Source organism: Trachemys scripta, chromosome 6, assembly GCF_013100865.1.
Source record: "Trachemys scripta elegans isolate TJP31775 chromosome 6, CAS_Tse_1.0, whole genome shotgun sequence".
Classification (NCBI taxonomy): Eukaryota; Metazoa; Chordata; order Testudines; family Emydidae; genus Trachemys; species Trachemys scripta.
In genome coordinates, this window is record NC_048303.1 from 86228065 (window position 1) to 86300153 (window position 72089).

The window sequence follows — 72089 nt, forward strand, 5'->3', positions numbered from 1 at the left end:
ATACATAATCTAGTTTTCAAAGGTGCTTGAGCACTCATGGCTCCTAAAGAAGTTGCTTCAATAGAAGTTGTGTCTTTGAAAATCAGGCTACTAACCCCTCTTTCTCTCTTTCTTCATCTACAAAGCATTCTATATTAAAACTTTGCTTATCTACATTAGTCATCTTTACAAATGATTTTACTCATCTGTGCTAGTTCACTCATCTATTTTAATCCTTTCCTAGATCACAGGGATGTTATGAGACAATTAGTAATCAGTTAAAGGCTCAGAATTCCTTGAATGACAAGTACTATGTACTGTAAGGGCAAAGTATGGCTCCTGGGAAATGTAATTCAGTGCATGGAGCTCTTCTCTTTTCTAAATTGCCCTTTTTATTACCTGTGGGATAGTGGCAAATCTGGGGTTTTAGAAGCCCACCTACGATACTGAAATATTTGAAAAGGGTGTAGGGGAAAAATGTTGGTGCTTAACATCATAGGTGCGCCGCGCCATCTTGGAATGCCCAAACAACAACTAGGGATCAATCTTGGCTGCCCTTCTTCCCCTCCTCAGGTGTAGTTTCCGGCCCTTTCTACTGAAAGGTGGGAAACCAAGCAAACTATGTGACCTGTAATCTGCCCAGTAACAGCAGGGCATATAAGGCTAGCACATCAGAAGGAAGGAGCTGCCCTTCTGAGTGGGCAGAGTCTGAAGGTGCTGCTGCTGCTGCAACTGTTGGAAAGCACAGCAGACACCTCAGCTCTCTAGATTGCCTCAGAGGAGTACACTGAGCAGTGCGCTCTTCCATCTGGTCGCGGGAGGGTAATTCTCACTTGCATATAGAGAGTGTGTCACACCAGCTGCCACTCTTTCACTGAGGACAAACACCGTCCCACGACGTCACAGGGAGAGTACAAGCCAAGTCATCACTGGAGCAGAGCTATCATCGCCTGATCCTGAGGTCCACTCCTTACCTGTGGGTCCCACTTACCTGGATGGAGTCCGGAGCTCTCCTGTCATTGCGAGGATCCTCAGAACTGCAGGACATGTTAGTGGTCCATTAATCCTCCATCTTCTTACCTGGGTCCCGTCCTAGGGGAGGGAACTTATCCTCAGTCACAGTCAGCATACTGCTGGTCCTTTACTTATCTTATATCACCTGTTGTGGGGGTCCTTGCTTTATCTGTGTTCCTATTAGTTGGGTTTACCTCTGGTTTACCTTGTTTAGAACTGTTGATGGTTTAATAAATACCTTGGTTGTTTACACCCACACATCCTTTTTGGTTTACCTTTTTTTAAGGGGCTAATCACAAACCCCGATGATGGATGCAGGTAGGGGGACGTTCCTCTAGACTGGTTCAACAAGGGGATTACAAATATTGGGGGTAAGTGGATTCAGAATAAAATGGGAGCAGAGAAGGGGGAAGAGAGATGTCCATGGAAGGAGGTGACTTTGCTGATGGCTTGAATCTGAACTCAAAGGGGGCGGGATGCTTATAGAGGGCCTCCTGCAGAGTATTTCTGCTGAGTTAATGTGATCACAAAGCATGTTCATGCCACAATAAATGTGATACTTTCCAGCTTTTATTTCAGGTTTCCTTAGTTCAGTCAGGTGAGTTGGCTTTTCCTATCCAATTCCTGCTATTTCACTAATGATTGAAAGAGTTCTCTTTGAAGCAGTGTTTCTGGTTTGCAACCCAAATGAGGGTCTCTCTCTGGTTGGAGGGGTTTTACCCACCATTTAATCACTTGTATTTACAGTACATCCCTTCATAGGTGCTGAAACTAGGAATGCTTGAAGTGGTTCCCATCATATACAGGGTTTACAGTTTGGTTCAATGGCTCTCAGCACCCCCACTATACAAATTCTTCCAGCACCTCTGCATCCCTTCCTCTGCTAACTTCCTGTTTCTCTTTTGTTTTCTATTTTCTCTCCTCACAATCCTCTGACTCCTCCTATTGCTCCCATCTAGAACTACATCATAAGCATCAAATATATGTAATCACATGTAATATGAGCTGTTTCTGCTGACTTGTATTAGATCATAATGGTTTACTGGCCCAAGTATGTTATAGTGTAGCCATTATTCCTTTAAGCAAACTTCCAGTGAGTCATTGCCTACCAAAATATTTCACAAATATGGCCTGATTCAACAGGCAAGCTCTGTATAAATCCCCTGGGAACATGCATATTATGGGCTCTATACCTAGCTGAGCCGTCAGCAGTCACTTTGGCACTGGCTGCAGTAACTGTTAATTCCAAGACCACTGGCTGTTATCTAGTGAAGAGCTGCTTATACGAACCTTCTCTTCCCACTCAATAGTATTTCCATCTGATTCAAGGGAACTGAGACAAATTAGATGACGTTCCTAATGCTAAAATTTACTCCAGCAGAAGATTTAGCTTGTTTTGCAAACAAAGACAAGATTTATGCATGATATAGAACATTAAATATAGGGGATGGGGATATAATTAATTTCTTGATGCCCGTCAGTTGTCTTGCATAAGCAGCAGATCTATATAATAGTAATATAGGGGGAAAATTGTCTAGGTTATCCATTCCTTTGGTTTTCACAATGCAATTATTCAGTAAGTTTTATGGGGCAGGGAAAATACGTTGTGCTTTGTACAGTGCTGAGCAATATACAATAATCATTTGAAACGGGGTAAATTAAAGTAATACAACTTTTTTTTTTTAAAGCAAAATTCACTTGGAAGTGCCAAGTAAAGGCATTGACTTCCCCTTCTTCCTAATGAACAGGTTTGAATTAATTTTTCTGAACCATCTTTAGGCAGGCAACCTGAGTTACCCTCCTTCCTCTGTAGGCAGCACTGCCTTTAGCAGATGGTATGTGTTTAATGATTTTCTGTACATAAATAGCAACCATTTACACCTCTACCCCGATATAACGTGACCCGATATAACATGAATTTGGATATAATGTGGTAAAGCAGTGCTCCGGGGGGGCGGGACTGTGCACTCCGGTGGATCAAAGCAAGTTTGATATAACGTGGTTTCACCTATAACACGGTAAGATTTTTTGGCTCCCGAGGACAGCGTTCTATTGGGGCAGAGGTGTACTTTCACTCAACATCTTGCACTCAGAATGACCTAACCAAGAAAGAACATAATTAAATCTTTTAGGCAACACATATTCTGTGTACGAGTCTCCTCTGTAACAGTCTGCTCCGAACTGAACACAAAATGGCTGCCTGTCTCTGAAGACAGAAGAATTCTTTGAGATTTAAAAGTGCCGTGTGGGGAAACTTACCTTTAACAGGCTCTGGCAAGAACCATCTTGAACCCGTTATGTTACTCAGAACCTCATGTTAAGCAATGCTGATCAGTTAGAACAGAAAGAAGCAGACCTTGTCAGACTCCTTGTCTTGGAGTGATTAGTGAACATCACAATACAATGCCCAAAAAACAAAGGCATAGCAATTACATAGTTAAATACACTATCGTGTATATAAAAGGATGAATGTTTTTGTGTGTTTGATTTTTTTTGTAGGGATTTGGGGGTGGGGTGAAGTGGCAGTGGTTAAACATAATTTTGGAGCTATTACAAGATATTGTATAAATATGGTAATATCTCCTAAATAAGTATACATGAAATACACATTTGCTTATCAGAATCTAACAGTTCCAGAGGAGGCCTTGCAATCTGTCAGGTGAATTACATAATCACCAGAATTAATGTATTTAACTGAGTAAATAAGATGCTTTTTAGAAATGTCTAAATACACATTTCCCTGAGAGAGCTCTTCCAATCTCTAGGATAAATAAATCATGTCTTGTACTAAGCCTCCATGAAGATTGTTCTTTTGTTTAAAATGTATGATTGCTAGAGTAAATAATGTGTTACAAGCATGTATAGCACACACCTAAATGTGTATTTACTTCCACAAATACTGTGTTTTCAAAATGCCTAATCTCAAACTGCATCAACCCCTCAGGATTTAATAACCTGTTATGATTTTTCCCCCATTAGAAAAAAAATGCAAAAAGAAAACAGATAAAAATTTCAGTCAACAAAATTGCCTTCACTGTTAAGAATGTTCAAGTTGTGACACAAGCTGCCAAAAGCCAGGAAATTAAATTGTGAAACCAGCACTCTATCCTTAACTCACCCTGTTGTGCTTTCCCCTATTATTATGCAGAAGAGCTGCTTTTAGTACTGTTGTGAATCTTTGAAACACGGAAATTCTCTGGTCCATTTTTGGGATGAAATTTTCTGGCTGTTAAATAACCATAGATCTATTACAGTGGGTCATCTTAGTCCATCTCTATCAATGCATGATTAGTCCCTACTGCACATTTACTAGTGGTTTTTCTGGTCTAATTTTAAATGTCCCAAGCGACCTGGCTTCCTTCTTAACTCTAGATTGCCATTTAGCTGAGTTTTCAGTCCTGAAACTGTGTCATAAAGGCATATTTTGTCAAGGTCTTAGTATTGATACACTTAATTTCAATAAAAACAAGGCCAACCCACTTCCTACACACAAACTAGTGATTCATTGCTAAACTCTCTCTCTCTCTCTCTCTGTGGTAGTAGTGCTGGCAGGGTAAGAGGAGGGGAGAATGGAAGAAAGTCAGGAAGCATTATTTGCAAAAATATTATGCTGAGTTATATAAATGGTGTAACGTGACTATTGCTTAAAGCATTGATGCAAATAAATTTATTACACAAGGGTAAGTGAGCACTGCTACTGTATTCAGTCAAGTACCACAATACAAATGGCCTTGCATTGTAAATATCCTATAGACTCTGTATTTTTGAAGCTGTTGCATTTTCCATTTGATTGGAGTAAATTGTGTTATCTGCCAATGCCATTTGACATTTCATGTTTTATTTCCTTAACATTTGACTCTCTTGTAAAATGGTTCCAGGAAGGAACTGGTCATTGAGCCTTCCACAGTATATTGTTTCTTGGAGGCTCTGAGTGGGGTTTTGCTGCTGTTTGGGCCACTGAATTGGGGACCTGAATGGTTTCTCTGAGAACAGGGTGGAGCTGAGCAAAGTTGCAACTTCTGTATGTTTCCTGGTCCTGAAATCTAGCAGCTGCATCACAGATAATTGCTTATTTGAGATTTATGGGGGATTTTCCCTTCACGGTTTTGAATTTAAAAAGGAATTCAAACCCCAGAATCAGCATCAATATTTTAATACCAAATGCACATATTTATGTACTTTTACATAATGCAAAGAGGAGAGGAAAATTGATTAGTTGAATTAGCTTTTTACCCCTAAATTGGACAGTATTTTATTCCCATTTGTCTTGCACTTAACATCTTTCATCAGAGCATCCTAAAGTAATTCACAAACCTTGCCTCATGACTTATCCATATGAGATAAGAAGCAGTATTATTCCCTTTTGCAGATGAGGAAACTGAGACACAAAGAGGTTACCTGATTGGTCCAAGATCACACAAAGTCATGCCAGAGTCAGCTACTTAACCCCATATCCCCGACTTCTAACCATATATTCTATTATTAGATCATGATCTACCTTAGATGCCCAAGTTTGAAAAATGTACTCTCCGTATCAATTCTCTTCTCCCTGCCTTTCAGTGAGGTTCCTTAGCTTTGTTCTTTCTATACTGCTTCACAACACTATCATCAAAATGCAGACTTAACCTGGTACTGAAAATACAGTGATTTTAACAGCTCCATTGTGCTATACACTTGTTTGTTAAATGCTGATGCTCAAAAAGAAAGAGAATGAGAGGAAAGGCATACTGGAGGTAGGACCTTAATTTAGAAAGACAAAGGGGAAATCAGATTAAAATTATAGATGAAATTGCCAAAAAAGTTTCAAAGTTAATACACTTTTCCAGGGAGCGATTGGTAGTTGTATTAAAGTGAGAAAAAGAAGGGCAAGCATCTATGATGGCCTGTTTTTTAGTTCACAATTTGTTGCTTAGATGAGTTTATCACTTGGTGGCAGTGCTCTCCAGCTCTGCCAGCAGCTATTTCACCTCTGTGCTGCCTTTACCTGCTGCTCTATCTGCAGATATAGCTTTTCTAGCCTGCAGGAAAAGAAGGGGACAGGGGAAGGGAATGATGACTCTAGAGAATCTGAGCCTCATTGTCTGTGTAGCATTGTTTTCTTACTTCAGTTTAAACACCATTCCTCTGATAGAGCTCCGCTGTTTTACAGTATTGATTCCTATCATAGCCCTGTGAGCCCCTAAAAGTAAAAGAGAAAAAGGGGTGGTAGTGGAAATGCATAGCATTGTTCACTATTCAAGACAGTGAGTGCCCCTCCTAGTCAAAGGATAATTCTTAGAAATAGAAGGGGAGAGAGAAAAATATTTTAAAAAGATGCATTCCATCATGCACCTCTTGTGCCCTTCACAGACCATGCTTATTAATGTGTTTTCTAGTATACTAATATCATGGCAAACAGGCTTGAAAAGGCTGGTGGCACTTTTGGGATCCAGCAGACTGGGGGGAAAATGTCAAGGTGCAGGAACTCGCTGACCACCTCAGTCCTGGTTGTGAGAGCCAAAACAAGCAGAGGCCAGCATCCAGGTAAGCCCCTCTTGGGAGGAATTTATTAACAGTCCCTCAGATCCCTTCTCATAGACTTTAAGGTCAGAAGGGACCATGATGATCATCTAGTCGGACCTCCTGCACGTTGCAGGCCACAGAACTTCACCCACTCCTGAAATAGACCCCTAACCTCTGGCTGAGTTACTGAAGTCCTCAAATCAGAAGACTTCAAGTTACAGAGAATTCACCATTTATACTAGTTTAAACCTGCAGGTGACCCATGCCTCATGCTGCAGAGGAAGGTGAAAAAACCCCAGGGTCTCTGCCAATTTGACCTGGGGAAAATTCCTTCCAGACCCCACATATAGGAATCGGTTAGACCCTGAGCATGTGGGCAAGACCTGCCAGGTAGTGGGAAAGAATTCTCTGTAGTAACTCAGAGTCCTCCCCATATAGTGTCCCGTCTCCAGCACTTGAGATTTTTGCTGCTGCTTCTGACAAGGTCCATTCAAAGGTTGGGGCAACAGATTGGCACTGAGGACTGTGCTGATCAATGCAGGCAGCTGTTGATTAAAACCGCCAGGCTCCATGAATGGGCCTCAAATTAGACCCTGGTACTTGCTGGAATCATCAAAATCTGTCTGAATGAACGCCCTGATCCAGTGTTGGCTCATCTCATTTCAAGGAATTATTCATTATAGCATAAGCCCAGAGTGGGAAAGGGAAGTGAAGTGGCTATGCTATATGAATCCAGATTCCACTGCAGAAGAGGCCTCACTTGAAGACAAACTTATTATGTCTAGGGACAAGACCAATGTATGAATCTTGCGGTTAGACAGACCACTCCCCAGCTCCTGTTGACATACTTCCTCCTGGTAACACACTATACCATCTGTTAGCCCCTATAACCTGGGCTCACTAGTGAGTTAGTAATATATTAGAATATGTAACAGATCAGTGATACTTCTGTAGATATTCGTTACAGGATGCTCTTGTGTGTTGCTATTTGATAAGGGGTTGCAGGAAAGCTGAGGGAATGCAGTGTTGTCAGCTCTGATGATTTTGTGAGTTTGGCAATACTTGATGCTTTTCTTAAAGCCCCAGTTCCTGGATTCAAGTGGTTATGTAAGAATCTCCGTTTTCCTTTTTGTTTTGAAATAAGTTTCTAGTCCTCATTGTTGTAGATAAAAACTTGAAAACATGAATCCTAAAGGTTATGGTACCAGAAGACATATAAACACCCCCCCATCTCATGATTTTGGGCATCTTGACTCATAATTTTTGAATCCTTGGATATTGGGGATGTTTCCTGAGGCCAAGGGGTGGAAGGAACTTTTTAATTGCTTTGATTTACAAGCTTGGATGAGTTCATGTGTCAGTTTAATTGTTAAATTCAGCCCAACTGGAGCATTAATCTGTTATTCGTATATGTTTTTTTAATGCTGGTGGTCTTTATATGTTAGCAGTAGAGTAATGCTTCTGATCTACTCTGTGCTGATTAAGTCTCAACTGGAGTATTATGTCCAGTTCTGGGTGCCACATTTCCACATGTGGGCAAATTGGAAAAAGTCCAGAGAAGAGCAACAAAAATGATTAAAGGTCTAGAAAACATGACCTCTGATGGAAGATTTAAAAACGTGGGTTTGCTTAGTCTGGAGGAGAGAAGACTGAGAGGGGACATAAGTTTTCAAGTACATAAAAGGTTGTTATAAGGAGGAGAGAGAAAAATTGTTCTCCTTAACCTCTGAGGATAGAACAAAAAGCAATGGTCTTAAATTGCAGCAAGGGCGGTTTAGGTTGGACATTACAAAAACCTTTCTGTCAGGGTAGTTAAGCACTGGAATAAATTGCCTAGGAAGGTTATGGAATCTCCATCATTGGGGATTTTTAAGAGCAGGTTGAACAAACACCTGTCAGGGATGGTCTAGATCAGTGGTTCCCAAACTGGGGTTCACAAAGTGTTACAGGGGGTTCTTGGGAAAAAATTCCCTAATAGCGGACAGAGCTGTCCATAGGGACCCCGGGCAGCACGGGGCAACGGCGCCTCTGGACTTCCAAGAGCTAAGCAGATCAAAGCAAGCATATCTATCACACTGAGGAGATTTAAACTTCAAAACTCCTTATAAGAAATGGAAAGGGAGGTGGATATTTTTTGCTGTTTTTAAAATAAATAGGCAGCTAGTATTGTTTTTAAAATTATTATGAAGAATAAGTTTAAGCTTTGTTGTAACATACGTTGTTTGCCTGGACTGCTCAAGACCTGAATGCTTGTGTAGGAGGAACTCTGAGCTGGCTTCTTAAATACCTTTATGCTGTTTCACATCTGATACTCCTTGATGAAACATAGGAGCCTTGTCTTATAACAGGCTTATTCAAAGTGATACAAGCTACGAAAGTGAGATCTTGGAAGAGTGTTGCTGTTTTCATAATGTAATAAAAATACTGTAATGATAAATAATAATTAATAATAAATAGTGTGAAATAAAATGTGTTTTATGACATGCTTATATTTCCAAGATCACTACTTTTTATAATTTATACTCAGGTAAAGGAGAAAATCCCTGGAAATATTCGTTTTTAGGAGGGAGTTCATGAGATTTGACATTTTAGTGAAAGGGGTTCACAGGTTGTTAAAGTTTGGGAACCACTGGTCTAGATAATACTTCGTCCTGCCTGAGTGCAGGGGACTGGACTAGATGACCTCTCAAGGTCCCTTCCAGTGCTATGATTCTATGATTATGTTGTAGCGAGATGAATTGTCAGAGTACACAGAGGTTTTTGTATTGGTGTTAGGTTATTTTTTTTTTACTATTGTTTAAATTTAAATAATGAAATAAATAAATTGTTCCTCACATTTATTGTTAATAAAGTTCATTGCTGCACACTGAACAAGAAAGCCTAAGAAGCCAGCACTGACATAGGATGATTTACTGCCTTCAGTCAGTCTTAGAAGCAAATACCTCCTGCTGTATACTACCAGGGGCAACTCCAGGCACCAGCGCACCAAGCGCGTGCCTGGGGCAGCAAGCCGCGGGGAGCGGCGTGCCAGTCGCCGTGAGGGCAGCAGTCAGGCTGCCTTTGGCGCCATGCCTACAGGAGGTCCGCTGATCCCGCTGTTTTGGCGGCAATTCGGCGGCAGATACGCTGAAGGCACGGGACCGGCGGACCTCCCACAGGCATGCCGCTGAATCCGCGTTACCAGCGGACCTCCCGCAGGCATGGTTCAGTCATGCAGCAAGTTAGTCCTGAAAGCCTTAAAATAAGTCAATGCTGGCACATTGACATGGAACTTTGCTGTTATTGGTTAGAGAGAGCCAGAAATTACTTTTTCTATCTTCAGCTGACTAGAAGGCAACCTGTGGACCTTTCTGTGGTTACCTATTCTCCCACCTCCTCCTAATGGATACAGTCTACCTGGGATTGACTGAAAAGGCTACTGGTACAACCTGCTGGGTCCCACTTACTAGGCCAAAAGGACTGGGGAGAACACCTGAGACAATTCTGGATTCATTTCCATGTCCATGTATGAGGGATTGCTCTGTCTACGTCAGAGTCTGCCTCTCTGTCAATGATCCACAATAAAAGTTGAGGCTGACTTGGATGTTGTGGCTGACTCGGACTGGTCATTGCAGCAGGCTTTTGGCTGTGGAATTATCCAGAGGAGATGAGCATGAGTCTTGCTACCTTTAGGATTCAATGCGTCCCTCAATAATGATGGGTGGAGAATAACTGGTAATCTCTATTTGAAAAAAAAACAAGCAAGAACAACACCACTTAAGGAAGCAGCATAAATAATGGATGAAAGCAGAAGTATGGCCCTCTCTGACAGAAATTATGCTGTTTTTAATTTGTGCTTATGGCACCTAAGTAATGGGCACATGAAAAATGCATGGATAGATAGAACCAGGAATAAAAATCCCCACAGAACCAAATTACACCTACTATCTAGATTCTAGCAAACTCCTTCTTAATAAGAAAAAATAAACAAACATTTATTAAAGAAGAGAAGAAACTTTTTTTTCCTTTCTAAAATGTATAGCATTTCTACAAAACCAGAATATTATTTAGGAAGAGAATTTCAATAGTAAAATCTTCCTGGCCAAGACATTATTTGTAGAGTGCTCAGCACAATAGGGTCGAATCCTGATTGGGGGTTTTGGGGTGTTACCTCAATATAACTAATTAATAATATGAATCATAGTCAAATTTAAAATTCTGCTTGCTCATTTCAGAATCCAATCAGGGAACAGTGCCCCTTTAACTTAGCTTCCCCAAGACTTTGTACAATTAATCTTATTAAAATAAATAATGAACGTATCACCTTTCAATCTCCCCCTGTAATTGAGTTAGGATTAAGCTTGACTTTACTGCATTACCTACTCACAGGAATATCTTAAATACATAGAAATGCTTCAGTCTATCTTGTGCCAGATGGGTATGATGCTGAAAAGCAAGAATCTCCAAGAATATTTATAATTTGAATCATTCTTCACCATTTTTTCACCTGTAACCTGGTCTTTATCCTCTAGGAGCATATAGTAGAATTTCAGAGTACACCTCGGGAATGGAGGTTGTTCATAGTCCTGAAATGTTTGTAATGCTAAACAAAAAGTTATGGTTCTTTCAAAAGTTTACAACTGAACATTGACTTAATATAGCTCTGCTTCAACCATCTTAATTTAAACGAGGCAAGCACAGAAACAGTTTCCTTACCTTGTCAAATCTTTTTAAAACTGTCCCTGTTTTTTAGTAGTTTATGTTTAACATTGCTGTACTGTACAGTAGTTCCTTTTTTTTTCTTTTTTTGGTCTCTGCAGCCTGATTGCATACTTCCAGTTCCAAATCAGGTGTGAAGTTGACTGGTCAGTTTGTAACTCTGGTGTTCATAACTCTGAGGTTCTATTGTATTTTTAAACCTGGTGAAATAAGGGCTAATGTGATTTTTGACTAAGGTAGTTGAAATTAGTTTCTCCTTGGATTTGGTAGGGAATAAAGAGGAGCTTGTTCTTCTAAAGTAAGGAATGTATCAGGGTAAATAGATTTGACACAGCCATTTGCTAAAGCTATCCACAGAACACAAAAGAATGTCCTATTAGAATCTCTGGGCCAGATCCTCAGTTGATGCAAGTCAGCATAGTTCAAATGAAGTTTGCTTCCTTCTAATTCAGTCTTTCTTTTTCTTGAACCTTTCTGAGACTCTTTGAGCTTCCTCCGTCTTCCTTTTTTGCACAGACAAATATAGGAATGCCTTAGCCCGCATATAGGTAAAAGATAAAGGATCAGGCATTCAGTTGGTATAAATCAGTGTAGTTCCCTGACTTCAAGCATATTATAAAGGCACTAACTGGGCTGCACAATAAACAAGGGATTTGTGAGGGGTCCAGCTACACTGCAGTAGGGCACTTCTCTGCTGTTCCTATTTCCTAGCTCTCCCTGCCCCCAAAACCTCATCATCTGACTCCCTTCTGAGTCATTCACCAGGTGCTGACAATGTTGCAATATATCCCACACATGGATTATTGCTGTAGTACCTCAGGCCATAACAAACCTGCAGCAACTACTGGTGGTGCTGCCACAAGAAACCAGAGATCCATTTCATTGGTTCTGAAGGCTGGGAAAGGGCCTTGAGGAGTCAGGGACTCAAACCTGAGCCCTCAAACCTGGCAAGTCAGGTACTCTGACCAAAGGCCTGAACATTATAGACAGGACTGTTTGCTGTCTATGTGACACACTTGCATACTACTATTTCTCTCTCTCACACACACACACACACACTCTCTCTCTCTCTCTCTCTCTCTATTTTTGAGGCCATAGTTAGCAAAAAGCTGCACTGAGGAAAAATATCAAATTCACAGTAAAACTTTATGAGCTGATTAAGTTCTTTGAAAAGGTCCCTGAACAGCCAGCATAGATCAAACCTTACTAAGAGTCATATACATCATGCAAACATATAGATGTCAATATCTTTTGGTCTGAAAAATTTGACAAGTAGGTTGCATTTGAATGTCCTTGAATACAGCACACTCCTACTGTGTGCTCAAGGAAGCTTGAACTTAAAGATGGAGAACTGTGGTTACAGCAAATCTCAGTTTGACTGCAAAACATACAAAACTAAAGAACATAAAGGCAAATACAGTATTGCTGCAAAACAGGCAACGTTTCCAAAAGAAAGCGGCTTTAGTTTGGCCTCAGGTTTTTGCTTTCATATAAAATGTGAAATACTTGGCCTGTAATGTTAACATCAAGATGTAGTGTAGTTCCTCCCTGTCTGGAGAACAGCTTAACCAATACTGCTGTACAATAGAGGGAGTAGGAAGCCTGGAGCAACATTGCCAGCTCCAAAAGCTGTTGAGCTGGCATGAGGGAGGGTTGACAATCTACTTCTCAGAGGAAATTTACAGTATTTGAAGGAGGGTGCAGTGGATTCATTTGCCTCCATCACTAAAAATGTAAGTAGAGGGGCCAATCAGCTGTCTCTAAAGATGTTGGTCTGGCAAGTCCCCCGAGCCTCCCCAGAAGACATCTAAACAATAATACTGGGCCAATCCTGAACTGGTACAAATCAGAGTAGTTCCACTGAAGTCAGTGGAGCTATGCTGGTTTTCACTTGCTGAGAATCTGGCCCAGTTTGTGGGGTCAAGCCTGTTGGAGAGGAGAAAGTCTGGTGGTAGAGGGGGTGAGTCTTAGCCTGAACTGGCCCAAATTCTTGAGCTTTGTTTTCACACCGCCCTACTTGGAATGTCCTTGTGCCTGGGGAACAGAACTCTTACAAAAATAGGCTTCTGAAGGATGAGATTCAGAGTCTGAGAAGTGCTGGCAGATCATATACACCTATACATGTACATGTGTACGTGTATACAATGCTCAAATTTGACACACAGATCAAAACACATACTTAAGCAAATGTTCAAAGGTCCACAACCTCATTGTCATAAGAAAAAGACAACACACAACTTACGAGTGCCTTTACTGGACAGAGTTGCTTTAATTACTTTTATAGAGTTGTTCGGCTGAACACTATTTAAATACAGCAAAGGGAAGAGAAGAAAACCCGAGAAATAGGTCTGTAAAAAGAAATCCCTGCCCACAATCTTTACTGGTCAACCCACTTTCTCCAATCAGATTCTATTTCATAGTGGTTTAGTTTTTCTCTTTTATTTACAATATTTGGACTAGAGGTTTTTGAGGGCTTGGAATCCTAAAACAAATAGATTTTTCTTTGGTTAGTAGGACTTTGGACAGATGACCTTACTTTTTTTGACCACAAAAGTTAGCCCCAACTGACAGAATGAATCTCTCATTGCCAGTGCCTGGGGTCTCATCAGAATTTCCTGGAACCTAAGCAGGGCAAAGAGCAGAATCCTTTATAGAAACACAGGACTGGAAGAAACCTCCTGGGTCTTTGAGTCAAGTCCCCTGCTATTGCAGAAAACCACACTATATAATCCTATTCATAAATTTATCAAGGTCCATCTTAAAAACTAGTTAGATTGTTAGCTACTCCTATTGGAAAGCTGTTCCAGAATCTCTACTTTATGGACACTGCTATGCAAATTTAATGTACCTGTCCAGTGGAGCTGTTTGGAAAATGGAATTTCCATCCTTTAGGAAATTCCAATACACCTTGCTATAACGCGACCCGATATAACACGAATTTGGATATAATGTATTTGTCCCAAAATGTGATGAAAAGTCAAAATAGCTTTGTGTGTATATCATAAAAAGTTCCAGAACATTTTGATTCAGAAATGTCAAAATGGGAAATTTTGTTCTTTCCAATCAAAACAAACAATTTTGTTTCTGAATGTCAACATTTGCGACATTGCAAGGTATCAAAATGTTGATGTCAATTGGAAACAAAGTTTCAATGATAAATGTTGATTCAAAACAAAACATTTTGTTTAAAATGTTTCTGTACAAAAGAAAAAGAAACAAAATTTAATTGAAAAATCAACATTTCCCCCCAAAATTCAATTTTGATTAGACAGAAATTTTCCATTTGAAATGTTTTAGTCAGCTGTACTCTTTAGCACTTAGATAATATAATGGTGAGCACTGTAGAAAACCTAAGAAGTATAGATCAGGGAATATCAAGAATTTCTGCTCACTGAGTTTTAAATCTTTATTACTAGCCAAGATAAAGATTCTTTCTGTGTTATATAGATCCAGCAGGTGAGATCTCTGCTCCTCCTCCATTTGTGTGCTAGAAATGCCAAATGTGTTAGGAAGAACTATGGAAGCTGACCTGGAGCTTAGTGAAGGGGCATGTTACATAGCAATCAGACTGGTGCCAATTGCGGTGTTGGCAATGAACTGGATTTAGAGCACTGAACCCATTTCACATACAGGCCACTGAGACATTGTGAGGGACTGGAGTTATATCCGTGTGATTGAAGAGGGTATGAACTGTATAAACTGCCAATTCATTCAGGCCATCTTTCTGGAAACCTCTTTGGCAATAAAAAGTTTAAGGATATTAAATATTTATATATTGACAAAGGATAAAGGAAGGATTAACTTATGGCTTTTATAGCAGAATATGACATTCCAATATACCACTGAAAAGAGCAGTTAGGATGTTTGACAATGAAGGTGAACATTTCACAGGTACCTTGGGGAAAGTCTTCCTTATGATTAGATTTATTTATGTATTTTTCAAGTTACAATGTGCCCATTTTAAAGCTTGCAGTGTAAAGACTAAAAGCAACTCTTTGAGAAATCAAATTTATTTAACCCGCAGCAAAAATGAGCCCCACCTCACTCATCCTCCTGCTCTCCTGGTAAAAGTTGGCCGAGAGGAGAGGTCAGCCATTCATCTGGCAGACCAATGAGAGAAGCAAATTGCACAGGTAAGGCACCTTCACTGAGAATAGTCTGATCATAGCCCCCAGACATTCAAATCTAGCAGGTATTCGCAAGTGCTTCAGCTGTCCTCTGCTATAATGGCAGAACTTGGGGTGGGAGGTGGTCCTTCAGATAACCTGGACCCAAACAATATGGAGCATTTTGGTTCAATGTTAACACCTTGATTTGCACTCAGACAGGAAGTCAATGTGATCTTGGGAGCAGCATTGTTCTATGATTCCTGAGACTACAGCCATCAAGCAGGGGGCTGGCTGCATTCTACACCAGCTGTGACTTTTGAGTGGCCTTCCAGCATAGTCCATGAACCCTTTCCTGGAGATAAGCACCTAAGTCAGGTCAGCCCTATCTCATGAAAAAGCAAAGAGAGAGAGAGACCCATGGCAAAGACAGGTTTATGAGGCAACACATTTATATTTATTAAGGCTGTGAACACACGGATTTTGACTCCTTTGGTTTTGGGGATCTTTAAGTTTTGGGTTCATTTTAACTCAATCTAGTTAAGGCAAAGTACAAAATGATACAAAGAGTCGTATGTATTGCTTCCGATTTACAAAGGGTTCCACCCAGAAGATCTACCCAGTGGCAAACTGTCCCAAGTCTTCTTACGAAGCCAGAATAAAATTCAAAATTCAGTTTAAAAAAATTAATTCCTGTTTAGCATCAGGTAATGTTTCAATGCAAGATTCACATACATACCCCTCCTCTCAAAAGTAGATTCCCATTCTTGCAATCCTTCAAGGTATGGGACAGCTTTAACTTTAACATTAGTTCCACATGGAGAAACCTCAAGGTTTGGGCCTAAGTTTTGTCTCCATGTCTTTTAAATTAAGTTAATGGAGATATCCGATCTCCTAGACCTGGAAGGGACCTTGAAAGGTCATCAAGTCTAGCCCCCTGCCTTCACTAGCAGGACCAAGTACTGATTTTGCCCCAGATCCCTAAGTGGCCCCCTCAAGGATTGAACTCACAACCCTGGGTTTAGCAGGCCAATGCTCAAACCACTGAGCTATCCCTCCCCCGACTTGTTGTGGGTAATTCCCATCCTTACTCATAATACATTATTGTACAAAGGTTCCATCTTTCTCTGCTGGTATTTTAAAAAACACCCCTCTAAGAATGGTTTCTGTTACTGAGAAGTGACGAGCTGACTGACAGCTGATTGAGTGGTTATCATTTTGAACTAGCAGGTGTGATTCACTCTGAGAAAACAACACAGAAACATATGGGGTTTTGTGTATGTGTTTGTTCATCCTGAATTTCTTTTGCGATTAGGTTGGCTGCCTGTCAAGTATATTTTCTCAACCTGACACTGACCTTCTATTTTAAACTCCTTTTCTGATTTGGATGGAGTATGTCCCCAACAGCAAAGCATGCTGATTCTAGTTAAAGCATTTTCAGATGTGCCAGCTATTGCTGAATCCTCCTGGTTGCCCTGTGTGCATACTTCTAACTTCACTGAAGACTGAGGCCCTGATTAATGGGCCTGTCATAACTATAAAGGGAAGGGTAATAGCTGTCCTGTGTACAGTACTATAAATCCCTCNCCTACATTTGTACCCTAAAGTTCAAAGTGGGGATCTCAGTCCTGACAGGGCCGGAGTGCATCACTATTTAAAAAAGCATTTATGCATGTACTTAAATTTAAGGATCTGCTTAAGTCCCATTGACTAACAATGTGAGTAAAGCACATGAATTAAATGCATGCTTAAGTGCGTTCCTGAATAGGGATGTTTTCTTGAACTGGAGTCCAAATAACTGAGTTAAATGACCAACTCTTTCCAGAATTAGATGATACAGTAGTAGATGTAATCCATCCCTTTACAAGCCTGAAAATCCTGTATGCTGCTTCTTTAGACTGCAGCATATCCACAAGCAGTTAACTAAAAGTTTTCATTTCACTTAATAGTTTACAGCTTCCCCCCACCCTCTCTTTTTAATAAGAAATAATTCCAGATAAATAATATAATAACTAAACAAATTCGGGGGGGAAGTGATCAGGTGACAGGTTCACTATGATTGATTATGTGATAACTCAATGTGTTAGTTAAACATGCAGTTTCCTTTCTTTTAGTGAGGTATCTCCAGTAATATAAATGAGGCAATTTCAGATCACTTCCAAATCATTTGTGTGCATGTTAAAACAGTTTCTGCTTTTGTTTTGTCCAGGGAGTTAAGAGGGAAGAAGTAGTGGAGGTGCTCTACTCTCAAGACACACATGCCATAGCCACACTCCCAGAATTCCAATCCACCCTTTGTGCCCCACTTTCCTAATAAACCTGATTTTCTGTTCCAAATGCGAGTGGATCAGCAAAGTGAAATCGGCAAGACCTCTGACAGGCACTTCAAGGAAAACCACCCCAGGAGTATGTATGAAAGTTCACAGGGTAAGAAACACTTCTCATTATGACTAAACGATGAATTTTATCGTAAAGCTTTGCATTCAAATTAAAGAGGAAGAATGGTCTCATGGTTAAGCAGTAGACTGGTATTCAGGATATCCAGGTTCCATCTTTCAGGCTCTGCCATAAACTTTCTACATGATTTTGGGCACATCACTTCAGTGCCCCCATTTGTAAAATAGTGATTATCTCAGAGGGAGGTATTATTAGCTCAGAGGAGTGCTGGGAGGATAGATTAATTAATGATGGTGAGTTGCTTAGATACTAATGATGGGGGTCCATACTTATGGATAATTGGGATTTCTGAGCCTAATGCTGGAGGTAGCCATCTTGCTAGAAAGTAATGTTGTTATTGACACAGGCAGTGCATGTGAGAACCTTATGGAAGAGAATGTAATACAGTTTAGTATCAATTTTAAGATGTAAAAAATCAATTATCTTTTTTATAATCAGCGGTGCCATTAGCCTCTGCCAGACTCTAACTCCATGCTTCTGTAACACAGGAATTGGGTAAAAATTGAGGTTTGAGGTTTTTGGATTCTGTTATTCAACACACCACCACCAGAAAATCCCCATAAACCAGGTGTGTATAAACAGCAGGGCAGCATTTGTCAATCATTTACACCAGTGCAGCATTTGTCAATCATCCCAGGTCTGCTTCCTTTGCATTTATTTATTGTAATTGAATCAGTGGTTCAAAACCCTTGAACTTCATATTCCATTTAAAACTAACTCAGGGCTGTTGCTGGCAAATGGGATGCCTCCTGGAAGAGAGTATACCAATACGAGAGAGAGGGAGAGAAAAAAAATAAAAGAAAGGAACTAAAAGCTTTTAACTTGCGCTGTACATGATAAAGATAGACTTCCTTCAAAGAGCACTGGGGCTTTCAAAAATCACAGGAGTGCAGAGAGGTCACCCATAGATATTTGAATTATTAACACATGTTTAATCATTAAAGAAAGATGTATTGATAGAATATCAATGTGATTAATTATTTAGTTACACAAAGTAAAGCATTGAAGAGAAATTAACTATTCACCACTCCTTGGTGAGGACAAGCCTTCAAGAAATGCATCATAAAAGGATTTGTTACTACGAGGCTTGTTAATAGCTTCCAGACCCAAAAAGCCTTAAAGTACCATGGAAGAGGTGTACATGTTATTTGTATTTATCTTGGATACAACATGAGCCTTCATGATTTGATCTGCAATGAGAAGGAATGGAGAAAATTGTGATGAGCCAACTTTGTGTTTGAAGGGAAACGTGACATCTATTTCACATGTGGGGACCTATTAAAAACAAATAGGTTTTTAAAGGAAATTTGTACAGATGTGTGTTTTTTTTAAATCTATCCAGTAAGACATTTTGCACATGGAGTTTTCCACATCTGTACAAAACACATCCTTTGAGGGAGGGAGGTCTTACTATTGCTAATATGGATTCTGTGGGAAAAGGTAAAAGTCCTTTGTTAATATGTTCTGGCAGGGGAAAAAATGGTCTGCCACTGAAACTTGCAACTCAGTGTTTGTCAATTGTTACAAAGAAAATCTTATTGCATTGCACACCCATGTTTGAATAAACTCATGTCTGAAATTCCTCAGAAGCATTGACATAAATATATTAAATTACACCACGGTTTCCTGAGTACCTGACTAACCATCCATATAATCCAACTGGATTTTTTAAAACACAGTCCCCAGATGTAGTATTAATAGCCTAACATGCTCACTTCTCTATGTAGCTTATAGAATATGGGAGGGTTAATAGGAATAGTACTGGGTAAACTTCAGACGGTTTGAAATTTGGCTTTTGTTGTGGATAATTACTACAGATGGGAGGAATATGAAGTTTTCTGAACAATACAAAGGTAAGGGCTGAGCTCACAAATGCTCCCTCGCCCATCCTTTATGTTTCAGGCCCTGCTGTGGCAGGGCAGTGCTGGTTGGGCACTTGCCCTCCTCCTGACCAGAGAGACGCAAAATAAAGAACACTGATGTATGTATCTCCCCTGGCCTCCATGGTGAGGTGAGAGAAACACCTTTGCTCCATTTCAGCCTCTCTCTCTGGTCTCAGAAGGGAGAGTGAAGAAGAGAATCCCCAGTGGCGGCATTTGGAGACTTCCCTTTCCCAGGACTCAGAGAGGGGACTGAATTCCCTGTCAAGACCCTCTCAACCACAGATGGGCTGAAGCATCAAAAAGCAAGGGGTTACCAGGACACACTGCTACTCTCCCCCACCACTCCACGACTCCCTTCTCTCTCCATCAAACCTCCCCCTACTTCTCTGCTGCTGATTTGTGGGTGAAGCCAAGTATAGAGTAGGGCATCTCTCAGCCGCACAGTTAAATGGGAAGTCATCAAGTGGGAGCAGAAGTATTTTAATTCTGCTGCTGCTGCAGATTAGACAGGAAGACAACCTACATGCTAGCTGGGAGGGTGTGTTGAGAAAACAGGCTGACCCCCAGCAAGGATCTGTTCCATCAGATCCACCCTTAGAAGGCCAAGAGGTGGAGTCGGGCTGGCAAACCATCATCTGAAAATATTGGGAAGGGACAAGGAAACTGTCAAAGGCCATTGCACCTCCCAACCATAGACAGCACCAGATAAGATGAATGCCAGAGCTGATGGAGGGAAAATGGACTTGTGTCCTATTCTGGGAAGGGTGATAACAGGTTTAGTTGAGTATAAATCTCAAAAATAAAGAGCATCTGAATATAAATATTGAGTTATTCACCCATCCTTACTAAGCTTCCCACCATGAGCTTATCTCAACTATCGGCACTTTCTGATAATATTTCTGCTTCTGTTAAGGTAAAAAAAAATCCTGTGTGAAGAGAGACCATTTTATGGCACTTCTGCTTATATGTTCTGGCCAGGACTGGGAAGGCAGGGATGTGAAAAGGGTGGAGGGTTGTTTGGGGTTTTTTTCCGGGGGGGAGGGGACTTTCATTCCAAAATGGCTAATTTTGTCCTTGTGTAAATGTATGAAAATAACGTTACTCATAACCAGATGTGCAATTCATCTGGAAAAACAGAGAAAATCTGCATGCAAAAAATCAGGAACAGAAAAATCAATAATTTTATACATCTCCAGTCAGGAATTGTGCATATAATTCCCATGGGCCACAAAGAAAATGGAAAACTAAAAAGCAATGCAGCATATGGCTTCCAGGCTCTCTGGAGGCTAGAATTGTATCTCAAGGGGTTTTTTGGGTTGCCAGCTAGACATTTTCAGTTTGTCAAGCTTGCGCATACCATATATTGTAAGTCACACATCAATTCATTAATCCACACTGCCAGTTAAAGAGGACTTGCAAAGGTAAGGTAGGACATCATAGCAGCTTTAGCATTAAGTGCTGAATGCCCTAAACAGCCAAGCAAGGAGGAGCATTTGGTGCAGCTCCCCAGACTGTTGTTTGAGGCCTACTTTTTATCTACCATGGGTAATCAGCTCATGTTGTAAGGAAACACTCCAACCTGGATCTTACAGCTACCAAGAGCTTAATGCTCCTGCTGGTTTATAGGGTCAGGTGAGTTCTATTTTTTTTCTTTAATACATTGTATGTTTTTCTTTTTTTATTTGTATTTGATACCAACAGAGAAGGCAGCCAGATTATTCGTATACTTGCTAATTAGTCATGGGTGAATCTCAGAAGCTTCTGGGGTTTGGTTTAGATGCTTAACCAAAGCTCACTGAAATTATCAGGATCTTCTGAAGCTCCCTCCTTCTTTGATCGTCCTTCCCTAATGCCTCCCTCTAAGGCAGGGGTAGGCAACCTATGGCACGCATGCCAAAGGCGGCACGCAAGCTGATTTTCAGTGGCACTCTCACTGCCTGGGTCCTGGCCACCAGTCCACGGGGCTTCGCATTCTAATTTAATTTTAAATGACGCTTCTTAAACATTTTAAAAACCTTATTTACTTTACATACAACAGTAGTTTAATTAGATATTGCAGACTTCTAGAAAGAGACCTTCTAAAAACATTAAAATGTAGTACTGGCACGCGAAACCTTAAATTAGAGTGACTAAATGAAGACTTGGCACACCACTTCTGAAAGGTTGCTGACCCCTGCTCTAAGGCCCCATGGACAGTGCAATTATGCAATTGTGGCCACATACCTCAACTCATAACTCCACACATATATTAATAATGCGAAGCTCATAAAGTGCACAAGAGCTCAGTCAGAGAGGCAATGGGACAGGCTGGGTGGGGGACTGTAGGGAGTCAAGGCAGGTTAGCTTGTGGCAGCTGCTGAGGGAGATGGGTCTCCTGTGAATCAGACTGGGATAGGGAGAGGCTTTGGAAATGAGTGTTGGTCAGGGAGCCAATCATGGTGTAACTGGTTCACATGGAAAATCTTTTGAGTTTGGTGTATAGGATTTTTTTGAATGGCACCAAGTTCCTGTCAGTGTGCAAACTGGTTTATCTTTCAATGGCTCCTGGGCTCACCTTCAGCCCACTTCTCAAGCCTCCTCTGTATCCAGGACCCCACCCTTTTGAGACCCCTTCTCCTCCATTCATTCTTATAAGATGGCTTCAAATTTTAACCTAGACGGTCATGGCACCCACTGCACCCCCTAGTCAGCCTGGACTATCTACTCTGAGGTACAACCCCTTAGGTTTCAGTAGGCAGTCTTGTTGCTGTGAAGGTTAGGAGCCTGCCCTGTTTAGTTCCTTAGCTGTAGTAGAACTTAGGAGCATCACAGGGCAGGAAACTCTTGCTGTGAACCACACGCTGTTCAGTTTTAACAGTAACTACTCCCTGACTCCAGCTCCCCTACTCAGGCCTGTCACTCAGAAGTCTTCCCGTCTTCCTGGATGGTTTTGCGTATGTCCTGGGAAAGGAGGTTTATGGCACTGGGCTGAAGGACTGGAGACATTTCTCAGCTGTAGTAGACTGGTATGAAAAGCAGGGAGGTTTGTGGGAACTAGCTAGAATTGTGTATGAGGGGGTTCTCCACAGTGCTCTGCTACATAACTTTGGGGAAGCTGCTGCATACTTTAGGTCTGGTGTACTTACACAAAAAGAATAGAAGTACTTGTGACACCTTAGAGACTAACAAATTTATTTGAGCATAAGCTTTCGTGAGCTACAGCCCACTTCATCGGATGCATGCAGTGGAAAATACAGTAGGAAGATATATATATATCTATACACAGAGAACATGAAACAATGGCTGTTAACATACACACTATAAGGAGAGTGATCAGTTAAGATGAGCTTTTATCAGCAGGAGAGAAAAAGAACTGTTTGTAGTGGTAATGAAAATGGCCCATTTCCAGCAATTGACAAGGAGATATGAGGAACTATATGGCGGGGAAAAATAAGCATGGGGAAATAGTTTTACTTTGTGTAATGGCCCATCCACTCCCAGTCTTTATTCAAGCCTAATTTAATGGTGTCCAATTTGCAAATTAATTCCAATTCAGCAGTCTCTCGTTGGAGTCTGTTTTTGAAGTTTTTTTGTTGTAATATTGCGACTTTTAGGTCTGTAATCGAGTGACCAGGGAGATTGAAGTGTTCTCCACCTGGTTTTTGAATGTTATAATTCTTGCCATCTGATTTGTGTCCATTTATTCTTTTATGTAGAGACTGTCTGGTTTGACCAATGTACAAGGCAGAGGGGCATTGCTGGCACATGATGCTGGCACAAATCAGGTGCCACGAGTACTTCTGTTCTTTTTGCAGATACAGACTAACATGGCTGCTACTCTGAAACCTGTACTTACACAGTATGTGGGGGACAGAAGACATCTAGTGTGGAGGAGAGGAGGCTCTAGGCCCATTTGCTCTGACCATCAGCAAGGGTCTTCTAATTTACTACTTACACTGCACTTTGCATCTTCAAAGCACTTTACAAACATTAACTAATTAAGCCTCACAACACCCCTATACAGTAGGTATAAGCATAGGCAGCGAGTTATATTCTTTTGTGGTGCCCGGGCTCCAGGAATATTCAGGGCTAGGTGCCCTGCTCCACCAATATTTGGAGCTGGGTCTCTCCCCCGGCCCTGCCTGGAGCGGACCCTGGCCCCCGCCTGCCAACTCTTTCCCCCTCCCCCCGCCTTGTCCCTGCCTGAAAGAAAGTGGTGTGCGCCTCTCCAGTGCCTGCTTGTGCTGCCGTAGTGGTATCCTACACTACATCGGCTCCCGGCATCAACTGCTGTCTGCTGCCCCAGGGTCCTAGTGCCCCACATCCGCAAATGGCAGGGCAGGCTGTCCTTCCCCTGCCCTTCCGCCCTAGCCCTGAGCCTCATCAACGCCCAAACCCCTCATCCCCCCACACCCTAATCCTCTGCCCCAGCCCTGAGCCCCCTCCTGCATCATGAACCCCTCATCCTCAGCCTCACAGCCCACACCCCAAACCCTCATCCTCAGCCCTCACCCCTGCACCCCCTCCTATCCCCAAACTCCCTCCCAGAGCCTTCACCCCTTCCCACACAAATTTCTACAAACCTGCCACCCATGGGTATAAGTTATTATCATTAAGTAGGAAAGGCTCTGGACTCTCTTCCCTGCAGACAGTAGAAGTCATCAGGGGAAATTCTAACCCTGCAGGCTGCAACCCCTTCTTGTCTTTGGCTTTCTCTTGTAAATCACATTCACAGACTCAATTCAAAACTGAGGAGCTGTGAAAGTCCTTGTACCTCTCCTATGAATTTCTGAGTACTCTGGGATTTGTTACTTATCCATTGCACCTATCGCTAGCGTCAGCATGAAGTTATTAGTCGTCTTATTGCTTTGTATGGAAGTTCTGTGATTCTTCTCTCTTTCCTTCATTATCTTCCTCTTTCCTCAAAAATTCAGATTCTAGTGGGCCTGCTGGCAATGTAATAAGTGCCAACAATATGTTTTAATGGTTTCAGGAAACTCAGTTATAAAGCACTTTCCAAAGCAGAGCATGGGGAAAGACTAATGCATATATTACTTAGCAGTGAAGGAATGAGGGAAAAGCAAGAGAGCACCTATTTGTTTGGGGTTTTTTAGTCTGATCTTGCTTTCAGTGAAATCAATGGTAAAACTCCCATTGACTTTAATGGCCTTTATTACAGTAATCTGAAACCCTTAAATTTTCAAAGGGATATAAAGGATATGGGCATTAGTCCCCATGAAGGTCAATGTGCCTAAAGCCTGCACCTCTGTCTGAAAGGTGGCAGTGTTTTATTTATAGAGTGGAATAAATGACTGGAATGGGGAGCATAATCCCAAAATGCATTGCAAGGCAAACTAAATGCCTGTGTCAAAGATTATCCCATAACAAGAGAATTTCCTGCAAAGCTTGGACCAATTTGTCTTCTTGTGTTGAAGTGCCTGGTAAGTATTTATGTAAGGAAGCTGCACTAAGAAGACTCAAAAGCACTTGTAGCATTGGCTGCTGCGAAATGAACCTTTGGCTAGCACATGTCAGAAGTGGAGACCACCCGCTCCTTTACTCCTGATAAGGGAATTCTCTATAGCACTAATGGCAGCCCCATTAATGGTTCAGATCCCCCAGAAATCAAATTGCTGTTCAATAGAGCCCCTTGAGAGGTTCTGGGTTTAATTTTTACAGTCATTATAGGGCTGTTAATATGCCACATTAAAGAGACTCTTTGTAGCTGAGAAAAGCAGAGTGAGAGAAAACAGAATGACAGCTGTTCTGTCAGTCACTTGCTATTCTGTGCAAGGCAGCTGCTTATTATTATCGCTTATTATTTACCATTTAAGCTAGTCACTTTAACAAAAAATTATATAAAAAGTCCTACATGGCCACAAAAAAAGACAAAACTGGTCTTTGGGGCTTTGGCAACTTTTTTGTGGCCAGATACACATTTAAGTTGATACTTTTAAATAAATCTCATTACTTTCTCCTGCTGCCACCTCAGCTGCCATATTAAAGTGATCAAGCTGACCACAGATTTAATAAATGGAAATATGCAGCTCACTTAGCCTTTAAACCACATAAATACCTAAGAGGGATTTCTGTGAGTTCTGACGTTCATCATGAAACTACTGTTTAAGCTTAATCAGCTAGACTTCAGGCTGTGTTTTCAATCCATGATCAAGCATTCAAAAAACCCAGCCATCTTTCACTAGTATCCATTGCATGGACTAAATATTGAACAAATCTTTATCAATGCTGAGAGAATCTCAAAAGTTTTACAGAGGTTTTGTTTGAGTAAACACAAAACATTCCAGAAACTTGTATGAATTTTTGGAAGCTAAACTCTCCCTCATACCTGCCCTTACCAAATGACCACTTTATTAAGAACATACTGTAGTGCAGATGCACAAGGGGGCAGAGTTAGGGTTGTGTGCTTAACCTTAACTCAGGCATTTCCTGACTTTGGCATCCTTAACTGTGTAAACTTAACATTCTCTTCTCTGTTCTTTGTATTTAATTACCTAGGCTTTTTTAAGGGAAAAAAGAGAGAATAAAAAAAAATCACTTTTCAGAATAAAGACCTTCAGTATCTATGGGCTCCAAAATGTTCTTGTCTCCCCCCCAAAAGACTGCTGTGAGGGTGTGAAGTTTATACTAAGCTTCAATTGACGGAGGACAGCAGGACCAAGCCACTGAGGAAGAGGAGAAGGCAAACAACTTTGCACTTTCTCCCATGTTGCTCTTTATACACCGGAAGAGCTCCATGTAAAAATCTGCATTGTCCTCCTTCAGATCCATCCTTATAACTCTTCTCTGACAGGATCCCTACAAAATACTTGACAATGGCTAGACAGCTAGTGTAATGCTACTGCTGCTTATTGTGCCGATCGGTATAGTCCCATTGTTGCCATGTCCTGCTCCCATCTGTTTGTTGTAGTCACCTGTTGCTGCTTGATTTATTACCTAGATTATAAACTGTTTGGGATGGTGTCCATCACTTTCCTATGAGTTTATACAGTGCTTAGCGCAATTGGGCTGGAGTCTCTAGAAGCTAGTGCAATACAGATAATAAATGAATAAAGGTGGTGGGTGGAGGAGAAAGGAGGAAAGAAGAAGAGGAGGAAAGTGCTTTTTGCCATATCTGGGTTTTCCAAAACATTCAGACCATATTCTTGGTTGGTTCAGAGAAATTCAAGTTATGGGGCAGTTAACTACAAAACTTAATATAGCTGTAATTGTATGCACAGGCAACCTGCATGGGCATAACTTTGGAGGTTCTTCTATGGTGCACTGAGGAAGCTCCTTTTCTGCATATTTTAGGAGCTCCACAGGAGGGTACCCCTTACCTGTGCACTTTGTAAAGTCTGCAGGAGGGAAATCCTCTCTTGTGCTCCTAAAGAATTTAGTGCACAGAGCAATTAGGTGTGCAAACATACATTATGAAGCTGGGATCTTCAAAGATGCCTTAGGGAGTCTGGCACCTAAGACTGGGAGGTGGCCACCAGACTTCCTTAGGCTCTGTTGTGAATTCCATACACCCATTCTAGCAAACTTAGTAAAAGATACTCTGTGCTTGCTCACTAAGTGATTTTTAAAATGCTTACAACTTGGTCAAATCCAAACTAATTTTCCCTTGACTTAGGCTTGCACGGCTCCTTAATGGGACTATTTCCATATCAAATATCAGCACTCCATCCTCAGCCATTTTGACTGCAGGGATGTTCAAAAACAAAGGTCTTACGGAGTTCTTTTATATTGAGAAAATTGTATTTTTCCCTTCTCCTTGCACTGCAAAATGCTTTGTATTGGAAGGCAAAACTGGGCCTGATTTTCTTTTATTTACAGTGTTTCTTGTATCTTCTTTTATCTTCTAATGTACTATATTGGTGTTACACTGTCCTGCCCTTAGCATGAATGAGTCTTGTCTGTGCTTGGTGTGGATCAGGGCCCTGAAATCAACAGTCTCTGGAAGCACAAGCACTGTGTTCCAGGTCTCCACGGACCTTGAGGTGTCTGTACAGGTAGTGAAAGGCACACATCAACCCCCAAATACTTGGAGCATTCCTGGCAGTGTCCAGCCCCTTATTCACTGAATACTTAAAATCACCAGGCCTGCTGTTCCCAAAGGAACGGTTCACACCAGCTGGTAAGTTTCAACTCAGGACCAGCACTTTGCTTAACACCACAGCACTGAGGTATACTTATAGCGAAAACAAGAATAAGCTTATAATCAAAGACTAGAGATTCAGATAATATTACATATAAAACAAAATAACACTTTTTTCAAGACTAAACTTAACTAACAGGTTAATCTTCTGTTTAAAGAAGCTTAACTCACCCAAATTCCTCTAGCATTTTCAACCGGTGCTGGCTAAGACCCTACTTTCATGCATGGAAATGTGCTGCCCATTTACTTCTTAGGTGCAGGATTCTGAGGGAGTCTTCTTTGCCTTCTAGAAATAGCTCCAAACTACATTGTCTTTACTTATAGATAGGGTAACCCCCATGGCTTATTTTTTCTTGTGTGCTCCTTTCCTGTTGACTTCACAATTTAGTTAACATTTGCCTTCATAGGTAAATGACATCCATTGTATTAGCTTATAATATTTCATTTTCATCCCGACAGATGGAGAGACGTTTCTTACCTCCTGTCTGGAAGAACCAGTGAAAGACATGTCAGCTTTTGATGACCTGCTTCTAACTTACATACTTAAGAACATAATTTTCTGGTGCAGATACATAGCTCCTTAATAGTACCTATACATACATTTCACAATTATACTAATGGCCACCGTGAAACCTGCTTTCATTTGAGACCTCACATGACGTGCTTTGGTGAACCAGGGTGTACATATGAATCAGGAGATAAATGTACCCCTCTGTATCCTCTTGTTAGTTGGCTGAAGAGGTTCTTGGGTCATAATTGGACACTGTGGCAAAGTGACTCAAAAGCTGGTGTGCCACAGTGTTGGGGGTTGTACATCCCATCACACATATACCTACTTGCGAGCCTAGTGAGGGGGGCTTTAAATAAGTTTCAAAGGGGGCAGGGACAAAAGCACACAGGTAGATATAAAAAAGGCAATTTTAAGAGGGGGGGTAGATTGTGGGGGAAATGGAAAATTGCAATAGGGTAATAGGGGCAACAAGAGGGGAAACAGTTGGGAAGTCTTCTCAACATCTTAGATTTCTGTACAAAAATGCAAGGAGTATGGGAAATAAACAGGAAGAATTGGAAATATTAGTACAAAACTTATGACTTAGCTGGCATCACTGAGACTTGGTGGGATACATCTCATGAGTTAAATATCAGTATAGAGGGATATAAAATGTTCAAGAAGGACAGGCAGGATAAAAAGAAAGAAGGTGTTGCATTATATCTCAATGATATATATACTTGTTCTGAAGTCCACAAGGAGATGAGTAGCAAACTAGCTGAAAGTCTCTGGGTGAAGATAAGAAGGAAAAAAGACAGGAATGATGTCATGGTAAGGGGTCAACCATGGCAAAGCACCACCTTTGCCTCACCAGGCTTAGCATTTCCCCCTCTGGTGGTGGGGGAGAGGAGGAGCTGGAGTAAATTAGTCCTGTGCCAGAGAGTTTTTATTCCTTACTCAGGTTTTATTTTTCAATACTTTACAAGGTGGGTCTCAGGGTTGGCCAATGGAGCACTCTTCAGCCAAACCAAAGAAACAAATTCATAACACAAAAAGGGAATACCTTTCCCTGTCCCCTATCTGGGGGTATTGCCTTTTTATGCTGGCTCTGGGGTACCAGTTCTTCCCCACAAAGGCAGTTAGGTTGGCTGATTCCCCTATAGGGAGGCGAGGAGCTTTCCACCCAAAAGAAGCCTTTTCTCTCTGCTGCCACTAGCCCTGTTGCAGCTTTTCTTTCCCTCCCTCACCAGAAGAGGGGTTTTAAAGGTCACAGGCAGCTCTTATTGGACCCAGGTGTCCCTATTTGACCTGAGGTAACCTCTTTTCAGCTCCTGGGGATAAGGCCCTTTACCAGTCTAGGGCTGACATACCTGCCTTCCGCCAGTTTCTTAAAGCTGTCCGATCTGACTTTGTCACACCACATAATCAGGAGGACGATGTTTTGGATATGTTCAAAATCAAAACACAAATATCCAAAACACAAGACCTGGTTGTAATGGGGGACTTTAACTACCCAGGCATTGGTTGGAAAAGTAAAACAGCAAAACACAAAATATCCAAGAAGTTCTTGGAATAAATTGGGGACAATTTCTTTTTTCAGAAGGTGGAAGACATAACCAGGAGGAGAGCCATTTTAGACTTGATTCTGTGACTATGTCTACACTACTGTGGTAAGTCGACCTATGCTATGCAACTCCAGCTATGTGAATAACGTAGCTGGAGTTGTCGTACCTTAGCTCGAGTTACTGTGGGTCTACACCGCAGGGGGTTGATGGGAAAAAAATCTCCCATTGACTGACCTTACTTTTCTCGTCGGGGGTAGAATACAGGGGTCCACTGGAGAGCGATATGCAGTCTATTTGATGGGTCTTTACTAGACCCGCTAAATTGACCGCCAGTGGCTTGATCTCAGAACGTCAATCCCTGCCATAGTGTAGACCTGCCCTGACAAACTGGGAGGAATTGGTTGAGAATCTGAAGGTAGGAGGCAATTTCATGATTTGAAGGAAAGAAAGAAGTGAGAGCAACAGAATCAGGAAAATGGTATTGAAAAAAAGCAGCTTTGACAAACTGGTAGGTAAGGTCCCACGGGAAGAAAAATGTAAAAGAAAAAGGAGTTCAGGAGAGCTGGCAGTTTCTCAAAAAGACAGTATTAAAGGCACAACTGCAAACTATCACAAAGGAAAAACAGGAAGAATAGTAAGAGGCCAATATGGCTTCATCAGGAGCTCTTTAATGACCTGAAAATCAAAAAGGAAGCCTACAAAAAGTGGAAACAAGGACAATTCGCTAAGGAAGAGTACAAAAGAAGAGTAGATAGGGACAAAATCAAAAAGGCATATAGGGACAAGATTAGAAAGGCTAAGGTACAAAATGAGTTAAGACCTAGCAAGGGACATAAAAAAAGGCAATAAGAAGAGGTTCTATAAATACATTAGGAGCAAGAGAAAGACAAAGGAAAGTGTAGATGCTCTACTTAGCAGGGAAAGAGTGGTAATAACAGATAAGAGGAAGAAGAATGAGGTGTTTAATGACTATTCTGCCTCAGTCTTCACTAAAAATTGTGGTATTAATACCACAATTAATATTAAGAAGGAAGGAAGGAACATGGGCCAGAATAGGGAAAGAACAGGTTAAAGAATATTTAGGTAAGTTAGATGTATTCAAGTCAGCAAGGCCTGATGAAAATCATCCTAGGGTATTTAAAGAACTAGTTGAAGCAACCACCTCATTAGTGGTTATCTTTGAGAACTCATGTAGGGGATGGCTGAGGTCCCAGGTGACTGGAGAAGGGTAAACACACTACCTATCTTTTTAAACAGGGGAACAAAGGGGACCCAAGTAATTTATATACCACTCAGCCTAGCTTTGATCCTTGGAAAGTTACTGGAACAAATTATTGAACAATCAACTTGTAACCACCTAGGGGATAATAAGGTAATGAGTAATAGCCAACATGGATTTGTCAAGGACAAATCATGCCTATCCAACCTAATTTCCCTCTTTGGCGGGGTTACTGGCCTAGTGAATAAGGGGAAGCAGTAGACATATCTTGATTTTAGTAAGACTTTTGACACAGTCCCACATGACAATCTTATAAGCAAACTATGGCAATGTGTTCTTGATTTAATTACTGTAATGTGGATGTATAACTGGTTGAAAGACCAAACTCAAAGTGTATTTATTAATAGTTCACTGTCAAAAAGGGAAGGTATATCTAGTGCATTCCCACCGGGGTCTGTCCTGGTTTGGTACTATTCAATATTTTCATTAATGACTTGGATAATGAACATAATACTGCATCAGATCAAAGGTCCATCTAGCCCAGTATCCTGTCTTCTGACAATGGCCAATGCCAGGTGCTTCAAAGGGAATGAACAGCTAATCATCAAGTGATCCATCCCCAGTTGCTCATTTCCAGCTTCTGGCAAACAGAGGCTAGGGACACCATCCCTGCCCATCCTGAAATGCAGAGTATGTGTATAAAATCTGTGGATGCCACCAAGCTCAAAGGGGTTGCAAGAAGTTTAGAGAACAGGTTAGAATTCAAAACAACCTTGACAAATTGAAGAATTGGTCTGAAATCAACAAGCTAAAATTCAATAAAGACAAGTGCAAAGTACTACATTTAGAAAAGAAAAATTCAAATGCACAAATATAAAGTGTGGAATAACTGTCTAGGCAGTATTACTGCTGAAAAAAACTCTGGGGATTATAGTGGACCGCAAACTGAATATAAGCCAGTAATCTGATGCAATTGCAAAAAAGGCTAATATCATTTTGAGGTGTATTAACAGGAGTAAGACATGGGAGGTAATTATCCTTCTCTAATTGGCCCTGGTGAGGCCTCAGCTGAAGTACTTTGCTTAGTTCTGGACACCAACATTTAGGAAAGATGAGGACAAATTGGAGAGACTACAGAGGAAATCAACTAAAATTATTAAAGATTTAGGAAATATGACCTGGTTAAAAAAATCTGAGCAAGTGTAGTATTGAGCAAAGCAGACTGAGGGGGATCTGATAACAGTCTTCAAATATGTCAAGGGATGTTATAAAGAGGGTAGTGATGAGTTGTTCTCTTGTCAATAGGATAAGCAGTAATCTGCTTAATCTGCAGCAAGGGAGATTTAGATAGATATTAAGAAAAACTTTTCAACTATACGGATAATTAAGCATTGGAAAAGACTTCTGTGACCATTGTCTTGTGTGGTATACAGCTGAGAATGCCAAACTCAGGACTGACTGATAAAGATAGGGCACCAAATTGGTGGTTATTCTAACATTAGATTCATCAAACCAGTAACAAAATAGGCTTCTGTATTACCACGGTGGTTAACAAGAAGCTAAACGCAGTCTCTCTTAGGTAATCCAGCCCTTCTCACTACCCAGACAACTGGTCTTTGTGATGAGAGGTTACTGAAAACCAGATTCATCATAGTAAAGTTCTTCCAATCCCAAATGGAAGCCACTTCCTCACGTCAATATATAACTCTGATCTTACTCAAAGCATCACACTTGTAGCCAATCCTTTAGTAACTAAAAACTAAAGGTTTAATGATATAAAAAGAAAAGAAGAGTTATTAAATGGTTAAGGAATCAGATATCTTACAACTGATTTTTAGAGTTTGCAGGTCAGGATCATAGCAGTAATGTTAAATCTGCTAGTTTGTGAAAAAGTCTCTCTGTTTTTACCCAAGCAGGTTGGGAGTCATTCAGTTCCTTGTTCAAAGCCTCCTTAGAAAATTACAGTCCAGAGATGAGAAGCAGAAATGAAGACCAAGCAGTGATGTGACAGCTTCCACTTATATACCTTCAGCCCAGGTGTATGGAAAGTTATTGGCCCAAGATGGAGTCCAGGGTCACATGAATATGGAAAGTTACTGGTAAAAGATGGAGTTTTAGATCACATGTTCTCATTGCATGTCCTTAGCTCAATGCTATCTGAGGCATGCAAGAAGACTCATTGAGAAGCTGATTTCCCTTAATGGCCCATCATCACATGGATGACCCATCAACCAGTGATGGCTAGTCCAAATGTAAATTTGTCTGAGGGATGTCTGCCAGGAACACAACACATGTTTGAGATACTAATACATAGCAAATATTCATAACTTCAGAGACAAAGATACTACATACATACAAACAAGATTATTGTACTTAGATCACAACTTTTCCACTGATATCTTACATGACATACTTTATATAGGGTTTAGTGCAGTTGTGCAACAATGATATAATGTTCATATAAAGTATCACAGTTTCCAAGAGAGGTTGTGGAATCCCCATCACTGGAGGTTTTTAAGCACAGGTTAGACAGACACCTGTGAGGTGTGGTCTAGGTATACTTGATTCTGCCTCAGCTTAGCGGACCAGACTAGATATCCTCTCAAGGGCCCTTCCAGCCCTACATTTCTATGTTTCTAAAAGATTCTATTCCCAGCTATAATTCTATGATGTGTTAATTAAGCCTCCAGCACTGTATCTGATTCTGCACCTTGGGAGCATGGTTCTCAAAGACCTATCAATTTCCTTTTGTTTATTAAAAAGGGATCATCCATCACTCCTTGTTGTTTTTGTCCTTCATTCCTTGTTTGCTGAACTAACATCATTATCATGCCCATCCCATTTTTCATAAGGAAAAATAGACTAGATTTTGAAAACACTCCGTCCTTTTGGCTCAATTTCCAACCCCAAATGTATGCATCTGACTCCCTTTGACTTCTGTAGGAGCTGTGTCTGCATATCTTAGGGAATAATTGGGCCCTGGTTGTGTCTTTCTGTATCTGTCTGTGTGTGAAGGAGAGTATGTGAATGTGGTTATAAAAGTAAATTGTCTCAATAAATACAGGGCTGGAACATATCACATATACTTTGCAGACTGCTGTAACTATTAACATTTTCCACACCAAAAAAAAAAAAAAAAAAGGATGAGGAGTACTTATGGCACCTTAGAGACTAACAAATTTATTTGGACATAAGCTTTCGTGGACTAAAATCCACTTCATCAGACGCATGGAGTGGAAAATACAAAAAGCAGGTATAAATATATAGCACATGAAAAGATGGGAGTTGCCTTTCCAAGTGGGGGGAGGGGAGTCAATGCTAATTAAATTAGCCTCGTTAGCACTGACCCCCAACTTGGTAAGGCAACTCCCATCTTTTCATGTGCTGTATATTTATACCTGCTTACTGCATTTTCCACTCCATGCAAGTGGGCTGTAGCCTACGAAAGCTTATGCCCAAATAAATTTGTTAGTCTCTAAGGGTATGTCTACACTACGGGATTAATCCGAATTTAGATAATTCGGATTTGAGATACAGGTTGTATAAAGTCGAAATGAGTGCGGCCACACTAGCACAGTAATTCGGTGGTGTGCGTCCAAGTACCGGGGCTAGCGTCGATTTCTGCACCGTTGCACTGTGGGTAGCAAATCCATAGCTATCCCATAGTTCCCGCAGTCTCCCGCGCCCATTGGGATTGTGGGTTAAGATCCCAGTGCCTGATGGGACAAAAAACATCGTCGCAGGTGGTTCTGGGTACAGTCTCACTTCCTCCCTCCCTCCCTCCCTCCCTGCATGAAAGCAACGGACGGCAGACAACCATTTTCGCGCCTTTTTTCTTGGGTGGGTGAACACTGCAGACTCCATACCACGGCAAGCATGGAGCCCGCTGAGGTCAAGACAGCACTCATGAATATTGCAAACACCTCGCGCGTTCTCGTGGAGTTTATGCTCAGCCAGGACCAGAAAAACGAGGAGAGGAGGCAGCGGCGGCGGCAGCATGATGAGGACATGGACACAGACACGGATACAGAATTCAGTGAAACCACAGGCCCCGGTGCTTTGGAGATCATGTTGTTAATGGGGCAGATTCTATCCATGGAACGCCGATTCTGGGCCCGGGAAACAAGCACAGACTGGTGGGACCGCATAGTGTTGCAGGTCTGGGACGATTCCCAGTGGCTGCGGAACTTTCGCATGCGTAAGGGCACTTTCATGGAACTTTGTGACTTGCTGTCCCCTGCCCTGAAACGCCAGAATACCAAGATGAGAGCAGCCCTCACAGTTGAGAAGCGCGTGGCGATAGCCCTGTGGAAGCTTGCAACGCCAGACAGCTACCGGTCAGTCGGGAATCAATTTGGAGTGGGCAAATCTACTGTGGGGGCTGCTGTGATGCAAGTAGCCAAAGCAATCACTCAGGTGCTGCTACGAAAGTTAGTGACTCTGGGAAATGTGCAGGCTATAGTGGATGGTTTTGCTGCAATGGGATTCCCTAACTGTGGTGGGGCAATAGACGGAACCCATATCCCTATCTTGGCACCGGAGCACCAAGCCACCGAGTACATAAACCGCAAGGGGTACTTTTCAATGGTGCTGCAAGCACTTGTGGATCACAAGGGACGTTTCACCAACATCAACGCGGGCTGGGCGGGAAGGGTTCATGACGCTCGCGTCTTCAGGAACACTACTCTGTTTAAAGGGCTGCAGCAAGGGACTTACTTTCCGGACCAGAAAATAACCGTTGGGGATGTTGAAATGCCCATAGTTATTCTTGGGGACCCAGCCTACCCCTTAATGCCATGGCTTATGAAGCCATACACAGGCAGCCTGGACAGGAGTCAGGAGCTGTTTAACTACAGGCTAAGCAAGTGCAGAATGGTGGTAGAATGTGCATTTGGCCGTTTAAAAGGCCGCTGGCGTTCATTATTGACTCGCTCTGACCTCAGCCAAAGAAATCTCCCCATTGTTATTTCTGCTTGCTGTGTGCTCCACAATCTCTGTGAAAGTAAGGGGGAGACCTTTATGGCGGGGTGGGAGGCTGAGGCAAATCGCCTGGCTGCTGATTACGCGCAGCCAGACACCAGGGCGATTAGAAGATCACACCATGAAGCGCTGTGCATCAGAGAAGCTTTGAAAACCAGTTTCATGGCTGGCCAGGCTACCGTGTGAAATATCTGTTTGTTTCTCCTTCATGAATACCCTCCCCCTTTACTGACTGATTTTCTGTAAGGAACCCACCCTGCCCCTTCCCCCAGCTTTCTTTCAAACCAAATAAAGTCACTATCATTTAAAAATCATTTATTCTTTATTAATAGATTAGAAAAAGAGGGAGGGAACCCGGGTGGTATTTGGGAGGAGGATTGCTGGGAAGGAAAAAGCCACAAAGAAAAGGTTAAAAAAATGACAGCCTTTTGCTTGGGCTGTCTACTGGGGTGGAATGGGAAGGTGTACGGAGCCTCCCCCCCCGCGTTCTTACACGTCTCGGTGAGGAGGATACGGAACATGGGGAGGGGGGAGGGTGGAACAGGGGCTGAAGCGGCAGTCTGTTTTCCAGCAGCCGTTCCTGAACCTCCACCAGACGCCAGAGCAGCCCCAGCGTTGCATCCTTCATCCTCTGGTCTTCCTGCCGCCATCTCTCATCTCGATCGTCTCTCCTCTCCTCACGTTGGTCCCTCCTCTCCTCACGTTGGTCCCTCCTGTCCTCACGTTCACTGACTTCTTTCCTATACTTTGAAACTGTTTCCTTCCACTCATTCAGATGAGCTCTGTCACTCCTGCTGGATTGCATAATTTCAGAAAACATGTCCTCCCGCGTCTTCTTCTTACGACGCCTTATCTGTGATAACCTTCGGGATGGAGGAGGGAGGCTTGAGGAATTTGCAGCTGCTGTAGGGAGGGGAAAAAAGAGAGAATTGTTTTAAAAGCTACATTTTGCAGAACAATGCTTATACTCTTTCACGGTGACCAACACTGTTCACATTACATAGCACATGTGATTTCTGTGCAAGGTCGCATTTTGCCTCTTAATGCTGAGTGCCTGTGGCTTTGCTGCTAGAGATCAATCACAGGTCTGGGCAACAGAATTCGGCTTGCATGCGGCCATGGTAAGCTTCAGCGCCGTCCGTGCTTTCCAACATACCAAGCATAGCTTGTAGAGTGCTGCAGAAGCCTGGCCAATCTCAGCCAGTTGGGGGGGGGCAGTGTGGTGGTGCTTGTCTGGGCCCCTTCAGGCAAGTAGAGTGCTGCGGTTTTTCTGTTAACATTCAGCAGCACCAGAAAACAAACTAACCCTGCAGGAAGATCCCTGCAGGCACCAAACTACCCACCCCCCCCGCCGCCGACCCCCCCCCTCGCCATGAATTCTCTGGGATGATCACAGTACCCTCCCCCCACCGCGTGGCTGGTAACAGGGAAGATCCCTGCTAGCCAAACGCGAAAAACTAACTGCAGGGAAGGATTTATTTTCCGCCACAGGCAAACAGCCCAGTAGGAACGGCCACCTCTGTCCCCTTAATTAAGTTCCCGTATTTCAACCAGGTTACCAGGAGTGATATCACTCTCCTGAGGATTACACAACAAGATAAAGAACGGATGTTGCTTGAATGCCAGCAAACACCGGGACCATACGCTGCCAGGCTTTGTCAGGCAATGATACCAGATTACTTGCTGCAAGCATGGCGTGGTCAAGTGTCCTACCATGGAGGAGGGAATAAGGATGCACTGCCCAGAAACCTTCTGGCAAGGCTTTCGGAGTACCTCCAGGAGAGCTTCATGGAGATGTCCCTGGAGGATTTCCGCTCCATCCCCATACACGTTAACAGACTTTTCCAGTAGCTGAACTGACCGCGAATGCAAAGTCAGGCAAAGTAATCATTAAAAACTGTTTGCTTTTAAAACAAGTTTTATATTTTAAAAGGTAAACTCACCTGAGGTCCCTTCCATGGGGTCAGAGTCTTGGGTACTGGCTTGGGAGGCTTGGGAGGGTACTTCAGTCAGGGTGATAAAAAGATCCTGGCTGTTGGGGAGAATGGAGTGCTGTGTGCTCTCTGCAAGCTCATCCTCCTCCTCCTCCTCCTCCTCCTCTACCCCCTCGGCAGAATCCTCAGGCGTCGAGACTATCCCCGACCCAGAATCCACGAACAAAGGTGGGGTAGTGGTGGCAGCCCCCCCTAGAATTGCATGCAGCTCGGCGTAGTAGCGGCATGTCCGTGGCTCTGACCCGGAGCGACCGTTTGCCTCCTTTGTTTTTTGATAGGCTTGTCTGAGCTCCTTGACCTTCACGCGGCACTGCTCAGAGTCCCTATTGTGGCCTCTCTCCATCATGCCCTTGGAAATTTTTTCAAAAGTTTTTGCATTTCGTCTTTTAGAACGAAGTTCTGCAAGCACTGAATCCTCTCCCCATACAGCGATCAGATCCAGTACCTCCCTCACGGTCCATGCTGGTGCTCTTTTTTGATTATCAGCCTGCATGGTTACCTGTGCTGATGAGGTATCTGTGGTCACCTGTGCTCTCCACGCTGGGCAAACAGGAAATGAAGTTCAAATGTTCGCGGGGCTTTTCCTGTCTACCTGGCCAGTGCATCCGAGTTCGGATTGCTGTCCAGAGCGGTCACAACGATGCACTGTGGGATAGCTCCCGGAGGCCAATACCATCGAATTGCGGCCACACTAACCCTAATTCGAATTGCTAAAATCGATTTTGGCGCTACTCCGCTCGTTGGGGTGGAGTACAGAAATCGATTTAAAGGGCCCTTTACATCGAATTAAATGGCGTCGTTGTGTGGACGGTTACAGGGTTAATTCGAATTAAAGCTGATAAATCCGAATTAAAGTCATAGTGTAGACCAGGCCTAAGGTGCCACAAGTACTCCTGTTCTTTTTGCTGATACAGACTAACACGGCCACTACTCTGAATCCATTTTCCACAAGGCTGTGGTAGTAAATTACACACCTTCCTTTTTCTGTGAACTTGTCTTTTTAGGTGAGATTTTAAATATTTATGAATGATTACTAGTGATAGCCTTTTTCCAGTGTCTTTGCGAATTCTTCCTCTGCTTATGGCCTGTAACGGCAGATGCCCAGCTACTGTGCACGCAATAAAGAGGGGACAATTCAAACATGCAGTTTAGATTTGAGTGATTCCAAATCATCACAGACTGGCTTACTCAGTCCCGAAAGTATCTGATATTTTAACAGATTCTCCATATAAAACATTTTCTTTAGGTTTCAGACTTAATCCAATTGAGCACAAAACGGTAGAGTTCATGTATCTTGGGCCAGCAGAAGTAGGTGAGTTTTTACTGGAGAGCTAACCCACAAAATCCTAGTAGAGCTAGGAAAAACTGTCTGTAGCTAGGGGGGAGGGATAGCTCAGTGGTTTGAGCATTAGCCTGCTAACCTAGGGTTGTGAGTTCAATCCCTGAAGGGGGCCATTGTAGGGATCTGGGGCAAAAATCTGTCTGGGTATTGGTCCTGCTTTAAGCACAGGGTTTGGACTAGATGACCCTCCTGAGGTCCCTTCCAACCCTATGATTCTAAGGAGACAGGGGACCATTCTCCCATGAAGTGAAAGGAGTCTAGGCTTCACCTCAGTGACCAGCTACATTGAGGTAAAACTACAACCCACACTGTTTATGCTAGGATTTTACAATGTGTTTGTTATGTTTTAAAAACATACCTACTTTTCCTAGGTTTAGATGTAGTCTACTGGGAATCTGTGTTAAATATGTCTGTGCTCTCCACAGATCATCTTGAGTCTGCTACAGCCCCAGCCAGAGAGCCTGGGCTCTTTAGCTCATGGTGCAGAAGTTTATGCTTTCAGACTTGGAGGTTCCTGTTTCTACCTTTGGTGTGTCCACCAAGGTCATGCCAGTTGCATAGGCATGGCCTTGGTACCGCTGTTACAAACCATTTGCAGTCTTTGGAAGGCATTGCTTTACATTTAGTTCTCATTGCAACCATGAGAAGAAATCTTTTTTTTTTAAATGAAAGCTAAATACTATTATGAAAAACATAAATAAATAAAAGCAGCACAATTCTGCAGCAATGGTACATTTTCCAGCAAATTCTTTGACTGCATAATTTAGGATCAGTTAAGAAGAGTTAAGCCTCAAGAATTCTGTATTAATTCTGTGGCCTCGTAGCCTTTAAGAGTGTTGGGGATTGGAATTCCTTCCTAAATTACTAATTTTGTGTGAGGTATGAAGACAGTTGGAGAGCTAGGAAGAACAAGAGCATTGTGCCATAGGAAAGCATACATACAGCACAACACAAGAGTTAGACTGTGCATGTAGTCCACTTAAAGTATGAAGTGACAGGGGATATTGAAGCTTTTGAGTATACAGTTCTAAAAGCAGTTCCATTAATCTTGTCCTGAAATGGATAAAATATCAGGTTGCTAAAAGTTTGGCCTCTCAACTGTGTTATTCCAAGCTAACTCCCTCATACATGCAAGTTGCTGACCATGTGGTTGTTGGAGGCTTCTCTTAAGTTCCTGGAACCAAGAGGGGGAAAAGCACTGGCTGAGATGAATGTCAGAATACTCAAAATATATGTTTTGGCCATGATTTACCAGTCAACTACAGACTTCCAGACTCGGCAGAAATAGCCTTTCTGGCCAGTCTGATTCTAAATTTCAGGGTCGGACAGGTTGAGGGGGGACTGCAAATGAAATGAGAATAGCCATATGCTAGAGGACTGAGACGCATGTATAGTCTCTAGCCAGTCAGCTTGTCAGGAGCACTCAGCACTCATCCGCTCTCCCTGAGGAGGATGTTCTTAAGCCTTTCAGCTCGTAAAAGGCTAGTGACACTGCGTATCAGGTTAATCACAGCACTGTAAATCACCTCATATTAAAGGAGTGCTTTTGGGTAGGAGTTCATAAGTGAAGAAAATATATTTGATAAGAGCCGAGGCAGGTTTTACAACCAGAGGCAGAGGGGAACAGCTATGGGTCATCGGTGGTGTCTCCATATTCAATGGATTCACTCCTTCTCCTCCAATGCTGCCGCCTCCTCTTTCTTCTTGCTCTGGTGCGGCAGAAACAACTACCCACAGCAGCACCATCTGCCCCAGCACCACACTCCTAATCCTGGCCCAATGTGGAGGCTCAGCTCAGGAGGTAGGGGGCTGGAGAGTGAGCCCACCCTGTGCTCCCCTGGCAGTGGCAGCTCCTGTCCCACAGATCTGGGCCCAGTTCCCCACTCCAGGTGTTGCAACCTGGGGCATAAGGTCACAGTGCCATTCTGGTTTCATCAGGACGAAGGGGCGGCCGGACCAGATTTGAGTGATTGGTATTGCAACATGGTGTCACAGTGCCAAGCCACCCTTTGCACCATGTTGTAATGCCCAGAGTGGGGAGCTGGGTCCAGCCCTGCAGGACAGGAGCCCCTGCTGCCGGGTGAGTACAGTACAGGTTCACTGCCCAGCCCCATGCGAAAATTCATGTTCTATGCCTCCTTTTGTCAATTGTATAATATGTTTGAAAAGGCACCACACATACACCTAAACGTTGCCAGCAGGGGGAGGTCTCCCCCTCAACCTTTTATTACCTCTGCCACTGGATACAGCTCCTGACATTCATTGCAGAAACACAGTATGATTGTAGGCAATATGACTATAATAAATACTATGCTAAGGAGTTCATGCTCTAGAAGAGAACAAAAGTGGTGTGTACTTGACACTGGCTAGGGACCCAAGAGACTGGGGTAATGTTCCAAGCTTGGCCTCTGAGCTGCTGTGTGACTTTGAGCAAGTCACTTCATTTCTTTGTGCCTCTGATTCTCTTCTTATCCTTTGTCTCTCTTATCTATTTAGAATGTAAGTTTTTCAGGGGAGGGTCTGTCTTTTGCCATGTGTTTTTACAGTGCAGTGAACAGTGGAGCTGTGATTTGAGGGGCCTTTAGACACTATTACTAATTAAATAATAATTATGCATCATTTTTACTGAAACTTTCCAAAATAATTTAGCTTGAGGCAGACACCCAGCATGGAAAATTTCACCCAGGACGGTTAACATTTGACAAAGTTATAAGCAGCTGAAAACAGGGTCTTTATAATGGGAAGTGTCAAGCAACCTTAATGACAAGTGAGGCTACCAGCCCTCCTCCTCCCCAATAATAACACCATGAGGGCTGAACATTGACAGAGGAGGGACACACTCAGGGCCGGCTCCAGGCACCAGGCATCCAAGCATATGCTTGGGGCGGCACCTGGTAAGGGGTGGTGGGGGGAGCGCGGCGCGGCATTCCGCGGGGGGAGCGGGCTCCGGTTGCCCGGGGCTCGGCAAGGGGGCGGCGCAGGCGCGGCACTGGAAGGGGGTTCCGGCGGCGCTTGGAGGGGAGCGGGGCTGGGCTCCGGCGGCGCGGCGCTCGGCGGGGGGGGGGAAGGGCAGCGCGGGGCGCGGCGCTGGAGGGGGTTTCCGGCGGCGCTTGGCAGGGGGCAGGGGCGGGCTCCGGCGTCGCTGCGCTCGGGGGGGGGGGGGCGGGAGGGGGCGGCGGGGGGGGGGGGGGGCGCTCGGCGGAGGGGCTGGGGGGGCAGCACTTTTTTTTGCTGCTTGGGGCAGCAAAAAAGCTAGAGCCGGCCCTGGACACACTGTTGTCTAAAACTTTTGAAAAACTGATAATCACCAAAATTGGAAAAGAAATAATTTAGAATGGCCAATTTAGCTAGGAAAACCAACATAAAACTTGAAAGGGAAAAACCAGGCTGAATATCACAAAAAACCCCCAAAACAAATAAATAAATAAATATCAATGGAGGCCTCTTAAATTGAGAAATTGTCTCCCAAAAGAGGTGACGGAAGCCCTGTAACTTGAGTAATTTGAAATGAAACCAGACAATATCCTGGACAAAACCCTAACCGTGAAAATATCCTACACTAAGAACATTCCTATACTGGCAGGGGAATTGGGGGGGAAGATCTAAAATGTCTTTTCCATCTTTGACTTCTGGTTATACAGTTGCAGTTTGCAGTGAACCTGAAATAACAGAATTACAAAGGGAAAAATATTGCCATGGCAACAAAATATTTCTATTTAAAGTGAGTGAGGTCTCAAAAAAAATGATAGAATTTAAACAGAAACAGACTTTATAAAATAAGGAAGAAAATAACTATTTTTAAAAAATCATAACTTAGCCTAACTTGTAATGAAGCATATACCCAGAACTCCCCCTCCCCCAATCCAGTTATTCTTAGTGCTTGAAGGAAATACCTTAAAAATGTAGACCAATATTTTACACATCTGGCGACTTAGACTTAGACGTCACAGCCTGAGTTCCAGTCTAAGCTGCAACATCAAAGCACTGTCTATACAGTATCTTTAGAGCACTAGTATGAGCCCCAATAGCCTGAGTCTATTGACCCAAGCTGAGAGCCTTGCTCCAAAATGCATGTAGACAGATCCAGAGAGATTAAGCAACTTGCTCAAGGTCATATGGCAACTCGGTGTCAGAGCTGGAAATAGAATTTAAACAATCTTGGCTCCAAGTTCAATCTACTAGACCACGTTGCCTTTCAGTATAAACTACATCGAAACAGCGTAAGTCACTATAAATCATTTCCCTTTTTCCTTTACCCTGCTCCATGAAAAACTGCAGTGTATTCAATTATCTGGCCTCTTCTCTAACTACAGTAATCAATGTTCTCCACTAGGGATTCCATTTGAGATAGCCCTTCTGTAAACTACACCCAAAATTGTAGGGTAAAAATCAACGTCTTGTCTTAATCTCTGATCTCCGATAGCTTTTCCAGCCGCCATTTCAAGAGCAGGCAGCTAGAAAGGAACTCATTTTTCCTCCCCCATCTCTTATTGGGAGAGTTCTGATGGGTTGTTCTCTAAAAGAACATAACCCAGTTTCCAGAAAATGGCTATTGATACACATATTTTGTATTGTAAATATATTTGATTCTTTTGCACCACCATTTCTGTGATTCTCTTGACAGAGTGGCTCTTTGGCTGTTGAAGGCTGACTGCCAAAGCTCTAGGGAACTAGACCTTCTTCCAAAAGCTCCACTCTTAAAGATAACATAGAAAGAAACATTTAAGTAAATAATTAAAATGATTAATTTTTTTGGAGAATGCTAAGTGCAGCTGTTAGTTCTTAAATTACTCTTTTTATTTTATTTTTTAAAGAAAAGGAGCAGAGATGAGACACAACCAAAACTCTGGATCTGAACTAACAAGATTTTTTGGGTGTACAAAAACTTGTTCAAAATGATGTGTCCCTCAACACAGGTGCACAATTCTGTCTCAACAACTTTAGGATCGTATCCTCTGACATGCTAAGTAACTCTTGCAAAATCTTAAATGCCCTCATCTTCCACTGAAGACAACAGGAATTAAAGGTGCTGAACACCTCACCAAATTATGCCATTAGAAGCTAGATTGGCACCCCTGAAAATTGGTGGTTGAGACAGGGTGTACAAATTCTGCACCAGGCAAGGAGTTAAACTGCAGCTTTGGGCTCCTGTGCCCTCGCCCTGCCACTCCTGCGAGGCTTGCCAATCGTGGAGGAGGAGCCTTAAAAAGAGAGAAGCTCAATTCAGAAGGTCCAAGCCTGGTGGACAGACCTCTTGCCCCCCTGCTTTCAGAGAGGAATATCACAAAGAACCAAGCTACCTTAGGTTGCCTGTGAGAATGGAGCAACAGGACAGACAGCTAAAGGATCTGGGTGGGACAGAGAAGCTGAAGCCATTCCTTATTACTGTTAATTTAGTTTCTTTTCCTTTGTTACCTTGAGAACTGAATCTAGGAGCTGGGCCCTGGAGCAAACTCCTGCTGAGAATATGAATCCCCCTGAGGAGAAGATGACTGTGCTGTAGAAAGAGTTATTTACTACAGGTTCTTGGGCTGGAACCAGCATAGAGGGAGGTACTGCATTCCCTAAAGCCTCACCAGGAGGACTAGCCAGAAGATCCCAAACACAAGGGGCCAGAAAAGACAATTGAGCCTAGGACTATGGGGTGAAAACCCTGGTTAACCCTGCAAGGGGTGAGGCCAAAGGTGACCCAGCTGGAGGATCAGATCATAAGGCAAAAGGGGACTACCAGTGGACGAAACCCTGCAACACTGCTCCTTGTCACAAGGGGTGCTCTGTTTGGTGAGTCACTTTGTCACAGAGCGATACCGAAAGTTCCTTTAAAATGCAGCATTTTCCTTGCAGCAGTGGTTATGGTACCTCAGTATCTCCTGTTGAAAGTACAAGCTGGGAAAAATCCCAGTGCCCAGGACAAGTCTAAGCACTAATTGGGCAATTTCCTACCAGACAGATAATAAAGGGGACAGCTTGACCAGCAATACTGAGTGGCCAGTCAGAGAGAAGGGTATGGAAGGAAGAGGTGCTGAGCTGAGCAATAGAACAGACTGGGCTGCTATTCAGAAGGGAGAAGGAATGATCTAGTTGATGTTAGCCATGCAGTAGGAGAAAAGAATGGGACCAAGAAAAAGAGCTCTTCTGATCATGAAGCTGAACTCCTTTTGAACTTGTCTGTCAGTGATCAGAGGTCTGAAGTGACTAAAGAAGGGGTAGATTAGATGTTAGCTTTTCAGGTACGCTTAAATGGTTCAAAGGCACTTATTTTTCCAGCCAAGTCAGAGTAAATTTAATAGCAACTTTTTGCAATCCGAGCAACAATTGGATGCTTCAAAGGCAGTTATTTTTGCCATAAAGGTGAGTGATAGTTTAATTGGGCAAGCAAGTCAGAGTAGGTGGGGTTTTTTTAGTAAAATAAACTATAACTTAATTATTTGCTGCTGCTGCAAAACATAATTTGGGTTGCCTTTAGGAGGGTGGGGGCTTTTCTCTAATACTTTTTTACAGCCTTGCGATTGCATGTATCCAGGGGAAAGCAGATCACTGAAATATTATGATTTCTCCAGATTGAACCTTAACACCTTTAAGACTTGTTAAAGATTAAGTGACTTTTTGCAACCAAATTGGACCATTTAAGATAAAGGATATGGGATCTAGAAGAAACTGAAATTAGACAGAAGGTGTATGACTCCTCCTAGTGGATGGGGTGTGTGTTGAGAAATGCTGAAACAATAAGATCCTCTGACTCTGACACATGAGGGAAATTATCTGTCACTTTCTTGCTCACAGGCCAGAGCTATTGAAACAGCCCTCCTGAGCTTCACTTTGAGAAGGATAAAAAAGAAATTCTGCTGCAGGTAAGAATGGAAAACACATATGTGAAATACACAATTGTAGTCAAACAAACCTGCTTCTCAGGCAGCTGGAGAGGATGTTGCTTTTTTGGGTTAACATTGAGCTTTGAGTCTGAAACATCTGCCTTTTGGTCCCATTATACCCCAGGTTTTTGAGAACTCCTTTGATTCTAATAACTGAGACTATATTGAGGTATGTGATGCTTTATTGACCATTCCATTCCATTGCATGCATTGCCATGCCAGTACTAACTATACTTACAAGGTCAAGTCTAATTATTCAGGGACGCATTGTAAAAACTGAGATGGATGCTAGTAGGGAGGGATTCTTTTTTGATTGTTGGGTGTGCAGGGAGGACTTATTTCCTGCTCTCTGGGGAGTGCAGGTCCTGCATTGGTGCCCCACTACTGTGCAGGGACATAAAGGCAGGGTCAGAGGAGGTAGACCTTGTGCCCCTGTGGGACACAGTCAAGAGCATGCAGAAAAAGAATGTGGGGACCTGACTCAATGAGAACAGTGTGATAGAATGGTGGTGTTTTTCACACAACTTGTTAGTTCCAGAACTTTTGTTTTGATTTACAGAAATATAGATATATTTTCAGTCATCCGATTACTGACCCTTTCTCTGCAGTTAGGACAATTGTTTCTAGGCCTTTTGGAGGAATCATGTTACATTTCTTTTACAGTATATATGAGAAATTGTTTCTCACATGGTAAATCATTTCATGTTTTTTAAATTTTCATTTATCGCAGCCTGGAGAGTAAAACTAAATCCTTGAATTATACCGTACACTACAGAGTAAAATGATCACAGCAACACAATGCGTCTTTGCCTTAACAACAAAAATATGTGGTGCTCCTTTTAAAGTATATTTATTAAGCTTTTTTTGTAAACTGTCTCCCCCTTCCTCCCTTTTTTGAGGGAGTTTCTTTGATTGACTATAGCAATTTGTCGTACACCAATAGAAGCAGTGATTATATCTACAATATGCCTACAATGAGAGATTCACCTAAATAAATATCCTGTTCTGAATCACATGTGATTTGTATATAACACATTTAATTTAATAGATGCATATATTTTAAAGCCAGAAGGGACCATTATGATCATGTGGTCTGACCTTTCCTACAGACCATAGCATTTCACTTGCGTAGAGTAAAATAACTTGTGATTGAAGTAAAGCATATGTTTTATGCAGAAATCTGATCTTAATTTAAAGAGGTCATGTGCATTTGGTTATCTACAATGACCCCATAGTCGTTCCCAGAGTCACTGCTTTCCAGAAATATAATCCCCCATCCTGTAAGTATGGTCTGCATTCTTTGTTCCTTAATGTATGCCTTTACATTTGACTGTATTAAAACCCATGTTTCATTGCACCCAGTTTACCTAGAAATCCATCTATCTTTACAGTGGCCTGTGCTCATTGTTATTTACCATTCTTTACACCATTTTCAAACTCTATCAGTAATGGCTTTATATTTTCTTCCATAGCATTAGTAAATATATTGAACAGCACTGATACAAGAACCAGCCCCTGTAAGAACTAACTAGAAACACTATTAATAACTACCCATTAACACTTACATTGAGATCTATTGTTTAGCCAGGTAATGATCCATTTAATATGTGCTATATTCCTGTTGTATAGTGTTAATGTCTAAAATAAGAACCTTGTGCAGTTTTACAGAAATCTAAGGCCTGGTCTACACTAGGCGTTTATGTCGAAGTTAGCGCCGTTACATCGAATTAACCCTGCACCCGTCCACACCGCGAAGGTATTTAGTTCGACATAGAGGTCTCTTTAATTCGACTTCTGTACTCCTCCCCGACGAGGGGAGTAGCGCTAAATTCGACATGGCCATGTCGAATTAGGCTAGGTGTGGATGGAAATCGACGTTAATAGTTCCGGGAGCTATCCCACAGTGCACCACTCTGTTGACGCTCTGGACAGCAGTACGAGCTCGGATGCTCTGACCAGCCACACAGGAAAAGCCCCGGGAAAATTTGAATTTGAATTCCTTTTCCTGTCTGGCCAGTTTGAATCTCATTTCCTGTCTGGACATCGTGGCGAGCTCAGCAGCACTGGCAACGATGCAGAGCTCTCCAGCACTGATGGCAGTGCAAGCTCAGAATAGAAAGAGGGCCCCAGCATGGACTGATCGGGAAGTCTTGGATCTCATCGCTGTGTGGGGCGATGAGTCCGTGCTTTCCGAGCTGCGATCCAAAAGACGGAATGCAAAGATCTATGAGAAGATCTCTAAAGACATGGCAGAGAGAGGATACAGCCGGGATGTAACGCAGTGCCGCGTGAAAATCAAGGAGCTGAGGCAAGGCTACCAGAAGACCAAAGAGGCAAACGGACGCTCCGGATCCCATCCCCAGACATCCCGTTTCTACGAGGCACTGCATTCCATCCTCGGTGCGGCCGCCACCACTACCCCACCACTGACTGTGGACTCTGAGGATGGGATAGTGTCCACGGCCGGATCCTCGGACATGTTAGCGGACGGGGAAGATGAGGAAGGAGATGAGGAGGACGAGGCAGTCGACAGCGCTCACAACGCTGATTTCCCCGACAGCCAGGATCTCTTCATCACCCTTACAGAGATCCCCTACCAACCCTCCCCAGCCGTTACCCCGGACACAGAATCTGGTGAAGGATCATCCAGTAAGTGTTGTAAACATCTAAACATTTATTTGTAACAGAACATGATTATTAACAATGTAAAAAATGGGTTTCTCATGATTACTTTGAATAACTTAACGGTTCAGTCATGGGCAGTGCAAGTATTTCAAAAAAATCTAGCAATGTCCGGTTTTGCATGATTGTCCTGCCCAAGCCGCTCTACTGTGTAGTCCCTGCTACTGCAGCTACAGTAAGATGCGGTCTATATGTCCGGGGATGGAGCAGAAATCCTCCTGGGACATCTCAAGGAAGCTCTCCTGCAGGTAATTTGAAATCCGCTGCATTAGGTTCTTGGGGAGAGCGGCCTTATTGGGTCCTCCGTAGTAGGACACGTTGCCGCGCCACGAGACTAGCAAGTACTCCGGAATCATTGCTTGGCACAGCATGGCGGCATACGGCCCTGGTCTTTGGAGGCTTTCCCGGAGCATTCTCTGTCTGTCGCTCTCAGAGATCCTCATGAGGGTGATGTCGCTCATGAAGACCTGCTTTGAATGAGGTAGGGGAATGTTATTAGTGTTGGCTGGTTTGCAGCCACGCGGTGGAGGCGGGAAAGGGTCAGCCGAAAGGGATCGTTCCCGGGGACAGCCGCGAGGGTGTGGGACAGGAGCAAACTTCCTGCTTGCCGGATTGCTGGCAGCAGGGACCGACATTGATTTCAATGTGAAATGAGGCCATTGCTAATATTAAAGTTTTAAGCTGCCACGAATCTACGGCTTACCATGTCTGCCTGCAACAGAAATTCCGTTGTCCTGACAGGGTTCTCAAAAGTGCTCTGCAAAACCACAGACAGTGAATGCGAAGGCCGAGAATTCGACCTTGTGCTGAGTGCGCATGTGATAGGTGCTGTGCATGGTCCTGTTCACAGAGAAAGACTATGTTCTTTGTTCACAACTACATTTATGTTTCTGAGGAATTCACTCCCTTTTTCCCATTCCCACAGCCCCATCTGCGACTGTCTCACAACCTAGCCTGTCATCACACTCCCAGAGGCTAGGGAGGATTAGGCATAAGAAGAAGAGGACACGGGAGGACATGTTCTCCGAGCTTATAGCCTGCTCCAGAGCACAGGCAGCACAGCAGACCCAGTGGCGGGAGAACTTGTCCCAAATGCACCAAGCCAACATGGATCGGGAGGAGAGGTGGCGTCAGGAAGACCAGCAGGCGACTCAAACCCTGCTTGGACTACTGAGGGAGCAAACGGACACGCTCCGGCGCCTTGTGGATGTTCTGCAGGAACGGAGGCAGGAGGACAGAGCCCCGCTGCAGTCCATCTCTAACCGCCCTCCCCCGCCACCAAGTCCCATACTCCCTTCACCCAAAGTGCACAGAAGGAGAGGCGGCAGAGTCCCTGCTAACTCTCACTGCACCCCTGCAGAGAGCTCGAGCAGCAGAAGGCTCTCAGTCCCCAAAGTTTGACAAGTTCTTTCCTTCCCGCCTGACACAAGCCCCCGTCCAAGTTTCACTTCCCAGTCCCCTGTGTAGTTGTTAATAAAAAATATGTTTCTGTTAACTACTGTTTCCATCATGTTCTTTTGGAGGAGGGGGGGAAAGGGGGTTGGTAATTGGACAGGACAGTCACCTTTGGCAGGGTACATAGTCGGGGGCAGGCACAGCAGCAGGGCACATACATAGTGCAGTGATGCAGTGACTACTTACCCTGGTTAGTCTGGGAGGTTCTTTTCATGTTATGTGGTGGGAGGTGGGTTGCTCTGTGACTTTGTGGCACGGGAGGGCAGTTAGAGATCTGAAGCGGCGGTCCTTAGGCAGGATCACAGAGCCACACAGCAGGGGATCTGTAAGCGTCCCCCCCCGCCACAAAGTCACATAGTACCCCCATACACACAGTCCCTATCAGGAGGGGTGACAGGCTCCGTTGAAAGAACCATCCCACCGCACCGGAGCCTGTCAGTCCTTCAGTTTAGAAGCTGCATTCGCGCGACTACACTACACCCGCTCCGCACCACAGTCTGCGTCCCAGTTTTAAAAAATTCCCGCGAAAACAGTATTACAGAAAACGGTGTGCTTTAACAAAGTAGAACTATTTTTATTTTGAAACGTGTGTTGGAAGTGGGGTGAAGGCTTCTCTGTACACAAAATTAGAAAGTCACAGGTTACCCTGCTCACTCAGGAACTTTGCTTTCAAAGCCTCCCGGATGCACAGCGCTTCCCGCTGGTCTCTTCTAATCGCCCGGCTGTCTGGCTGTGAGTAATCAGCAGCCAGGCTAATTTCCTCAACCTCCCACCCCGCCATAAAGGTCTCCCCCTTGCTCTCACAGAGATTGTGGAGCACACAGCAAGCTGCTATAACAATGGGGATATTGGTTTCGCTGAGATCACAGCGAGTCATCAAGCTTCTCCATCTCCCCTTGAGACGTCCAAAAGCACACTCCACCACCATTCTGCACTTGCTCAGCCGGTAGTTGAAGAGTTCTTTTTCAGTGTCCAGGGCACCTGTATAGGGCTTCATGAGCCAGGGCATTAGCGGGTAGGCTGGGTCCCCGAGGATGACTATAGGCATCTGCACATCCCCAACAGTTATTTTGTGGTCCGGGAAGTAAATACCTTGCTGCAGCCGTCTAAACAGACCAGAGTTCCTGAAAACACGAGCGTCATGAACCTTGCCCGGCCATCCCACGTAGATGTTGGTAAAACGTCCCCTGTGGTCCACCAGTGCTTGCAGCACCATGGAAAAGTAGCCCTTTCTGTTAATGTACTGGCTGGCCTGGTGGTCCGGTGCCAGGATAGGGATGTGAGTTCCATCTATGGCCCCACCGCAGTTTGGGAATCCCATCGCTGCGAAGCCATCTATGATCGCCTCCACGTTTCCCAGGGTCACTACCTTTGGCAGCAGTACATCAACGATTGCCTTGGCTACTTGCATCACAACAACCCCCACGGTAGATTTGCCCACCCCAAACTGGCTCGCGACTGACCGGTAGCTGTCAGGCGTTGCAAGCTTCCAGAGGGCTATGGCCACTCGCTTATGGACAGTCAGGGCTGGTCGCATCCGGGTGTCATTGCGCTTCAGGGCAGGGGACAGCAACTCACAAAGTTCAAGGAAAGTTCCCTTCCGCATGCGGAAGTTTCGCAGCCACTGTGATTCATCCCAGACCTGCAGCACTATGCGGTCCCACCACTCAGTGCTTGTTTCCCGTGCCCAGAATCGCCGTTCCACGGCATCAACATGACCCATTGCCACCGTGATGTCCTCGGCGCTGGGTCCCCTGCTTTCTGAGAGGTCTGTGCTACTCTCACACTTCAGGCCATCACCGCGTTGACGTAGCCTCCTCGCCTGACTTTTCTGCATCTGCCTCAGGGCAACCTGTATGATAAGCTGCGAGGCGTTGAGAGCGGCCACAACTGCAGCGATGGTTGCAGCGGGCTCCATGCTCACAGTGCTGTGGCGTCCGCGCTGTCAATGACTTGAAAAGTGCGCGAAATGATTTCCCGCCGGCGCTTTCAGGGAGGGAGGGAGGGCGGGAGTGAGTGATGGATGGATGACGACAGTTACCCAAAAGCACCCTCGACACATTTTTTTACCCAGAAGGCATTGGTGGCTCGACCCAGAATTCCAATGGGCAGCGGGGACTGCGGGAACTGTGGGATAGCTGCCCACAGTGCACCGCTTCCAATGTCGACGCTTTCCCCGTTAGTGTGGACTCACAAAGTCGAATTACTGTCCTTAGTGTGGACACACACGTTCGACTTTGCAATATCGATTCCAAATATTCGATTTAAGTAAAATCGAACTACTCTCGTAGTGTAGACAAGGCCTTAGTATATAATATCACAGCTACCTTTATCAGTATATGTGGAATCTTGTCAAAGCATGCTATGAAGTTTGTTGAAACCATGTTGATTTCAAAGGCTGCGGTCAGAAGGTGCTAGATCTTGAGTCACTTCTCAAACTCCCTGCCTGCATGAATGGAAGCCAGTAGAAAAGAATGGACTTCACAGAAATATTGGGCCATTTTCATCTGTCATGCAAGCCTACTGAAGTCAATGGAGTTATACCAGTGATGAATTTATCCCTTCAGAATTGCTTTAGCTGAGAGCCATTGGATACTGCAGTGTTCAGAAGGATCTGAATTTTTTCCAAACTATTCAGTATAGCTGTGTTGTAGAAATATGCAGCAATATCTCTTAACTTGAAACGCATCAAGGGAATCTGGTAAAACAGCATCTTACAGTAAAGGATCTCATAAAGCAGCTGTTTTCAAGTTTAAAAATTCATGTCACACCATATTCATGTCACTCTTACCAACTGTCACTTTTAATGTACTTTTGACAGAAAAGTCATCTTCCAAAGACAGGCCAGGTTTGAGAGTAGCACTCTAGAGCTGAAGGTAATGGACAGTAAGGTCAATCGTATAAAAAGGAATGGTGAAGGCAATTGATGCATTATGAATAATAAAGAAAGATGGACACAGAAGTTATAATCCTAAAATCATAACATGGATTTTTCTAAATGAGCTCATTACCTGAGAATCTGGCACCTGATGTCTGGCTCCCATGCATGCACACATATTATCACATCAGACATTGATAAATAAGATATTTAAATATTATTTGTTTTCTAGGGATAGCTTTAGTGAAGGGTAAGGACAGGAGTGCCTTGAGAACTGCCATACTGTGTCTTCTATATTCTGCTTCAATAATCTTGGTTTGTAGAACATCTTAGCAGAGAACTTGGCATCTTTTCCTACTATGGAGTGTGGCATGAGCATGGAGTAGTGGAACACAGCCATTACCAGCCTAGGAGAAAGCCTCTGTGCTCTTGGAACTCATCCTCAGAGTGTTGGGTAGTGGGATAGAGATAGTGCTGGCCAAGGAGGACCCCCCCGCACACTTCATTTTCTGAGAGCTCATTTCCAGCAAGCAAGAGGACAAAGCCATCTCATGAGAACCTTCCATGATACAAAGGCTCTTCCCCACAGCACAGGCAGAGGGACAGAAGTTGTGCCTGAGCAAAAGAACTCTCTTGCACATGCCCCCCCTGACCCCCCAAGTTTCACACATGTATTAGGCATCTTCTAAGACAGGAACTAGGAGATGGCAGAACATCAAGGAGGGTGGATTGCAGTATCCACACTGACATTTCAGAAAAGCTTCCCCTGGTCACTAAACTGCCTATTGTGATGTAGGCAGGACGTTCTAAATTGTCAGATTCTGTGGTGTTTATCTATCTCCTATTGTCCCTGTGAAGCACACCCTCCAGGCCCTTCCCAAAACTCAGCATGATTTTTTGTGTGGGAGTGGGAGAAAAAGAAGTACAAAGGGGACAATGTATTAAGTAGGAAGAAGCTCAGTCAAAGCAAATAAATTTTTGACAAGGTACAAAAGCTCCAAATACTAGGACTTCTGGGTCCATAGCTCCGGCAGGAGTCTGCCAGCAGCTGGAGCTCTGGCTAGAACCAGAATACTAGGAAGTTTAGTTAAATCTGTAATAGAGTCATTGAAATATTTTAGATCAGAGAATCAGCATTTGCTGACCAGGTCTAGAATTAACTCAATCTATGCACACAGTAGATGACATAATAACTGGCCAACATATAATATTAATAAATTATTGCAGGCAATTCCAAATCTGTTGCAGAAGAAATTTCCAGCTGTTGTATTATCTCACATGTGAGATTCTGAAACAGTCAAATAAAATGAAGACTGGTTTAATTTATATTGTAATATACATGCACTGAATCATCTTGAATCACTCATTAACTGAAGATGATCCATATTATATCAATCTCAGATAAAAAATACATGCTGCAAAGAGAACAGTATGAACTACTTATTGGGGTATGGAATAAAATTCCTCCAGGGAGTGACTCTAATCAAACATGATTGACCCAGAGATCTCTTTGTGCCAACTGGCAGAGGGCAAAGGATACATAAGGGTTATGGGGCTCCCCTGGGTTTAGGCTCCATGTATTGGTTTGCCAAAGAATGTCATGTAAGGTCTCTAAAGAAAGCTTGCATCACACTGGTCATCACAATCATTGTAAGATGTAGGAATGGAAAAAGTGAAGCTGTGCCCTGTTCCTTTGGGAACAGTAGGGCTAGTAATTCTATGAGTGTCAAGTGGATATGGGGCTGGACATTATAGGGGATGGTTGGAGGACTCAGGAGTTAGGTGGTGCCTATCATTAACCAGTGCTTAATTTGTAATGAAAGCAGCGCTGGGGCTCAAGCAATTTTTTTACTTTCATAAGTGATGCGGCAAGCCCGGAAGTGCTGGGGCTACGAACTTCCAAGCCTAAAGGTGCTGGTGTAACCCACACACCTCCTGGGTGTGGTGTTCTGTCCCATTTAGTGGCACTGAGACCACTTAGGAAGAGATTAATGAGTCTGCTCTATAGCCTTAGCTAACAGCCATGTAGCTTTTAGCTCATGCAGTAGAGGCTTATCCACTAAGCTTCAGAGGTCCCAGGTTCAATCCTGCCCGCTGACAACCAGGGGCTGTTGGTGTCACACCAGGGCTCAGCCCTGGTACAAATTAAGCACTGTTGCTAATCTGTAGAGAGAAAGTAAGGCCTGTGGAAGGCTGGAATGCAGGGCTTGTGTTGCCAGAAGCTGGTGGAGTCAGGTTGCTGAAGCACAATAGGCACAGACAAGACTTCCTCATGTTAAGGGCAGGAGGTAGAGAGGACCTCACAAATCTGGGTGCCACCGAGGAGCGTCACAATGATAAGCCAAAATGCTTATGTATGCTTTGGCTCTCTCTCTCTTTCATTAAAATGTATGAAATTGCATGTAGCAAATCGGGTCCCAGTTGAATATATATGATGACCACCATCTTGGCCAACACGTCTAGGATTGAACTAGGGGCATGAACTGCTACAGCTTGAGTTAAAAAGACAAGGTTTTGTAGCTTGGGGCTATAACAACTCATGTCCCCTGCGGATCAGCACAGAGGTGGGACCCATAGCACACACTCACTGCTGGGTTACATATCCATCTATGGAGATTTGTTAACTCCTTCAAGGTCTTCAATGAATTGCATTCAAGAAATTTGTTCTCGGTGTGCTTTTAGATTACAGCATACAGATAAGTATTTGTGTGGCCTACATAACTACTCAGAGTGAAATCCTGGCCCCACTGAAGTCAATAGCAAAACTCCCAGTGACTTTGGTGGGGCCAAGATTTCACTCTAGGAGTTTTGACCAAATACAGTAACTCACCAGGAAATGTAATGGCTGTATCCCTTCTCGCTGTATGTCTACCCAGAAATGGCTAAATCCTCTCAAAGTATCTTGTTCTATTATTCATTTGATTTAAAACTGGGTAGATTCTTTGGGGGCTGTCTCTTTGGTTCACAATTGCCTAGATACTAACGGTACTTTAGGTTAAAATTAGGGGTAGTTGAAAATCAATATATTACTATTAAATCATTATGAAATATTATTTAACATTTGGTAACTAATCGTATTGGACAAACACAACAATATAATATGATTATAAATTAAAAAAGTAAATAGATATTAGAACTGTATGGTGTCACTGGCATAAAACACCACTTTAAAAGGATAGTTTTAATTTCTACTAGCAAGGGGGGGGGTAATCTAAAGTACGAATGAAAATGAGAAATTAGAATGTAGAGGAATTAAAAAGAAGCCCAGGACATGTTAGGACATGTTACCAAGGATGCATATATCTGTAAGCTTGGTCACTGAAATCGGACTTTCAGGGTAACCATTCGCTGCAGTGAAGAGAACGTTTTCTTGCTCTGATAGCTCACAGCTGTTCCATCCGGGATGAACTTCAGTGATTACACTTGAAGGAAGGAGCTATAGGAGGCTGCAACTCCTGTGACTGCCAGCTACTGAAGTACTGTGTGAGCTATTGATTTAGCTAGTGCAAACGGAAGTGACTGTCAGGAAACAAACATGAACAAAGACACAGAGAGAAGAACAGTGGAATATTGTACTGCTGTGGAGCATGCCTATGTTATGGCTGTCCATTTCCTCCTACATAGCTGCATTCATTCTTCTGTTTAAAATGCAGTTACTGCGTTATTGATTTCCTAGATATGTTTTTAAAAGCATTTAGAATTGGGCAATTAGTTACTGCTTAATGCAGACTGTCAAAACAGAACTATCGACCCAACTAAATGATCAATTAATTCATGATTTCTTTCACGTGGCTTGATGTGGATCAAGTAAAACAAAAAAAATACAGCAAAAAGTTAGGAAAAGATTTATTAGTTTTGAAAGGAAGTATGTTGGGTATGAAAGTGATTTTCCAGTAATTGCTTGTTTATTAAAGCAACCACTCAAAGAAAAAGCTCACAGTAGGGCAATAGCAATAAGAAATGCAGTGCAATGCAGAGTGTATTTATGGGAACCAGAATACAGTATATTCCTTTAACCAGTGTGTCATGAGAACAATTTTAAAACATTATTTTTTCATCCTCACATAACACCAAAACAGCTGAGCAATTTTTGGTCACCTTAAAATTAAAAATAAATTAAATACTATAAGCTGTGATAGAGACACACCCACGGACAAGTTCTAGTGTGAATGGTTCAGAATGATATGAGCAATTTGAAAATAGGCACTATAATGGAAACTATTTCACACATTGTTGTAACTATAGTGGGTAGGAGAAACATCCATTGTGATATTCCTGGTTTCTAGCACTGGTGTTTATCTCAGAAAGTTAGCATGCTCGTAGCTCCATATTTTTCAACTTAGAAACCTTGGGAGTGATTCTGGCCCTTCATCCAGCAACATAAAGGTGCTGCTATGACTAGGTGGGAGAATTCCCCGAGTGTTGAGCCAATGTAAGTGACCCTACTCTACTGCCAATGTAGGGAGCTGTTTACACATGTACTTCGGTGCCCCTAAAATGAATCACATATGCAATTGTTATTGTGCTGGCAACTCTACCTACTGGATTTATGGCTCTGATTGGGTAAATACAAATTGGAGTCTGCAATTGAATTGGATGTTGTTCGCATATGCAATCTCCAAAAAAAGACTATCATTTTGAAAATATGATGCACAATGCCTCCCTGACTTGACCAAATTGCCTTCTGTACACATCAAAAGATTAAATAAAAAACACAGCAGTCAAGGTTCTTATTTCACCTCCAGGCTCAAGGCCCTTTGTCCCTGAAGATTTGTTGTTCCTCAAAATAGTGAAGATACACAGCTGCTGTACAAGAAGGCCAAGCAAAATACCACCGGAAATGGTTAATTAAATAATGATGGATGTTGTACATGAACCTTCATCTATTAACCAAAATATTCCACAAATGCTCAAGTAAGGAAATCTGATTTACAGAACATAGTTCAAAGAAACTGAAATTAGAATATGTTTAAACAGCTGGTGAAGCAGGAGGTGCTGCTAATCATCCTGTTAACTGCATACTGGCAGTGGATTAAAAAATAAATTTGAAGAGATGATAAACAGCTAGTTTAGTGGCATGGTATTAAATCAGGTTCTGGAGCCCCAAGTCTTCATTCACTTACACTGGTGGAAAACTGAATTAATGCTACTAACTTTTTGTGATTACAAAAACAATGATCTAGGTAACAACAGGTTGAAAAACAGGCCCATTAAGCTTTGATACTGTATCCACTGAAGTCAATTCAAGTGATCTGTTGTAAGCCACCTATAATCACCATGCAGAGCAGTCAGGACTGCTTCTACAAATCATATAACCTAGGTCACACTGAACTCAAATTTTCTTCAGTACATATTTACACAAACAGACCATGAACACATTGAAAGTACCCAGAACAGTTTTCTGGTATTTTGGTAGTAGTACACATGCCACATGTAGAGTTCATCAGTGTGTGGATTCCATTAGCATTCACAGTTGTTTGTGATGTGCCTCTTTGTCCTGCCATTTCTGCTGTAAATGTTACCACCTGAACTGATGCTCATGCTCATGGTGTGTGAGGACAAATATGTGGAGCAGCACATTAGTATTTTTGGTTGTGCTTCTGTTTTGCCATCTGGCTTATCAGGACAACTAAATGGCGAATCAGAGGCAGCAATAATCATTTCAAAGAGAGACACTACAGCTCAGAAAATTTAGATTTTTCGGAGCAATTTAGATACAGCTGCAGATTCTCCAGCTGAATTGCAGACGCAGATGGAAGAAGCCTGCATATCAAGAAATTCTGTGTCTTTTCAATACAAGGTGATTGCTTGGAATCTACTCCACCCACAGCATATATATCTTCATGCTCTTGTATACTACACAATGACTTTAAACTAAAGTCAATTACACACCTGCTTATCCCACTCGAGAGAGGAAATAAGCAAATAAACTTAGAATAAATTGAAATTATGAAAAAAATGCTGTATTGAAATTACTCAGAATGTTTTCCTTGACTTTCAAGTTGTTTCAAGAATATCATTTGTGTTTCTTAAATATTTGAATACTGGCTCCTCCCTGCTTTCAGTATCAAATGCAGAAGTCTTAGAGTGAGAGTATAAAGTAACATGATAAAGTTACAGATTTCAGAAAGAAGGGAGAAAATGAACAATGTGTCCTATTACACTTTAATATCCTATTATATAAACAGATGTGATATTAAAATCACTTAGCCATAGTTTAAATAGGAAGAAATCACTCATCACATTTTATGCTGCAGTAAAATCGTGAAGACTGTGTTATTTATCATTGTTATTATTTGTATTCCTGTAGTGTCTAGGAACCCTAGCCATGAACCAGGACCCAATTGTGCTAGGTGCTGTACAAACATGGAACAAAAAGACAGTTCCTTCCTAAGACATTTATAATCTAAGACATGAGACAACAGCTGGATACAGACAGATGGGAGTACAAGGAAGCCATGAGACAATATTGGTGATAGGCAGTGGCCTCAGCACACCAGCATCCTAACTGTTGTCAAGTTTTTTTAGGCTGAGTGACAAGGGGAAGTTTTAAGGTAGGATATGAAGGAGGATAATAAGGTAGCATTGTGGATGTTTACAGGGAGTGCTTCCCACCCACGTGGGTCAGCATGAGGGAAAGCACGAAGGTGCTTGTTTGAAAGTTTACCAGTGGCTGATGGAGGCTGGAATCATGGGCTGATGGGAGGCAAGTGTCAACAGCTCAGTAGCAACTGGAGGATGATAGGTAGGATGGAGATTGACTGTGAAGGGCCTTTAAAGTGAAGACAAGCAGCTTCTGTTTGCTGAGAAGTGGAGGGATGCAAAGAGAGAGGTGACATGGTTAAAGTGACTGGCTAGGAAAATGATCTTTGTAGCAGCATTCTGTTATAAATATTTTTTTGCCATTTCCTCTTGCAAATATACCAATAGTTCACGCTAAGCTTAATACTAATAAAAGCATAACTTGCATGAGCAGAGCAACTATCACATTATAGGATACAAAACTCCCATTGTCCCATGGAAAATAAAGAAGTGCCAGACCTTGATGATCAATCAAGTATCTCCTACATGTCACCATCTTGTAATCAGACCCATAGATAGGACCAAACATGTTTTCTCAGATATTTTTACCTTTTCTCATCATGTATCGACAAAATGGTGAATAACCATTGCCATATTTTAACATCAATATTGAATTGATAAATGACTTTTGAGGGAAAATTAATTAATAGCTCATGAAAGCATTACAAATATCAAAGATCTGATACTAATCAAAGTAATTTTGTAAGGGGACCTGTACTAGGAAAATTCCCTTTACAAAGTGCTGAGTCTCATATTTTATTAGGAAAGTTTAGCACAAACTCTAGTCTTTGGCTAGGTAAAAAAACCTCATGTCTTCTTCCACTAAATATGTAGGGCTTAGGTTCAATCAGGAATTATTTGGGGGAAGTTCTATAGCCTATATAGGAGGCCAGACTAAATGATCACCATGATCACTTGTGGCCTTGGAATCTGACTCGAGGGTTAGTAGGACACCATAATATGAAGAACCCAAACTTTTTTTTTATTCCAGATGTCCCAGAGACAGCAGTAATTATATGAACAATTAAAAATTAACTAAACAAACCCCCAAACAGTTAAAAAAAATACTGTAGGTAAATCAATTTAGAACTCAAATCTGGCCCAAAGAACACAAAACTAGCATTGTCCCATACGTCAATACATGTTTTCTCCACCTATTCAGAGGCATGTCCTCACAGGTTCTCCAATATCACTCTCTATCCAACCATCAGCCAACAATGAACTTCCCAGAAGCTTTGGTTTTTTGTCTTAGTGCAGCAGGACCATAATCCTCCCTATGACTTTTAAAGACACAGATATTTTTTCATACTGCCATCCAAATGAATGTTTGCTGTAATTCACAAGGTTAAAGTAGATGGATTTGCTAGTTCCTAGAATGGCTGAGGAATGCTAGTTTGATCTCTTTGGGACTGCCAAGACAGAGTTTGGAAGTAACTAGCTGGAACCAGGCCAACTACTTTTTCAGTGATATCACAGGTTATTAGCGGGTCTTTCTCAGTTAACAAAAAACATTTATTGGAGAAGCCTTGAGATAAAAATCACTCTCATGTGCAGCAAATGGTGTGGGAGGCTGTTCAGGTTTTTCCATTCTAAATGGCAATGTTGGACTCCCACTATTTGGGGATAACTCGAGGAAACAACACCCAGTCATTGCAAGACTTTAAAATGCAATAAAATATCATAGAGATATATTCTGATGTATGTGGGGTTTACTTATGTCATGCTTATTAGTGTCAATGGAAGACAGCTGTATAACCCCAGCTGATTGAGATAAGAATAAGTATAGTTTTTTGCTGAATTTGTTTGGGTTTCTTTTGTTTGTTTTATATTCAGTAATGGAACAGGTGCTAAGTAAATTCTCATTTTTTCTGAGAATAAAGTTACTTTATTATGGCCAAAGGTGGGTACCCAAAAATGAAGGCACCCCAAATCATGAGTCATTTTTGAAAATGTTGACATCTAAATGTAATCTCCATTGATGTGTGCATGTGCTTATTGGTGTGAAGATTTGCGTTTGTGCTGTACATTTATTCATTTTCAAATGTGTGTGTGTGTATGTGTGTGAGTGAATGCACCCGTGTTCATACACTACACACTATTGTAATAAATTTTGTACAGAACATGCCTTGTGAGGTATCATTTGAAAACTAATAACTTGCTGGTCAGTAATATCATGTATGTAGCAACATTATATGTAAAGTTATGAGCTCCCCCAGTGTGATGTTGTTAGCACATGTTCTAGCCCACATAGCCCTGATTAGGCAGCAGGGTCTGTCCTAAACAAAGAAATGTGTGTTTACATATAAGTAGTAAACAGGGTCCTTGGGACAGCAAGAGGGGGTAAACCAGTTTCTCAAAGACAAAGGACAAGCCTCTAGCCAGTTGTTATCAAAGTTGACTGACAAGCACTGGTCAAGTGGCTATTCTTTGCCAACGAAGGCAGATAGGAACAGATTGATTTGCATTTTAGCAAGCAATAACATGGAACCTCTTTCACCATGAGATTCCATGTGTCCGTCCTCACAGCTGGAAGGATCTTTATCTACGGTATCCTTCAGGAAAATGCATTTCAAAGGGTGACTGAAATATAAAAGGGAGGGGCAAAAACACCCCAAGCTATATCTTCCTATCCATCTCTCTCTCTTTTTTACCTAAGAAGAGAAAGGAACCAGCCTTTTGACTTTGGGAGGGATCCTGACATGAAAATTTGGTCAGCGATGGTGCTGGGAACATGGGGTAAGGATTTTACCTTGGACCAAGTTTAGTTTGTTAAGTGTTAGCTACTAGAAAGTGTTTTATCTATGTCTCTTGTAACCATTTCTGACTTTAATACCTTATATGTGTACTCACTTAAAATCTATGTCTTTGTATTTAAATAAACTTGTTTTAGATTTTAATCAAAACTAATTCAGTCTTGTGTTTAAACTGAACTGTTTGAGTAACTCCAGTTTAAGTCACAAACTGATGCCTATTGACCCCTTACAGGGGCAACAGACCTCTAATATCTGAACTGCCCAGAAGAGGGATGGACAGTGCAGACCACTTGTTTTGGGGAAAATTCGGGACTGGGGGTATGTTTGGGACTGCAATTAGTAACAAGGCTGCAGGAAGCCAGAGTGTGGCTGGTGTGTTGCTAACAGACTGCTGGGGTCAGAGTTGCTGGACCAGTGCTGTAGCTATACATAGATACTTAGGGCATGACCTGCATGGTGTTTGGCTGTCTGTGAGCGGCCCAGGTTGGGAGCTACAACAGCAAAGCATTGTGAGGCACCCAAGGTTGCAGGGCAGGTGGGGTGACACAGCCCCTCACTGGTCTGGATTGCATCCTAGAATGTGACAATATGTAAAATGAACATGCAGCACAATCACAAAACTTCAACCTAACAAGTACACTGCAACCTCCAACAACAGCCAGTAGTACAGTATTAGCTATATACATACCTAAGGTGAAATCCAGACTCCATCAAAATCAACAGCAAAACTCCCACTGATTTCAGAGGGGCCAGGATTTCTCCCCAGATAGATAGTTAGACAGGACATATTTGTGAGGATCAGGTTCATTCCCCTCTTGTCAAAGCTCTTTGCGTATCAGGCAGTAAGAAGACAAATTTGACAACTGACTTCTAGTTTGACATCTCTTCTTTTGCTCTTCATGAAACTTACATTTCAAGTACTTCAGCTTTGAGTGGCACTGTCTTATTGTTCTCTGAACATTATCATTTTTAACTCTTGCACTACATAGATGTTCTCATTAGGCTGAGTGCTACTGATGTCTCTTGATATATAAAGATGAACATAATGTGTAATTTACGTAATATTTTGGCACTACACTTCCTACAACATCTAAACAAGTTTAATATACTGTGTCATCCTTGCATATGGTTCTGTTCTCTCTCTTTGTATCGCAAATTGTATTTTATTATTTTGTTTCTTTTCCCTCACTATCTTTTCTTTTCCATCCTTCTCTGATCTAATTACTGCCCTGCACCCTTCCCTCTCTTGCCTTATCTTTTCTCTCTTCCTCCATTACTCCACTACTTACCCCCCTCTCGTCCCCTGAAATGGGTATCCCCTTCTGTCTTTCCTCTCTTGGGACTCGTTTCCCCAATGCATCTTTTTAGCCTCTCCCCTTTCTTGACATTGAGTTTCTTCCTGTTTTGATTCTCCCCTTAGGGGTTTCTTCCCCCTCTCTCTTTCTTTATTCCCCCTTCCTCTAGTTTCTCTTCCCTCTCCAGCATACATCCACCCACTTATCTATTTTTTATTTATATACAGACATTTCTATAGCATCTATCCACATAGGAATGTGCTTAGTTCTCTCCCTCTATTTCTTTTCTTCCATTTTTACCCTGTGCTCCTGGACTGGTTGCAGAATCAGGGCACATGAGAGGGCATATTATATACAAACTAGGGGCAAAATTCTCTGCTCCCACATTAACTAAGGATCTCTACTGAGGATCTCCACACTCCTTCCTGTGGATGGAAGTCCTGCTGACATCAATAATAGTTGCGCATGTGGAGAGTAGTAAATGCCAAAGAGACTCCCATGGTGTGGTCTGTTGTATGTGTATGGGGGGTGGAGTAGTGGGGATATTTTGCTATTAACTCCCATATTTATTGAAGGGATGCAAAACTTTCTGATGATTGGAAAAAACTCTAATTAGGATTTAAAAACAAATAAACACCAAGAGTCTGGTTTTTTACCCAATGTGCATCTTTTAGTAGAAGAGAAGCATGGGCAGAACAAAACTAAGCTAATAAACAGGGTGAACTATATAGTCACAAATATGTTGAGCACTGCAGTGCCTTGTGTTACACATTGAAGACTGTTGTAATGGAGACGGTATCAAGCCAGAGACAAAAACAAAAAACAAACAAACAAACAAAAAAAACAACAACACAGGAGGAAGCTTATGGTGCTCACATGGCACTGAGCAAAAATCCATGTCAAAATCATGCCTTTTCCCTTGTCCCATCTCTGCAGCCCTCCTCTCGCCCTGACCACTTGAAGAGTAATTGTGTGCCTCAGGTTTCGGCAAAGGTGTAGTTCATCTTCCAGTAAACCTTGACAAGAGATGCATGTTTAAAGATACCACTCAATTTTAGTGCTATATATAGCGTACAGACTTCTGGTCACTGTGCTGATATTTTTCATGGCTCAGACTGGGAAGACAAGGCAGACAAACAGTAAGGAAGTTCAATCAATGAATGGGTAATCTGTCCATGCCAGCTGATACAACAGACAAGGAATGTTTTTTCTTTCAGCCAGACTGAGTTACTTAATCTGTTGGATCACTTGAATTTAGCTAATTTTTTAAGCCAACGTGATTCTAAGGAAAGGTGTAACAATTATTTTAATCAGCTGAAATAACAGGAAAGATGGCTCTCATTGGGTAGAGGTTTATTACTGGGTAATGGTGAAATGTATACAGAAACATGCAATGCAGATGAATAATGCTCACTCTTTCTGTATTTATATCATGCTCATCATTGTGATGTGCGAGCATCTTGTTCATATTTCAATTTAGAAAACAAGGGGATTCAAATCTTATCTGCTAGGGCACCAGATGGCTGTGGGGAATAGTAGTGTGACACAGAGTAAATAAGGCACAGGTCAGTCCTGACTAAAAGTCATTAGTAGAGCTGGTGAACATTTCTGAATAAAAAGTTTTTCCTGTTGGAAAAAAAAATGATTTTTTTTGTGAAAAATTGTCAACATTGTTGAAATCCTTCATTTTTAGGAAGAACCGTGTACCGTTTTTGATATGTTTCAGTAATGATTTTGAAGTTAATGAAAAAATTGAAAAAAAAGAAAAAGAATCACAAAATTTGCCCCAATGAAAAATGAGTCCATTTTCTACATTTTGAACAACAAAGACCATATCAAAAATTTGTATTTTTCAGAACACTCGTTTTTCATTTTTCAACCAGATCTAGTCATTACCCTGGTTACTAAAAATGAACATGTATCATTGCACCCACAAAAAGTCTTGCATTAAAACACACAGACCAAGTAACTGTGCATGGAAACACATAACGTTAGCTGTGGAAATTTGGCATGCAAATGCCTGTATTTGTGTGCTAATGTGGGATGCACTGGGTACATCTGGAGGTGCAAATGTAGCAATGTCCTTTAAAAATGAGGTCCTTAGGGTTTTGGTTAGCTAATACCATAAGATGATGTAGATGTAGTTATGTAGAAAGGTTACATACATTCATGTAAGAGATGTTTTAGAATCTGGTTCTATTGCCACCTTTTGACATGGCTGAGACAAGTTAAATTGTATAAACTTCACTCCTCCTACCAAATCTGTGAGTAACTGTAATGGTTTTGGAAATGCATACTACTCCAGCTCACAAAGCCTTACATTTCCACTAGTTTTTGGAACTCAGTCTGATGCAGCTCACTCGCTGAACTCTGCAGGTGAAATTATTCCCTGCAGTTGCAATTCTAGTTGCCCCACTATAGTTGCTTGCAAGGCACAGAACTAGCTTTAAGACACTTAAGTTTTTAACTACCTGGGTGAAATCTTGGTCCAATTTAAAGTTTCGCCATTTACTTCAGGATTTTACCCATGGAGTTTGCTTTTATGCCTTTCACTAAACTCATGAATGTATCAAAATCAGGCTTAAAAAAACCCAAAACTTTCCCACCAGATTTAACATGTGGTCTCTGTTCCTCCAATCCAGCTTTTTATTATTAAGCTAATTTCTGCCAATTAGTGAAGGACCATTTCCTTCTGTAATAATTAAAGGTACCAACAAAATACCCGTGACCTTTACATTGCCCTCTGGTCATCCTGGAACCTTCATCTCCTTTTGATTTTAGTTTTACTACAACACATCAGTTTCTTTGGAGTTACAACAGCAATTTTGTTCTCAGATATCTCTTCAGAGCTTACAGATATTGCAGTGCTTGTATTGGCTTCTCTTCTCATATTTATATTATTCACAGCTACATGAATTTGTGCATTGGAGTCCTGTTTAGTCTGTTGTCTTTGATGGTTACCACAATGACAGCTTGTGGATGGCTTTTTAGGACTTTTCAGGAATTCATATGTATTTTTCCTTCCCTTTGGTTTCTTAAACGAGACATACTGTACATCTCTGAGCTAGGATGTTTGTTTGGGGAACATGGTGCTTCTTAATCACATCAATCGACTCCTCACAGTCCATCTCACCAGGTTCTTGAGGGAAACTTGGCTTTCTGGCCTATACAATAGGATTGACTCACTCTTCTATGTTGATAAGAGGTCTCTGTGAAATGAAAAGAAGAAGGCAAAAATGTATACATGACCACATATGGAAAAATGGACAGTGTCCACTTTTGCCGTGCTGTGTCTCGTTCCCTTGCACTGGGTAAATTCTTTGCTGTACTTCTAAATATTGCTTTCCTGATCTAAATGTGGGAGGGCTACATTTGATAGGTTTTATCTGTATTTCCTAGAATATACAACTCAATCAATCAACAAAGAACTTACCGGTTGTTAGGGCAATGGTAATATACCACAAAGAGGGGAATATGAATTTCCAGTGAGGGAGTGTTTCTTCCTTGTCTGCAGCCTTTAATACGATGTTGCTAAGATGGTAGCACCCATGCATAGAATGCATTCCCCATTTGCCAAGCTACCATCATTCAAGTCCCTCCTAGAGTTAGCTCTTCTGCCACAAGAAATGACCAGATTACAACAACAATAATAAAAATAACTCCTTCCTCCAAGTTATCCCTTTCTCTGTGCTTTCCAGCACATCCTTACCCTTTTGTGTCTGTTTCTTAGGGTTTGTCCACACACAGCCAAGTGTGTTAACTTAAGATGTGATTTTAAATCGATTTAGTTAGACTGGTGCAAAGGTTGTGTGTGGACGCTCTATTTCAGTTTAAACCAAGCTTATTTGAGTTTAGCTTAAATCAGGTAGGAACAGGTTTAAGATAAACTGAAATAAGCTACTCTTAAACAGAAAAAAAGAGTGTCCACATGGGGTTTTGCAGTAGTTTGAGGTCTTATCTGCACAAACTTGCACCTAACTATATTGGTTTTAATTCACACCTTACATTATTTTGAGGCAAGTTTATTTAGAAATAAAAGTGTCCCACTCAATTTGCTGAAGCTTGTAAAGAAATTAGTCACATTAAATCAACATAGGAATTTTATTCCACTGTAAGTGTAACCACACTCTTTTTGTGAATTACAACCATGTAATATATTTTGATGTAAGTTTGTGTGTAGACCAGCCCTAGCTAAACTGGTTCAGTTAAACTGGTGCAAGTTTTTTGTAGACAAGGCCTCAGATGGGACTGCTTGTAAAATTTGCCTTAAGTAGACAGCTAAGAAAAGCTATGGGGTGAGGGATAGCTCAGTGGTTTGAGCATTGGCCTGCTAAACCCAGGGTTGTGAGCCCAATCCTTGAAGGGGCCACTTAAGGATCTGGGGCAAAATCAGTACTTGGTCCTGCTAGTGAAGGCAGGGGGCTGGACTCAATGACCTTTCAAGGTCCCTTCCAGTTCTAGGAGATGGGATATTCGACATTGGTGAGGCCTCATCTGGAATACTGTGTCCAGTTTTGGGCCCCACACTACAAGAAGGATGTGGAAAAATTGGAAAGAGTCCAGCGGAGGGCAACAAAAAATGATTAGGGGTCTGGAGCACATGACTTATGAGGAGAGGCTGTGGGAACTGGGATTGTTTAGTCTCCAGAAGAGAAGAATGAGGGGGGATTTGATAGCAGCCTTCAACTACCTGAAGGGGGGTTCCAAAGAGGATGGAGCTCGGCTGTTCTCAGTGGTGGCAGATGACAGAACAAGGAGCAATGGTCTCAAGTTGCAGTGGGGGAGGTCCAGGTTGGATATCAGGAAAACTATTTCACTAGGAGGGTGGTGAAACACTGGAATGCGTTACCTAGGGTGGTGGTGGAGTCTCCTTCCTTGGAGGTTTTTAAGGCCCGGCTTGACAAAGCCCTGGCTGGGATGATTTAGCTGGGAATTGGTCCTGCTTTGAGCAGGGGGTTGGACTAGATGACCTCTTGAGGTCCCTTCCAACCCTGATATTCTATGATTCTATGATATCTCCATTAATTAAAAATAAAAAAAAATTAATTATGCGGCACAACAAAATTGCAAAGAAGTTTGTTAAAGTAAAAACATGCTCTTCCCCCTGACTTTCTTCTATTGCGATCTTCTGGAAGATTCCTGAGAATCAAAGGATTCAGACTAAGACATACTATAACTTAAAAAAAAAATCCCTTTCATATAAATGTCTCTGTTGTGATATGGGGGAGAGAGGGGTTGATTTAGATCCCAATTCATTTGCATCTTACACCTACATACACAATAATATGAAAAATGCTAAAATAAATTAACCTTAATGAAACATCCTGCAGTACAGTACAGCCTCCATTAGCCTAATACCTCAGGAGATATTGAATAAATTGGAGTAATTTTCAGTATAACTCATATGAATTTGGGGACAACACCCTGTTTCAGATCATAGGGAATTTCAGATAATAAAGTTTTAGATAATCAAGATTGTAGACTAAATGTTTCCAACGTAGTTGCCAAAAATTAGGCATCAAAATCCATATTTAAGCACTGATGTAGATGGCCTAATTTTCAAAGGTGTTGATACCGTCATCTCTCTACTGACTTAGTGGCAGCTGCTGGCTCTCAGCAGCATTAAAATTCTTATTTAAGTGCTTAAATATTTAGGTATCTAATTTTAGTCATCCAAATCTGAAAATAAGTGCCACAGTGTATTCTATACTAATGTTTTGAAACTGTACACTGGAAAGCAGAGTTATAGTCCTACTACAGTAATTGGGGAGCATTATTGTAAACAAGAATAGGGATTTTTTTAAGGGAAAATTGGTGCTTTGTGCAAAAAGAGTTAGTTTTTCCTAAGTAATTCTTTCTACAAACGGTATCATCTCCAAATACTGTATTTCTGTAGCAAGCTCAGAAAGAGACTAATAGATCAGGGAAGGTCTCATGTGTTCTTTCATTTCATGCCTTTTCTCTGCACAGCCAGTATTTCTAGAAGGATCAGGTTATCCCTAGATAATTAGCAATGAGACTGCAGAGGGAACATGATAACCCTCTCAAGCGTCCTCTCCCTCCTCCTCCCTCCAAACTCACACGTCTTTGGATCTGTTCACAATCTTAAGAGGTAGCAACCATAGCCCTGAACTATAGTAATGATATCTTGAGTTACGGATTAAATATTGTGACAATAATGATTTTGGCTATAGTAATGTAAATAATCAGTCTTAAAATCTCTTTCACTGGAGAGCATCTAAGTTTCACATCTGAGATATGAATAATCTACGCATTTATTTTGCAATGGTATATTCAGAGGCAGCTGAGAGTTGCTCTGCCTGACTTTAATTCACACTAATTAATAAGTAATAAGACTTATTATATATATTTTCTATTTGCATGGAGATTTCCATCTGAGGATCCCAACACATTTTATGTATCTTAATGAACTAAGCCTCCCGACCTTCCTAGTGAAATATGTAAGTATTATTCTACCTATTTATAGATGTGTGAAATGGAGGCACAGAGATTTACATGACTTTCAAGCTCACTCAAGAAGTATGTGGAAGATCTTTGGCCCCCAAGATCCTAGTCCTTCACTTCATAGTCTGGAATTCCCTGGTATGAAGGAAAGGCAAGGTGCTCTCGGCTTCCTACTGCCTTGTGTACTTTACCTCAAGAGCTTCACAGATCTGAGCTGCCGCAGTGTTACATGGGGAGAGATGCAGTCTCTTACGTGAATGAGTCTCAAGCCATTGAGGGATCATTTATAAATAAATGTATTTGAAATGTTTTTTTTACTGGTTTTAAATCATTCAGCAATAGAATGAAATAATCTCTAGTCATTCAAAGGTGAGGTCATATGAAAAGGGTTTTATTGGCGCAAGTATTCAGAAAGTAATTGTTTTCTTTACCTTTTCATACATATATTTGAAACTGTCCAGAAGATTTTATTTATTTATACTCTGACTGGCTTGCCATCTAGCACATACAGTAAGCTTGCCAACTTTCTACAATGAGAAAAATAGAAATATCCCTCAGAAAATCATGATTCTTATCCCATGGGACTAAATGGGAGAGTCACTCAGAAGACTCTAGATCCAAAAATGAGGATTCAATTCTATTTTATTAATAGCATGCAGAACACTGGCGTACAGTCATAAAACTTGAGCAAATCCCATGTTAAAGCCAACTGGCTGTTGTCTGTGTAAGAAGTGTTATTCCCATTAATTTACAAAAAGACACAAGTCTCTATAACATCACGTGCGAATTTTTGTAGTATGCACAAAACCAGGTTCACTACCAGTCTCACCTTTTCTCTTTCTATCTTACCCCTGTAGTCTCTAAGACACTTTGTAGGCTTTAGGTGAACAATCGTTGAAGGAAACAAAATATTGGAATACAAACAGAAGATCCAGATGATGTTGCCTTGACCTTTCACTAAGGTTATTTAAATAAGATGCCATAAATAAGTGAAGAGTTCAGAGTATGGCTTTTCAGCCAAGAAAGATTTTATATGTATCTATTTAGAAATACATTCTTCGGTCTGTATTCTATGTCTTCTTTTCTTTTCTTTTCTTTTCTTTTCTTTTCTTTTCTTTTCTTTTCTTTTGTCTCATTTTTTTTCCTGTCTTTTTTTGCTGTTTAACTCCTGTGTCACCCCAGCTTACCCATCGGGCTGGATAAATGTACATGACCTCTCAATCAACTCAGTTGTTCGTAATAGAAGTTCAGCTGCTACAAACCTTTGGGCAGACAGTCAGCCGGCATGACCTGGTGTAGTTTCATTGAAGTCAATGGCACTCAGTTGGTTTCCACCAGCTGAGGATCTGGCTAATTGTTTTGCTCAATGAATTAAATATAACAACTGATTTAAAAGGAAAGTATTTTTTACCACTGAAATGAATAACTGCATTCTTGAACCTTTGAGACCCTGCTTTGCCATCCCCCCTTTAAATGAAATTTAACTTCACCAACAGGGAATATAATTTTACTATTGAGACCTTGTTCATTGCTCATATAACCTTCATCATAAAGATAGGAAATGATCTCAATAAAGAAGAAAAAAAATGGAAAGAAACAGGTTTGCTGCCACTGCAAAGATTAGAAATTTAGTTTTTTTTTTTAAACCACTTTAAGGTTCAACCTCTCAAATGTGCTGGCTAGCAAATTCTATACTTGTGCAGACATGGCTGCACAATTCTTCTCATTCATTCACTTTACT

The 72089-nt window shown here is 42.1% G+C and overlaps 1 long non-coding RNA gene across 8 annotated transcripts; it reads left to right on the top strand.

Annotated features, from left to right (window-relative positions):
* Positions 1-2681: 2681 nt before the first annotated feature.
* Positions 2682-33955, top strand: LOC117879597. 8 transcript variants are annotated; one of them, XR_004646324.1, is made up of 5 exons: positions 15122-15326; positions 17509-17726; positions 18245-18324; positions 29867-29936; positions 32964-33955. It is a non-coding gene; the product is annotated as an uncharacterized LOC117879597 (long non-coding RNA). The 8 variants fall into 8 exon arrangements; XR_004646326.1 differs by having other exon boundaries at positions 32967-33955; XR_004646321.1 differs by lacking the exons at positions 15122-15326; positions 29867-29936 and adding an exon at positions 2682-2741 and having other exon boundaries at positions 32967-33954.
* Positions 33956-72089: the final 38134 nt, after the last annotated feature.